General features: G+C 32.5%; 5 protein-coding genes across 5 annotated transcripts; 3 read left to right on the top strand and 2 right to left on the bottom strand.

Moving 5' to 3' along the window:
* Positions 1-10,488: 10,488 nt before the first annotated feature.
* Positions 10,489-12,666, top strand: LOC131943070 (ankyrin repeat domain-containing protein 50-like). The gene has a single exon (XM_059303080.1). It carries the CDS (start codon positions 10,489-10,491, stop codon positions 12,664-12,666), a length of 2,178 nt encoding a protein of 725 aa, XP_059159063.1.
* A 2,434-nt stretch (positions 12,667-15,100) lies between these two features.
* On the bottom strand, positions 15,101-21,778 carry LOC131943069 (ankyrin repeat domain-containing protein 50-like). Its single transcript, XM_059303079.1, has 2 exons — positions 20,146-21,778; positions 15,101-15,141 (listed from the first exon to the last, which is right to left on the bottom strand). The coding sequence occupies exons 1-2, from the start codon at positions 21,776-21,778 to the stop codon at positions 15,101-15,103; spliced, it is 1,674 nt and encodes a 557-aa protein (XP_059159062.1).
* A 6,847-nt stretch (positions 21,779-28,625) lies between these two features.
* On the bottom strand, positions 28,626-40,371 carry LOC131943068 (procathepsin L-like). The gene is made up of 8 exons (XM_059303078.1): positions 40,244-40,371; positions 39,503-39,608; positions 38,077-38,229; positions 36,597-36,720; positions 36,148-36,248; positions 33,599-33,748; positions 32,354-32,472; positions 28,626-28,846 (listed from the first exon to the last, which is right to left on the bottom strand). Exons 1-8 carry the CDS (start codon positions 40,369-40,371, stop codon positions 28,747-28,749), a joined length of 981 nt encoding a protein of 326 aa, XP_059159061.1. The 3' UTR covers positions 28,626-28,746.
* Positions 40,372-55,032: 14,661 nt separating this feature from the next.
* Positions 55,033-57,786, top strand: LOC131943078 (uncharacterized). Its single transcript, XM_059303088.1, has 8 exons — positions 55,033-55,090; positions 55,296-55,378; positions 55,601-55,651; positions 55,807-55,870; positions 56,050-56,183; positions 56,826-56,901; positions 57,234-57,367; positions 57,520-57,786. Exons 2-8 carry the CDS (start codon positions 55,345-55,347, stop codon positions 57,585-57,587), a joined length of 561 nt encoding a protein of 186 aa, XP_059159071.1. The 5' UTR covers positions 55,033-55,090; positions 55,296-55,344; the 3' UTR covers positions 57,588-57,786.
* A 3,560-nt stretch (positions 57,787-61,346) lies between these two features.
* LOC131943067 (uncharacterized) lies at positions 61,347-63,195 on the top strand. Its single transcript, XM_059303077.1, has 6 exons — positions 61,347-61,377; positions 61,849-61,912; positions 62,151-62,284; positions 62,364-62,439; positions 62,736-62,869; positions 63,069-63,195. The coding sequence occupies exons 1-6, from the start codon at positions 61,347-61,349 to the stop codon at positions 63,137-63,139; spliced, it is 510 nt and encodes a 169-aa protein (XP_059159060.1). The 3' UTR covers positions 63,140-63,195.
* Positions 63,196-65,738: the final 2,543 nt, after the last annotated feature.

The raw sequence follows: 65,738 nt of genomic DNA, 5'->3' as shown, positions 1-65,738 counted from the left end.
AAAATAATAAATTTTCTTTACAGATAAAAGTGGCTTTCCTTAAAATCTGTCATGGAATCCCATACAGTTATTGTTAATCTTTTGGTTTTAATTTTCTCCGCATAGAAAATGCACTGAGTGAAATCGTAGGCTTGAAATCCATTATTATTATTTTCAAGAAAGATTTAATAACTGAGTAATTTAATTTGAGTGTGGTTCAAACGCAGACAATATTATAGAAAAAAATCGATGATTTTAAAAACAAAAAAATGTAAGCGGATGTGTAACTTCTTTGAGATGTGTATTTTTTTAAAATGCCTCTCAGATATAGGTTATGCTCACCTGTATCTGTGACCCAAAATATAAAGGGATATTGTTGTCTGTTTTAAGTTTTGCCAAAATCGGTTTATTTAAAAGACAAAAACATGTTGCCTGAGGCGTGACCTTCTTTTTAGATGTGGTGATCTGGTTTTTTTATGACGATGCGTTGTGAAAATAGGGTGAGGGAAAATACAAATCTTCAAACAAGCATGACTTCATTTCTGATTGACCCCCCTGAACCCACAGTAATCCAAAGAATAATTTCTGGTCTAGTATACTTTTAAATAAGGAATTCATGCTCCTTTCTACATACACAGTTTGCTATTCTAACAAAATGTTAGTAGAAATTAATCGGAGCAACCGAAATATTTTATTCAACAGCACAGGTGCACAACCTAAGTAATGAAATTAGTTATAGTTAATAATGTGTTTTCTCCTCATAAGTATAACAGTGAAGTAAAAATAAAAGTAGGATTGGCGCAATAAAGACTAATAATTATAAACATAATATATATTTTCTTGCTTTTGTTTTTTTAATACATTGTTTTGCTAATATTAATTTACAATGCATTAAATAATATGTATGTTAACTGTTTAAGAAACTGATGCCTTTTACACACTAGGAGGAGTTGTTATCATTGTTTTCTCTGTGTACGTGTCAAAGCTTATATTTGTGTTTCAAACATACCAGTGATTGTAGGTTCGTAAATACAAGAAACTGGACTCCAATTTACATAACTAGATAACTTTATTTACCCAGTAGAAATAATATGAATCTATCATTGAATGAGTGTACGGTCCAGTGGACAAACTTTGAATTTTCGATTCGCACCCCCCCCCCCCCGCTCAAACTTTCGATTTGCACCCCCGTCAAACTTTCTATTTGATTTGCACCCCTCCCCCTCAAACTCTCGATTTCCACCTCTTAAAAGACTATTTAACACTCGAATTAATCACTTAATCACTTAATTTAAGTGGAAATATAATTTTTCTCTATATATTTTGCTTTTTTTTTGCCTTGGTGGCACCCCCTAAATGATGTCACCCGGTGCGGTCCACCCCACCCCCCCCGCCCCCTCTAATTACGCCTCTGGTACGGTGTACACATTATATAAATAAGTAAATAAAAAATACATTTAAGCACCCCGTCTATCGTCCACATAATTCTCCCGTCTTGCATTCGTCTATATAAATATAAGGAATACAACAAAGTATTGAGTATTAAATATATGTTCATGCTTTATTTTTTAAAAATATCTATACAATATTAAATAAAAATATGTAATACGTACTTTCAAATACCGTGTTTTGTTTTAATATTATTATTTTTCACATTTATGTACGTTTGTAAATGTGTGGTGTTACATGAAATATGCATTCTCGACAAGAGGCATATAGTTATAGGGGAAGATTGACAGGTGTTAACTGATATTGCGGTTACTAATCTAGGGCTAATGCAAAAGGGGAGGATAGGCCATAGACTAATATACTTGGTCGCAATGTCATTATGGATTTGTATTTATTGATTTAATAAAAGTAGTTCAATAAAAGTAGATCCTGTACATTATGTTTTATAACTAGGCTATATTTACATCCGTATAAGATGAGAACTAACATAGCACGTGTAGGACAAAGTGGAATTATTAAATGTGTGTTTCCAAAACTGGCCTCGACTGACCGGCGCCTTATTTGAGCTACTTTACGAAAAAAACTTTTCCAGAACTACACCCCCTTTGAAATTTTGTGAGGGGGTAGAAGAACTCCTAGGGGTGTCAGAAAAAAAAAACTCGCCATATCCGGCAAAAATCTAGAAATGGGTCAAAACTAACCAGTCATATTTCCCTATATACTATATAATCTTTGTATTTTATGTGAAAAACAGAGGGTAATTTTAACACAGATTTTAAAGAAAAAGAATTGTTTTTGTTTTCTGATGCCATTTTTTATAAGCCATCTTTACTTTTAAGGAAGTAAATTGTAAAAAGGAAAGCAGTTTGCAGAAAAGGAGGTCATTTCTAAAAATTTTCAGATAAACTTAGAATTTTGTGAAGGATAAAAATTAAGTTTGTTCTTTGCAATTTAAATTAATTATTTAAAACGTCTAATTGAAAAAATGCACACTTATTAAATAAATGATAAATATTAAATTTTCTAGACATCACTTTGGAATGTAATACAAAAATTAAAGCCTTATGAATATAGCACTATTGTGATAAATAGGAATTTTTTTTACTATTTAAAGTGTTCTTCAAGTCCGTCACATATAGATATACCCACCAACACCTTACATATTTCATCTTTATAGTATAGATATTATCAAAAGATATTCTGTGTGCATATGATTTTTCATCATGTAAAACATTTGACTATTCATGTTAGTTTCATTAATATAAAAGAAAGACTTATAAAAGAAAATACTGGCCACTAATTAAAATAATACATTTACTCAGGAGCGTCTCAAAGGTGAGGGGCGAGGTGAGTGCGGACCGCACAGCGAGACACACTGTAGGGGGGGGAGAAGTGACACACTGTAGGGGGGGCGGGTGAGAAGTGACACACTTTAGGGGGGGGGGGGAAGTGACACACTTTAGGGGGGGGGAGTGACACACTCACAAAAAAATGCAAAATTTACTATTGATTTTTGCAGTTTAATAAATGATTGATTAAAGTTTACTAGTTTAAAAACAAAAATACAAATAGACGACCCAGACCAATAGGGTTGAGGACAGAGTTTCTTCCAGGCATCTCTTCGGGGGTGGGGGGGCTTAGACCCCCCCCCCCCCCCCCGAAATTTTTTTACCGCCACCCCCCCCCCCCCCCCCGAACAAAATGAAATTTATATAATTTATATGTAAAATATATACTTTTAACAGTGTCCGCCCCCCCCCCCCCAAGAAAGTCTACCGCCCCCCCCCCCCCCCCGAAAACTTCAAGTGCCCCCCCCCCGGAGAAAAAAGTCTGGAAGAAACACTGGTTGAGGAAGGGGGGGGTGGGGGTGGGTTGACAAAATGTCATAAATTTGCTAACTATATAGAAAACAATGCTGAATCCAGCTGTATCAAAACAGACTATAGTTAAACAAATGTTGTTATTAACTGTGCACAGTTTAAAGCAATCAGCCGGAGGCGGAGGTGACACCAGCTAAAACTTGTGCATTCTTTGAAGAGGCAAAATAATATGTGTTTAGTATTTTCAATAGCTGATTCGTCGATTAACGCCATTTGAGAATTGGTCTGACAAATTTTACAAAACGAACGAACCAACAAACAAACGAATGCACGAATAAAGAATTAATTAGTACACAACAGTTAGATTTCACCTGTGTTTAATTTAGAAAATAAAACTTTAGTCTTTTTTTTTTGTAAAAATTTTTGAAAACTTGAGTTGGATCAGTCTGGTTGTAATTTACATCTCTATTAATCAACGATTGTCCCTGAAACTGTGTATTTGTCTTTCATAAACATGGCACCGAATCAAAATACCGTATTTAAAAAATAACGAATCTAAAGTTTACGAGTTATTTTTTAAAATGAATTGTGACGTACGATTCGGTCCACCAAACTCACAGGTAACACCGTTTCGATATCTACAGCTCGCTTAAGGACAGGCGTGCTACACAAAAACATCACCCGTTTATCCGCAGTGAAGTTTTATCGTGCGCAATGTTGGCACACCCGAGTAAATCTCCTTCACAATATTGACTTAAAAACTAATCCTACACATGAACAAGTACGTCGCCAAACTTTTATTAGAATTCTCATTTATATGTTGATGGACGGAGTTGATGAAAGGAAAATAAAATAAATAGATTATTCGGTTAGATTTCTGTCAGGATGTGTTTCTTTTGATTGTTAGTTATTCCTTGTTATTGTGTATATCGGAATCACGTCTCTTATATACTCAGTGGTTGGGGTGTAGCTGACGTGTAGCTGATGTGTAGCTTTGAGGTAGTTAACTACAGGAAGACCCAGAGACAAGACCATATTATGGTCTAAGCTGTCTATAATAGTAAAGTACCAATGTTAACTCAGAATACTGTGTCGGTTTTAATAATGTTTTATTTGCATTTGGTGAGTAAATGGCTTTTTGTTCAACAAAAAATAGTGTTTTCTATAAATCCCTTTTATATTACACATTGAAATAACATTTTAAACTTTATCTGAACATTATGTACTGTTGGTTGAGATTTTGGCTACAGATTTTTGAAACTGTTATTTTAAGATAAACATTTACTCGCAATCCCTACCAATACATTTTTTACGTGAAATTATATAAAATAAATAAAGGCACGTTGAGGGAGAAATACAATGAGCTCTAGAATCGGCCTTATGGATATACTATCAGCCAGCCCCTGCTAGCAAGGCAAGGGCTAAAAACGTGATCACGAGTGACATTTTCCTTACTTTAGCTATATAACGACCCCCCCCCCCCTGATATTTCGTAAGGTCGTAGCGACTAGTCCAATAACCACCAGTGTAACACACCTTATTCGCTTACAGCTGGTTGAAACAAAATACATCTGAGACACATAAATACCACCGGTTATTAATAGCTAGCATACTCTCTATTCATTTAGCCCTCTAGGTTTATAGAGCAAAGGTTGGTAACAGCTGGGTAAGTTGATTTAGTTTTATAGACATTAAACGTAAACTTACCTATGATAAATAATCGATGTATATAAATCATAATAATTTAAAAACCTCAATGTCATCAAAAAAAGCATAGTTTTATTCTAACCCAATGAAAATGATAGTGACCATAGTCTTTAAAGCGTACATATTTCGTAAAATCAACTTTTTGTCCACACTCTCTACACCCATACATTATTATATTTCCTCTGTTGAAAAGATACGAACTTGTATTCCATTCTGAAGAGGTTAGGTTTTATTACATTTCCTCCACCCGTACTCACACAAGTCTATTGAGGTTAGCAACGTCCATCAAAGTCAGTTTTGCCAATAATGTCAAAATCTTTAATAAAAAATATAACATTTAGAGTAAGATATCAAAAGTACGTCGGTTAAGTCAGAATTGGTTTTAACACAATGTGCTTACCAATAAAGAAACAAATCTACTTCCTTGTGTATTGCCATAAAAATAGATACCAATTGTACACTATTAGAGTTAAAGTAAGCAACAAGTGCTGAGTCAGTTCCAATACGATTTAAATTTTAACCGGACAATGTGAAAAGTGTAGCAATATGATAGTGACTGTCTCTTTCTCAACATGTATGTATATGTATAAACGATCAACATATCAACATATCAACACATGTCGACAATGCAATGTAAATTGTATGATTGTATGAAAGGCTTAGGTATAAGTTAATGAAGTATGTATCTCTATCTTTCTCGCCCTCTCTCTTTCTTTGTATATACCGATGTAAATATGTTTTAACAAAATAATTACTGTTCACTTTAGTCCCACTAAATCTTTATCTCTTTTTGCATTTTTAAAAAAAAATATTTGTTATATTGCATATTTCATAAACATAAATTAATCGTCTAATATTAGTTTATAAATGGTATTGTATTTAGCTAACATTTAAATTATGTATATATATGTTAAAACTTCAAGCCAAAACAATGGTAGTAATATTGTTTTCGATATGTAAACGCGCTATGATGTGTATATAAAAAATAGTATAAACATAGTGAGACAAAAACACACTGTATGCTACTTATGAAAGGTGGATAAATGATCTATATGTACACATACGAACGTATTAAATATTTAATTAAAAATTGCTTTATGTATACTTACAGTATAATGCTTTATCGATTAACACATTCTTTATTATTTCAGTCACATGCTTGTTTTAAAGATACAAAAAATATACGATATTAAATAACAATTTGATCATTAAAAGCCTTTAAAACTTAACAATTAAACAGTTACATTTGTATAGAACTAATCCACTTAACAAGCAATATTTGCACATCTATTTTAAAATAAATTGTCTAATTAGTAAAATATACCCATCTGCCTCGTCCGTATAACTAGTCATTCACGATTTATCCTTTATACAGCTGTTATGACTAAGGCAGTACGTCTTAGCATATAATGCCTTCAAGTAGTTGTAGGGTAGTCGAATACTTAATTGTTGCGGGAAAATCCGCAATTATATAAGTGGTTTTGGTTTCATAACGGGTTAGTAAAATCACAAACCAGTAAATAAAACTAAGTGTATTATAAAATAACACAAAAATGAAAAATAACTAAAAATATGTATGTAACAGAGCATCATTTAATTAGAAACCTACATGAATACTTACAGAGATTATTTAAACTTAGCTTCTCTGTACTTATATGGATTATACATGATGAGATAATCTATCCACAGCCACCCACTTCTACACAAAACCATACAGAGCCACATAGCCAAACTATTAGGCAAGTACGCCGATAACATTTTTAAAAAAATTACATTGAATGCTTAGGTTCCGTACCCATACCAGCTGGGTGATTATTTAACGGGCTATCATCTTTGCTAGGAACTCTAGTATAAATTGTTAACAAATCTTGTGTATTATTTAGAGTACTGTACGTAAACATAAAGTAAAATGTTGTTTTGATTAAATTAAATCTTCATTTTACTTACTCTAATGTTAAGTTTAATTAAATTGTATCATATTTTAACTGATTCCAATATTAAGAAACACAGGAAAATATGAAATATTTAAGAAACTGAAATAATTACTTAAAAACTTAATTGTTTATTTTGAAACTAGAATATTAATCAAACACACAAACGGACGTTTTGAACAAAGTAAAAGCTAGTAAAAATTTATCGAGTTCACTCGCTCTTTATTTTGAATTGATATCACACCTGATGAAGTCAAATTCGCAGTACGTTGCTATTGTGGTTAGCCAACATGCTAACTAATTGTAACATGTTATTTGTAATAGGGCGCAGAGTTTCTTCCAGGCACCTCTTTGAGGAGGGGGGGCTCGCCCCCCCCCGAAGAAAGTCTACCACCCCTCTTAGCCCTAAAACCTAACACCGACCCCTGACCCCTAAACTCTAACCCTAACTCTTAACCCTGAACCTAACCTTAATCATAACCCTAATCCAGGGGTCTCCAAACTACGGCCCGCGGGCCGAATGCGGCCCGCGATGTCCTCTCATCCGGCCCGCGGAGATCTTTTTGTTCACGGAAAAAACGTTTGTTGGTGATGGCTAAGGAACTTTGCTCAGAAAAATCAAATACATGCCTGGAAGAACCTGGCCCCCGAACTGAAATTTGATAGTTAATGCGGCCCTCGGACTGAAAAGTTTGGAGACCCCTGCCCTAACCCATGAGTCTAACCATAAGTTATATATAGTGCGCTAAAGATACATAGTAATGTCATTTGCACTAAAAAAACTACAATTATAACAGGTCTGAAAATCAGAGCAGTTGCGTGACAGAAGCTATTCTGTCGATTATGCCACTCAGCGCTTGAACCAAGGTGAACAAGTAAAAATATATTGAATAAAACAAGATTGTTTTCAAATATTATAAAATATATGAGTATCAAGCAGGTTGCGCATTTCCTCTATCCTTGGCGGATATAGGCGCTTCCATTATAGGCTAGCGAGTTATTTTTAGAACTTAAAGTCACGCATTATCGGCTCCAATAACTATCCAGGTAACACCCTTCATTCGTTTACAGCTGGTTGAAAAGGAAATATCTTAGTCACATAAATACCACAGGCAAATACGAGCTAACATACTTTCTATTCATATCGCACTCTTGGTTCTTAGATCATAAGTCGGACACAGCTGGGTAAGTCGATTTACTTTTACACACTTTAAAACTCGACCTACACACACCCATTCGATACTAAGCGTTGTATTTAATATAGTCGTTGAAATACTTTTCTACGGAGATGCCGTAAAGGAAAATTGAATAATTTGATCATTCGGTCTCGAATCTTTAGTATGTCTCATAGTATCGGAGAGAAAACTTGAGTAATGTCCACACAAATGACGTATATAACCAAATGCAAAGTAATATGGACGTTACTTCATTACTTGAGGCAAAGTTTTATCACAATGTGACTGACAATTCACCACACAGCTGAATCACTTAGTTTCTTGAGTTACCTGATAATTAAGGTTTAAACTTTGTTTTTGAAAATGGTGACATTTTGTCTGCCATACCAAACAAATATGTTTTAACTATATATCTTTTTGTGTAAGATAAGGGTGACACTATACTTTCCCCACCTGCACCCACACAATTGTATTTATGTAAGCCTTGGCAGGGGGTGGGGATGTCTAAAACCCTTAATATCTATCAATCGAACCCAGGCTATTCAACTATTTAGGGCGTCAGTGCATGTCTGGTTAAACCCCAACTGGTTAGACCCTAATCTTAATCTAGATTTAAAAAATCATAGATATTTAACTTAAACTTTATTTACATAAAAATAAAGTGGAACCATTCAATTATATAACCAAAAAAAAAATGACTAAACACACTACAATTAAATCTGGACTTGCATTAGTCAATAATTAAACAACCAAACAAAACACCAAATAAACATACAGAGCAACCAAACGAAACAAACAAACTTAACAAACAACCAGTCAATTTACTTCATACACAAGTGGCGCGCGAAGCCCCACGTCGAAGCCGATCCTCAAGGTACACATTCTTGACTTGTAGTAGGATAAAAACAACGACCCTAGCGTTCACACGGGCTTATATGGTCGCGTTTAACGAAAGCAACGTAGCTGATGTCCACTACAACGTTCACACACAGATTCTTACTCAAAATAAATAAATAAATAAATAAATAAATGAATATATATATATATATATATATATATATATATATATATATATATATATATATATATATATATATATATATATATATATATATATATATATATATATATATATATATATATATATATATATATATATATATATATATATATATATATATATAATTCACCCGGTCAGATTTAGGTTATCGGCGTATATTTAAGTCGGTGTTGCGAACAAATTGTGTCATCAGAATATTACATTCAGCATAGTTATCAAATGTATGTTGTAATTTTAAATTCAATTTAAAATTCTAGAGTTAGGCAGTAAGGCTGAAGGTAAATCGCCTAAAAGTTTCTGTGTAGTCGAATACCCTAAATGACGTTGGTTCGGGAAAGCCCGCTGTTTTATAAGCGGTGCCAATACACTCTATGATTAAGTATCTTTTCGAAGATAAAAATAAAAGAGTTAGGAAAACTAAAATTTATTTGAAAGACACAAAAATAAGTCCAAATAGAAATATATATGTACATGATTAGCATGAAACCAAATACCTCCATGAAAAATTAAATGTTTTATTTCTACGTTAAATTTTGTTAGCATACACACGATTTGCTTCGTGGTTTATAAATAGGATAAATTAATTATATTTATGCCTGGTATTTCCATGCATAAAATTTTACTGCGTAGTATGTATTGATAATTCATGTTCACATCATGTTTTATTATATTAAGGTAATACAATAAAATAATTTATAGCTAAGGTAAATTTGATAAATTACATAAACGCAATTTGAGGTATGTTTTCATGATTTGATAGATATAACTAGTGGCCTACGTCCGAACACGAAATGCAGACGAATTTTTTTTAACTTCTCTTATAATTAATTATATATTAAAACAGAAAATAAAATTCATACATATCACGTTGTAAATAAAGTTTTTAAAAAGTAAACAATAATTTTAAATATTTAAATTACTATATTTTACTTAGTAAACTGTTTGATTGAAAATGAAATACCATTTAATATTTTGTTTGACTTTCTGATGATTTTTCTTTAGAAACTTGTTAATGCACAATGTAAAACGACGCATCTCATTTTTCTTTTCAGATATAATCTGATATGTGAGGCAGGCTGTGGCTCTTTGTATAGAATAATGACTATGTTTTAAATATATGATTTAAAATTATATATATATATATATATATATATATATATATATATGTATATATAGTTAAATTAAAAAACCCAACATGAAAACGATTTATCTATTTTTAAATTATATAAGGTAATAAAAACATAATTTGAAAGCAGTGAATATAACTAGAAAGTAAAATGCATCAAAATAGCAAAAAATTCAAGAACTAAAAACTCAAAAAACTAAGTTTTTCAAATACTTATAAAAATTGAATAAATTTAATTAAAATGGCCACCAGTTTAAAAACATGGGGAAAATTAATATGGGCTTGTAAAACTGGAACACTTGAAACAGTCAAACAAATTATTGAAAAAAACCCGACAATTGTGTACAAAACAGACGTAAACAAACGCACTATCTTAATGGTAGCTTCCAAAAATGGACATTCAGAAATTGTTGATTTATTATTAAAAGAAAGAAGTGATTGGTATAGTGTTGACTACAAAGGTAGGGATGCATTGGTGATAGCTTCAGAATTTGGCAATTTAGAAATTGTCAAGATGTTGATTAAAATTGGACATTCGACCATTAAGTATTCTGAAGAATGGGACCCATTGATGTTAGCAGCAAAAGATGGACACACTGACGTTGTCAATTTTTTAATAGATTCAGACTATTCTGTTAATCGAGTTCTAAAGGATGGAACAAATGCGTTTATGCTAGCATCAGCTAGGGGGCATGATCAAGTAGTTAAAATATTAATAATTGCAGATATTAATCTGCTGGATCAATATGGTTCGCATGCGTTGATAGTAGTGTCTCAAAATGGACACGTCAAAGTTGTAAATCTGTTACTGGATACAAATATTTCTAAAAACATTTTTATTCCGGACGGCACTAATGCTTTAATGTACGCTGCTCTTGAGGGACATGCCGATGTTGTAGCATTATTACTGTTGCATGAAGCAAATGCTGACGACGTCACCTGTAATGAAATGAATGCACTGATGTTTGCCTCAAAGAATGGACACCAAAAAACAGTTGAACTTCTTGTTGAGAAAACAAGTGATCTTAATGCTGTAAACAACAAAGGACGCAATGCATTAATGTTAGCTGCTGAGAACGGGCATACAGGCATCATTGAAATATTAATAGAGAAATGCCATGATATTTGTTACAATAATGGAATGACTGCATTATTGCTAGCGACAGAAAACGGCCACCTAAATGCATTTGAATTCCTTGTAAATAAAAAAACAGATCTAAATGCAGTGAACAATCAAGGACGCAATGCTCTAATGATTGCTGCCGAGAAAGGCAATACACATATTATGCAAATATTATTAGAAAAATGCAATGATAAAGATAATTGTGACACTAATGGAATGAACGCTTTAATGATAGCGGCAGAAAACAAAAACATAAATGCCATTGAATGTTTAGTAGCGAACATGTGTGACCTTAATTGTGTTAACAACGAGGGACGCAGTGCATTAATGATTGCCTCTTTTTATGGCTTCACAGATATTGTAAATAGTTTAATCAAGAATGGATGTAATGTAAATGTTAAGGACTATTGTGGGTTTAGTGCTCTAATGTTGGCTTGTCAGAGGGGACACTTGGCAACAGTAGAACGTCTTCTACGTCAATTTGAGATTATCGTTAACACGGCTAACAGACAGGGAATCAATAGTCTGATGTTAGCAGCACATGAAGGACATACAGATATTGTAAAACTACTGATAACAAATATTAACATTAATGCCGTTGAAAGTAATGGATGGAATGCTTTAATGATAGCTATTTATATGGGAAATCTACCTACTTCAAAGCTATTGTTAAAATTAGAAGCTATTGTTAAAGTTGATAAAATTAGATGGAATGCATTAATGTTAGCTGCCGAAAAAGATCTCATCGAAATCGTGCACCAAATAATTGAGAAAATAGATAATGCCAATGATGTCAACACAGATGGGTTTAACGCTTTGATGCTGGCCTCAAAAAATGGACGTCTCAGTTGTGTAAAGCTTTTACTCAAAAAATCAGATGTTAATGCAGTTGGAAGAGGTGGAGTGACTGCCTTAATGTTAGCCGCTCAGAATGGCCATAAGAAGGTAGTTAGGCTACTTATGAAGAATCATAGTGATGGAGAAGCGATGGACCATCATGGATACAACTCATTAATGATAGCCTGCCAGAATGGTCATAAAGCAGTGGTAGAATTATTAGTAAAATATCTGTGTAAAGTTAATGCAGTGAATAAAAAAAATGGTTGCACTGCTCTTATGTTAGCAACGAAATATGGTCACCTTGATATAATTGAAATACTTGTAGAAAATGAGTGTGATGTGAATACTACAACAAAATATGGTCTTAGTGCACTTGATTTTGCGCAAAAAGAAAACATTAAGGATTACCTGAAAGAGAAACAATGCAATCTCTCAAATGTGAGTAAAGTAACTTAGATATTTTTAAATAACTCATTCATAAGAAACTTAGATAAAAAAAACAACAGAAAATTGACAGCACGTTTGAAAAATATACATGTACACACACAAATATATATGCATATATATATATATATATATATATATATATATATATATATATATATATATATATATATATATATATATATATATATATGTATAAATAATTATTTATATGTATATATATGTGTGTGTAAAATCTATGTATTTATATGTATATTTTTTTTTACCTCGATATACATTTAATTTATTGAAAAACGAACTTGAAATCAACATTTCTGTATACAAAGTACACAAATATAATAGTTTGAATCTGATAGAAAGAAACAAGATTTTTGCTCAGTATGCTCAGTATGGAAACCTGGGTGAAGTAAAAGAAAATATCTGTAATTCTGAAAATGAAAATGTGGTTTACCTAATACACTGTCAAGTATGCGGTAAAAAGTATGTTGGGAGTACTAAACAAAACGTATTATTCAGAATCAACCAACATTTGAAAAGGATACAAAATGCATCTGTTAGTAACACAAGAGAACTTGTGTACCAACACTTTTCTAAAATTCACACGAAGAGAGACTTCAGGTTTTGTATACTTGAACACTGCGCGGTGCATGATGATATTTTGACCAGGGAGCAGAAATATATTGACGATTTAAATACAATGAAACCGAATGGTCTTAACATGAGAAAGGCTCGCAAGTAGGTACATTTCTTATTCTTTGGTAAAAATGGTGCTAGATACATTTTAAACATTAAACAGCTTATTTAACAAAGTTAATTATTGTTGATATTATCATGATACGCTTTCTTTACACAATAAGGGGTAGGTTTTCTTTAGCGCGGTGGTAAAAAACACTACTTAATTTGTTATCAATATTTTATCTCTACCACTTCTTTGGCGTGGTGTCACATCTACAACAACAGCTATACAAACAGTTATTAATGGGCAACACGCCTGAAGTTCAAACATAATTTATTTTGAAAACATACGTCAAATCAATACAGGGTATAATTACATGCATAATTCCAAGTGTTTCTTTATCTTCTTTTTCTTCTTTAAAAAAATTAAAAATAATATCTTACAATGTATCACTCTCTGTGTTTCCTTATTTTTCACATATTCATAATATTTTGCATCATATTTTTTTATATAATTTTAGCGTGGACTGGTTGGAGCAAACAACGGATGTATTAGATTCAAACACATTAAAGCAGGGTTGTGAAGTTAAATTTGAAGCGGATCTTGGAGAATTTAGCAGATCAGTTTTACTTCACTAGAGTGATGCTGGAGAAGGTAAAATTTTTAACTGGGTCGAACTTATGTTATATGAAACATTACTACATTATAAGAATATTTTTTTTAATGTAATTACTGAATTTAACGTAAATGCAATAACCCTCTATAGTTAAGTGAGTCAACCTCCGATGCGTGTCCCGGGTTGAAGTAACAATTTCAATGATTAAAAATATCTAAATATTTGAATTTTTTACAGTGATGTTGCACACGATGAATGTACTTATTTTACACAATATCTAACAAATTAATAATCAAGGAAAATGCAATTATCATAAAATAACTAAAAGCATTCGTTTGCTTTGTGAACTTACATAACTTGGTACGCCATAAACTCTTCAAAAATAGAACAGTGGAGCTAAAAAACAATACACAATGAGGTATGTTATTAAATGTTACGTAAATGTAAATAATGTTATAAGCTATGCATTGAAAAAATATAAAACGTGTTCATTATTTTCAGAGTTTGACGAAAAAAAATATAATTATATCTGCATATTTCAGTACTTAAATATTGTACCACATTTAGTCTTTTGGCTATAAAAGTTAAGGAAGGTATTGATTATAGCCATGTTCAAAATCAAACATGTGCAAAATAATTGCGATGCAACATTTCTATTTAGAAACATAATATGAAAATTAAAGAAAAATCCAAAACATTATAAATATAATAACGTATGGATCATGCTTGTGTAAAAATATTTTAACATTATTGTATGCATTGTTTTAATGTAAATGCATCAATATTTAACGTTTAATGTTTCCTTATTATTGTCTAAATGTCTAAACGTGCATATTATTATCTATTTTACATTTATTTATATTACATTGTTCTTATTGATTTAAATACATTCTTTGAAAAATGTACTATCGTATTGTATTGAGAAGACTAAATGTTAAAACACTGTAAAAATATGTTTCTTCTTCTTCGTTCTTATTTTTAAAATTGCAAGGGATTCCTCCAACACCATTTAGTATACGAGTCCACTGTTTATGTGCCATGTAGGCCGTTGACTCCGATTTTTAGCCTGCTTTTCTTTTTGGATTTGCTTCCATAGACTTTGTCTAACAAAAATTGAAATGCAAGGCCTGATATGTTTCTTTGAGTTGTCTCTTTTAGATAAGTGGCTTACCCCAGATATCAAGCCTCATGTGCCCTGTAAAATATAGTTGAAAATACATATTCAAACACATTTAAGAGTGTACTTATATGTTTATGGTTTTCTTATAGATTCAAGTCCATTAGAATCACGTTCCTTAACTATTTCAAACATCACAGAAGCAATCCAAAATGGATATTATGACAAGTGTACTACAGCAGGGCAAATAATCACTCTCTTAAGATAGACATGTACAGTTCTACATATTTAATTGTAATTTTCAAATGCAACAAGATCGGGTAATTTATTAAATAATATCCAACGGTACCCGATACACGTGAATTATCGGTCTATATATTTTTAATGTGATACTTGTTTAAGAAAAGTATTTTAGAAAATAGTTTTTGGTCAAAACGCAATGTTCTTTACTACACGTTGAACGATATTAGTGAGAAAGCAAGGAAATGACTAAACAGCTAAAAATCCAACACATTTAAAAAAACATAGGCTACCAATACCTATTAGAAAAAATAAAATCAAATTGTATACAATATTAGTCAACACAACACTACATTAAATACACACACTGATTAAGAAACATAAATTATTGCGTTATAAACCGGGCTGTTCTATGGTATTTATGTTATTTTTTAAAGTAATTATTATTAGTTTTGACCGAGGAAATTGTATAAATTTCATAGCTTACGTCTTGATAAGTCGATCTATAAATCTAAATCAAATTTGAATGAAATGGTTCGTTTCTTCATATTCTAAAATTGGAAGATGTGGGAAGCGAGTTTTATTGAAGATAATGCAATTATTATTTGTATTGTGTATCATTTACGACATTTGATGAATAATTCCATTTTCGTCCTACAATCAATGACGCCATTGCTATATTTCTTTTCAATCTTTAATATACTTTAATTGATTCATGTAAATACGTACCATTTTTTAAGCATTGGTATCTAAATATTCTTTTTAAGTTGTCATATGTAGGCCTATCTCTTTTAAGTATATCTTACTCTTCCCTTTATCACCTATTGTACTATTTTCAAAGGCTTATAACATTATGTATAGGTCTACTTATAATCTCATTGATGTTTAAATTATCATATTGTACATACGATGCATTTATTTATGTATCAATTATTGTTTTCATAATAGGTGACGGTTTAGAAATAAACTTAAATTTGTATTTTCAGTTATGTTATTGCTCATGGCTACAATCGCGGTAGAACTCTGAAATGGAGTCCATGATTAATAAATAATCTCGTTCTATGGCAAACCAGGATGCTAATTTCTGCAGTAATACATGTACTTTAAATGAGATGTGCATGCTACTTGCTACATATGAAATTTACTATTTTATTGATTCTTTAAAATGTTCACCCTTCTTAACAGACGGAGAAATGGAAACAATGTATTATACACAAACGGAAAACAGTTTTAATAATGAAATTGATTATTTTTATAGTGAGTTATCTCCCCTTAGGCACATAAAGAAACTTACATTAATAAAAAAAAAACAATGATTTTATAGCTTTTGTTTTTTCAAAGGAAAATGGTTGTATTGATTCAACAATTAATTTACATAGCATCAAATAATTTATATGTAAATGTTATAAAGAAAACGCTACCTTTACAAAAAGGTATGAAAATAATTACTATCAAGTATGCTTTATTTTCAAATAACATTCTCTTTACAAAAGATATGAAAATAATTACTATCAAGTATGCTTTATTTTCAAATAACATTCTCAACAAATTAAATAAAAAATGCATTAAATTAGGGAATTGAAGACTATAAGTGGATGCAACCGTTTTTTTTAAAAGCTTTGAAAACAGAGTAAAATCAATTTTGATTGTTAAATTAAAATTGAAATAGATGATGTTCATACAATTGAATGTCTAAAGTTCTACAAGTGGATTTAGCTAATTTCCACCAGGAGCATAGGGATTAGCTTACAAAACATATTTCTTTAACGTAAAAATAAGCTATTTACAGACTTGATGTTTTAAATAATTATATATTTTCTGCCATTTTATTTTGCCTTAAGTTGATATTGGAAAATATTATTTTTTGGATCATTCAAGCGAGTGGCTAACAGCACAAACGTAGATTACATGATACATATTAATTCATATTTTGCTTTTATTTGATATTATTTAAAAAAATATTTTAGAATGTTAGTTGTTATACGGTTTTTATGAGGATCTTTATTCATAAATATTGTTTTATGACAACTGTCACATTCATTGTGTAAGTCATAAGACATTACCATTCAATGTTTCTCAAACAAATAACTTAATCTGCATTGTACCACATTGCTTCATAAAAAAGTAGGGACTTAGTTCTTTAATTGATAATGTACAAAAGTATTTGTGTAAATGCAAAATTATATCGTATGAACTTTATGCATATACATTTTATAAATAGCAAAAAGAAACTTTACGTGTATTACCTATCATATATTTTATACATTCACATCAGAAACATTCAATTAAAATTATATCACGTTTTATTTTTTAAGTTTCAAGCTGGATTAAATAAAATAACCTTTTAATTTAAACAGCAGGTCCATGGGTCTCAGTTTTTACTTTTCCTTTTTTTTGCTTTTCTTGATTGGACTTTTCTTGATTTTTGCTTTTCTTGATTTTAATTTTCTTGATTTTTGCTTTTCTTGATTTTAATTTTCTTGATTTTTGCTTTTCTTGATTTAGCTTTACTTGATTTAGTTTTTCTTTTGCTTTGGAAAGAATTTGAACAGAAAGGTGTCAGCATGTAATACCAAAAAAAATATATACTCATTTTATAAACTCTTACAATGTATTATTTCGTGCGAAAGCTTTAATTTGGCAGTACGCTTTTTCTAATAGATTTACAAGGGAGCCGGACGTTTTCCCGAAAGACGCTTGCCTGCCTGCGACAAACCCGAAATGACACGGCCGAATGCGACAAATGCCTGAAATAACATTTGCACGAAGGGCTTTTCCCAAAATATATCAATATTATATATTATTAAGAAGACAATCAAAATAAATTTGAATACGAGTAATGCTTTATGAAGTGCAAGTAGAGAGAATGTGGGTTTGTTGAAATATGATTTTCTTTTGGCTTCACTGTTTGAAAATTATAGAATGTAATGGTCATGTTGGTTGCGTTGTCTATTTATTATTCTGATTCATATTTTAAGCACATTCGTGACGCTGTGTATGAGGTGTGTAAGTAATACAATAATTTAATCATTTACAAGGATTACTATAAAATAACTAAACAAGAGAACACGTTTATATAATCAAGCTAGTTACGAGATTTAAAAAAAGGAAATGATGTTTCATTTATATACATTGATTTTATATAGGCAGTATATTTTTTTCTATGTCATTTCGAGGGTGGTGGGGTGGGGAATACGAAAGTTTCCGATAGGAGATCGGTGCCCTTACAAGCCTCAAAAATATTCCCGAAAAAAAAAACACTTCTTGAGTGCAAGGGAAAAACTCTAACAATGAATTCATGGAAGGTGTAGATCGTATCTAACTTGCTGACTGTTGTGTGTGGTTTAGCGAGTGTCGAGATACATTTTCACGTAACATTTTTAGTTATATCCGTTGATAATGAAAAGAAAAAAAAACAGTAATGGTTAGGAAAACATTGTAGATAAAATATTGTGTGACACTAGCTGCAACATTACGAAAATGTAGTTTGCCTAAACATTGAATGCGGACAGTTTCAAGACATTTCACTCTACGTTTAAACAGACACAATCACTTACATGTTCTAGTTCGTGTGGTCCACAAGTAGCGTAAAGACACACACGCAGCTACTATTGACGTGACAAGGGTCGAATTGTACAGGCTTATAAAAGTGCAAGAAAATCTTAGCTGAGACTTAGTGAAATAAAGTTTAGTCCGATAGATAGTATGTGCACATCAACCGTTGTTTTTTCAATTTACGTAGGATAAAATGCAAAATTCTTTGTTTTGAAATGTTAAGTACATTCAACTAGGGTTTTTTAATTCCTCCCTAAACCTAAAACAAATAATATATGAAACTTCTGATTTGTGTAATCGATAATTACGCTTATTTATTTGTGTATTTGTCGGAATATATATATATATATATATATATATATATTATAAATTACGTATTTAAATATTGTGTAACCTAGATATATTTTATCTTATCCAACATTTTCTTTAATTTGAAGCTTTTTCTTTCACTACCATAAAAAGCCTAACTATATATCAGTACCCTTCTTTGAAAGAAAAAAAAACGTGTAGCTTACTTGACAGCGTTTATCATATTTAAACCATGTGGCTTTAGTGTTTGTAATTTGTCGATATAGGATTGCTCCATAGATCGTATCTTCTTGCCAACTCCACACTTTGTTAAAACGGAGAATAAGAACTTGTTTATCCCGCACTTACAAAAATGTTGGTACAGCAGTTTGGTATTTTTTTCTTTAGTTTGAGGTTTATTTATGCAATGCATGTGCTCGTTTATTCTGTGTAAGATATGTTTCTGTGTGTTCCCAACGTATTTTTTGTCGCAGATTTTGCATCGTATCAAATATATGCATCCTGATCGTAACGTGTAAATTTCTTTTTCGTTCAGGCAAGTCTCATCATATTGTTCATGGTACTTCATTAGGTTTCTCATGCGGTCGACAGTTAGTTTATGCCAGGGTAGTATGGAACGTGTCTGAAATGATGAAATATGAATGAAAACTAAAAAAAAAATTAAGAAACAACAAAATCTTTATAAAAAATACATGTTTTATACAAACTTTCAATCTTTCATTTGTAAAAGTGCAATTATATTTAAATGGTTATATTCATTCCGGCTCTGTCAAGTTTGATTGATATCCATTACTAATAACCAAAGCTATTAATTTTTATATATTTATAATTTAATCAATATTTTATTGCATTTGAGAATTTCTTTATTAAAATTATAAATATTTATCAAAAGAAAAATAATTGTAACAATACATACATGATTGCTCTTTGTTTTTGTTTCCTCAAGTAGTTTAATAATATTGTCGTGTTTTTTCTTACTAGCAATATCTATTGCATTTAATCCCTGTTTATTTTTAATGTTAATAGAACATCCATATTCTACAAGAAGTTTTGTAATTTCATAATGTCCTTTTTCTGAGGCAATCATTAAAGCAGTACACCCATCGTTATTAGCAGCATCAATATCACAACGACTGCCTAATAACACTTGCAGTAATTTGTTGAATCCATATTCAGACGCTTTAGTAGCATTAGAGTTTTCCTTTTTTTTTACTGTACTTGGATGCCAATTTTTCCTTTGAAGTTTGAGCATGAATAAACTGACGACGTCTATGTGCCCATTTTCACATGCCATCATCAATGATGTCCAACCATCATTGTCATCGGCATTAATATTTGTTCCTTTATATTCTAAAATAACTTGAACAACTTTTTCGTGTCCTATATATGACGCTAACATCAATGGATTTCTCCCGCGGTGTTTATCAGCTTTTATTTTATCTTTAAATGTTTGAAAAAGATCAACTATGACAGTATGCTTGTTATAGTTGGCCAAAGCAAATGCATCCCACCTTTGACTTCGTAGCGTATTCACATCAGCTCCACAATGGAGAAGCAGTTCCACAACTTCTGCGTGCCCTTTCATACTAGCTATCATAATTGCATCCCATCCTTTGCTTATTTCTTGATTTAAATCATTTACTCTCTCCGCAAGTAATTCTACAATTTGTGTATGACCTAGCAAAGAAGCTAATAATAATGGATTTATTCCCAAACACTTAATAATGTTAACGTTTGCTTTATGTTTTAACAGTTCCTTCACCGACATATACAATCCGTTTTCAGATGCTAGAATTAAAGCGTTCACCAATTCGCCACTCGCCGCGTTTACATCAGCCCCATATTTAATTAAATGTTTGACGACATTTTCATGCCTGGCTTCAGCTGCCAGCATTAATGGACTCCAATTCCTACGGTGTGATATGTTTACTTCTGCTCCTCTCTCTAGTAGCAGTTTTACAACTTTTTCGTGTTTGTATTTCAATGCCAAAATTAAAGCATTTGATTCTTCACACTGTCTGTCTATTTTTGCTCCAGTTTGGATTAGAAGTTTGACGATACTTTCGTGTCCGTATAGTGAGGCCAACATTAAAGCGTTCCATTCTCTTTTGACTTTTTGATTTACATTAGCCCCTTTATCAATTAGAAGTTGTACAATTTTTTCGTGTCCCTTTTGTGAAGCCGACATTAATGCATTCCATCCCTTAATGGCTTTCGCATTTACATCAGCTCCATTGTCAAGTAGGAGTTGTACAACATTTTCGTGTCCATTTTTCGAAGCTAACATTAAAGCATTCCAGCTTGTATATTTATCGTTATTTACATCGGCTCCATTGTTTATTAGTTTGGCAGTTTCATTTTCGTCCCCATTTTTAGCGGCCACCAGCAATTGATTATCTGAATTTAACTGCATGGCATTCACATCAGCATTATTTTTAATTAGTAGTTGAACAACGTTATCGTAACCACCAGCAGAGGCATACATCAATGCACTCCAAACTCCATTCTCCTTATAATTTACATCAGCTCCTTCGTTTATCACATATTCTACATTGTTCATCTCTCCTTTGCGTGAGCACTGTACTAAAACGTTGTTCAAGCCTGTTGTCATCTTGTTGAGTCTACCAGCACTTAAAAATTAAAATAAAAAATTAAGATAACAACAAAACTTTGAACATAATATAAACACAATCTAATAGCTACAGTCAATTCATAAAATGCAAAAATATTATTTTATAATATACAACAACAAAACCGAACGAACGAACGAACGAACGAACGAACGAACGAACGAACGAACGAACGAACGAACGAACGAACGAACGAACGAACGAACGAACGAACGTACGAACGAACGAACGAACGAACGAACGAACGAACGAACGAACGAAAGAACGAACGAACGAACGAACGAACGAGCAAGCTATATTTCACCAAGTGTTTAATTTAAAAAAAAAACAACATCTTTAGTCTGTTTTGTGAACATCTTTAAAAACTGGAGTTGGATAAGTGTGGTTCTAATTTACAATCTCCTTTTATCAGCGATCTTCTCAGAACCCGTTTTTTTTACTCTTATATAAAGACCGCAACAAATTCAAATACCGCATTTAAAAATTACAAATGTGAAGGTTACAGAGTTATTTTTAAAACTAATACGATCCGGTTCACCAAACACACAGGTGACACCGTTTCGTCGTTTAGACCTCGCTTAAGGACAGGCCTGCTGCACATAAACATCACCCGTTTATCCGCAGTGAAGTTTCATCGGGCGCACGTTTGACACACCTGAGTAAATATTCAACATATTGACTTTAAAACCAATCATAAACACCTACACGTTGTCAACCTTTTATTAGAATTCTCATTTAGATTTTGATGGACGGAGTAGGTGAAAGGAACAGAAATAGATTATTCGGTTAGGTTTTTTTTTTTACTTTCTCGTATTTACGAAGTATAGAAAAAGTATTGTAATCGTGCAAAAAAAAAAATCGAGATTTTTGGAAATCTCAACGTGTTACACCTCACTGATACGGAAAAACATAATTTTGTAATCTTGTCCGTATGTCTGTGTGTATGTCTGTGTGTCTGTGTGTCTGTGTGTCTGTAAACACGATAACTTGAGTACCGTTACGGCTAGGTTGATGAAATTTCATATATAATTATTTTATCAAAACGGTAGATCTGTATCAATTTTTGAGTGATTTCCGATAGCCGGAAGTGGTACTTTTTTTCTTTGAATTTTTCAAAAGCCTATAACTTGAGTACTATTTCAGATAGATAAATGAAATTTTACATGCAAGTAAAAGATCTCATTCTCTACCTTCTAACAAATTTTGAGTAATTTCCTTTTACCGGAAGTAGTAATTTACGCTATTTCCAATTTCTCAAAAAATGCATGTAAATTTATAAAGTACTAATAATATTGCGCACTATTATGCACATTTTATTTGGCGTTCATTGGTGTGCAATTCTTTTTTCTACGAGATTTTATTTTATTTTTAAAAAGTTAAAGTATTTTAAATGGATTAAAATTCATGTCTATATCCAGAGTTCCCATCCCCTGTTTTGTTATATAAGATTATTCGAGAAAGTTTAGGGGAGATCACTCGCGGTTTATTTAAGGATGTTTCTATATTGTATTAGTTATTCCTTGTTATTGTGTATATCGTAGTTACGCCCCTTATATACTCAGTGGTTGGGGTGTAGCTGACGTGTAGCTGATGTGTAGCTGTGAGGCAGGTAACTACAGGAAGACCCAGAGACAAGACCATATTATTAGTCAAAGCTGTCTATAATAGTAAAGTACTAATGTTAACTCAGAGAACTGTGTTTGTTTTAATAATGTATTATTTGCATTTGCTGAGCCCCGCGAAGAACGGTATCGCCCCGTCTAATGATAAAATAATTTATATAGAAAATATACCCAGAGAATTTAGTCCACACCCCAACCCTTTTCCCAAAAAATTTAAGTGCCTCTTCTCCTCCGGGATGAAAAAAAAATCTGAAATAAACACTGGTCACATTTCTAGATCATACACATTAAAGGTAGACCCTACTTCTATAATCTAGACCTTTTAATATTTTTGGCCGCTAAACCTCAATCATGCAGACTGTGTTTTTTCAGACATTTTATCTCCGGTGGGGGGGACGGGACGGGGGGAAGGGGGAGCACTAAAAATTATTTTGGGTGGGGGCGGATTAAATTTTCCGGGAGTGGAGCTAACACTAGTAAAAGTATATATTTTCTATATAAGCTGTGTTTTTTCGGTGGTAGGAGGTGAGGGGGGTTAGACGTTCTTCGGCGGTGGGAAGGGGGTCTCTCTACCCAAAGAGATGCCTAAAAGAAATTCTCAAAACAGATTACTTTTAAGATCAGACCAATTAATTAGGTTGTAGTGTTAGTGTCTTTATTATCGATTATCGATGACGTCATTGTTAGCGTGGCATTTCGTTTTAGTTTTGAAAATTTCATATATGTTCATGTGACGTCACTCTTATGGGAAGTTTCTTATTTAGTTTGACTGTGAAAGTTTTTACTTTCGTTGTTTTCACTACAGCGTTCAAGACACAGTGACAGACACAGTGACAGACTGAATAGCGTACCTATTATTATAGATAAAATAACACCAAACTCTGCGGAGTTAAAGTTAGTACCAAGCTTCCACCACCTGTATTCTCACAACTCGTTTTAAGTTAACGGCGTCATTCAAAGTCCGGTTCTTCAACGATTTCAAAATGTGATATTAAAACATTAAATTCAGCAAAGTTATCAAAAGTAGCCTACGTGGTTTTAGTGACATACGCTTTTATAACGATACATAATAAAAAGGTAGAACTACTACCTTGTATTACTTATTTTTAAACAATGTCAATAATGCAAAATAAGTAGATTCGTGCTCTACTCAGAGTCTGAGTCTCAGACTGATCCAGGATTGAGAAAGGGATAGAAGTTATTAAATAAAGCATGAAGTTTTGAGTAATATCTTTTACGCTACAAATGTGTGCGGGACAATACTCAATGTTGTGTTCCATTAGCGAGCTAGTGATTTTTTTTTAGGCACCGGAGTGTATCAATATTAAAAAATAAAGCATATATAAATAATACTTACAAGTATTATACTTTATAAATGTGCTCTGTATACGTTAAAATAAAACATGTCCGAGTTTGCATCAACAGTTTCTCTTGAAAACCAAGATTTGTGCATCAAGTCTGCCTTAGATATTTAGTTGCTAACTATGGCTATATACCGAGCAGGCTATTGGGTCGTTCAAATATTAGTCGAATACCCGTAGTGACGATGGTGCGGGAAAGCCCACTATTTTATAAGCCGCTAAACTAAAATTACCGTTCCACAAATCTTCAACAAATTAGAAACGTAAAATGTATTTTATAATTAAAAAAAATAAATTTAAATAGAAAATATTAATATAAAGGTATTCGTTTTTTAATTAAATACAAGCATACAAGTTTGTGTTTTGACAGCAGGTTTTAAAAGCAGACAAAAGATTTAAATTGTGGTCTATAAATAGAAGGACGTATCTTGTTAAGGTCTGGCAATAAGGATTCTTACTGTGTAATGTTTTGCGAAAATTTATTTTCGTTTAAAAAAACATTAATACTTTAAATTCATTTAGAGTTATTTGATATTTGGTATAATTTGATACGTTACGTAACGGACATGCTTCTAACTTCAGAATACTAAATGTAGAAATAGAAAAGTCTGATGGCTTTAAGCGTTAAAGAACAAAATTGGTTTTGACTAGGTTTTTTGGGTATTCCCAATTTATATACAATTTTATTAAACTCGGACTTAACTTTTCAGAACTTCATTGAAATAGCCACAAAAAATCTTGCAATTGCTAAAAATGAGCAGTGTCTCTTCCAGACTTTTTTCTCCGGAGGAGGACACTTGAAATGTTTCGTGGCGTTTACCCCCCCCCCCCCCCCTCCCCGCCCCACGGCAGAGATGCATGGAAGAAACTTTGACAATGAGGTATTGGGCACGTTCAGTTAACGACGGAGACGATGTTTTAATGGTGGCAATACAAGGAGTCGAATTGATTGGTGTGAAGAAAGTAAACATAAATGGAAAGAATGCGTTATTTTATAGACTCTAAAATGTTTAATTTGCGATAGTGGAAATTGTTATAAATCACAAGAAAATTTTGCGATAGTGGAAATTGTTATAAATCACAAGAAAAGGTAACAGTTGCTAGCACCTTTGGGAACAATGCATAAATGCTATGAACAGAAAGTGTGAATATTGAGACATTGGAATTTGCTATAAAGCGCAAGCGAAATAAATCAGCGATTATATCTTCTGGAAACCATATCTTAATGTTAACAGCACTAAACAGGCAGTAGAGAACTGGTAAAATAAATACTGCTTAGAAATATTTGGGTTGCAACGAAAATAAATATAATGTATTTGTTTTAGCATCCAATATTTATGCATTAAGACACAGGACTACAGAGAAATGCTTGTTCCTTTCATTAGGAATAATGTAACATTTTTAAAATTTTATTTCTATATTGGGTCGCTGTATTGATAAATAATTTATAATTATTTTCTAAACATCATCATTATACTAAAGATGATCATTGAAGACTCGGCCAACTCAAAGAAATCTTAATTAATTTTTGAAAGAACATCTAACACACATTCAAAGTGATGTAACTAAAAAATTACTTTTTATCAAATGAGTTTATAACTTACTTCCCCTTTTACAAAACATATTTTTTTATTATTTGAAACGTAAAAGAAAGTGTGGAAAAGTCGTTTAAAAAATAATATGATTTATTTTATTCGCACGGAATCGTATTGTCGTTGTTTTAAATAACATTAATTTTTTTTTGAAAGAATGCACCACAGGTAAATTTATCATTGAAATAAAGAGGCCAACATATTTCGTATATACGTGAACTCTTATGTCTATGCATTCTTTAAAAAATTACAAATTGTAGATTTTATATGGCATTTAGCAATGGATAATTGCAAACTCATATACGTATATAATATCTAGTTATATAGATAATAGAAAATGATAGTAGATTGTGTAATTCCAGATTATGGTAGATACTTAAAGTGTATGGTCTTGAATCTAATTCAAAGTGGAAAACGCTGTAGGCGGGGTCAAAGTCAATAAAATCGTTTTACATGTTATATGACCAATTTGTCTCAGGACAAACGAACTCCGAGGAAATAGTCCAGACAAAAAAGCTTAGAGGAGGAATTATTATTATTATTATTACGGATACATTATTTCAAAACTATTTCAGACGAAATATCTTAAAGACAAAATATCTCAGTATAAAATATATCCGACAAATGATCTCATCGACAAAATGTTACAAGACATATCATTGACAAAATATGAGTCTGATTTTGTCCAATCTATATTAATATTATCATGTAGTTTTAAAAACCTATGCTAGTTTTTTTTCCTCTTCCATTGACAACAATATATATTTTTTGTCTTTAATTAGAATAATTTTGTAACAATGCGGTTTTTATAGTCATCGTATTAATTTGCTGTGCATTACTTTTAAATAATAGTTGTGATTTAATAATTTCTTAAATAATAATAATTTAAAATTTTAATGTTTATATAAGTAAATATAATTTAACTTAGATTTAGGTAAGCCTACAACATATGTTCTAATAACTCAAACAAAATTGATTTTTTTTTTTGCTTTTCTTGCCGTTTCTATTGTGTATGTCTGTTTTATGACGTAGTATGTGTTATACTTTTCGCTTCTACACCCAGAAAGGTAAGATGTTAAATGTTTCACCTTTTGTTACTCTTGTTTTCGGTGAAATAAATAATTTAACTAAATATTTAAAGACATCATAAATGAGAATGATTGCATTTTTACCGCATATATTTATAAAATATAGAACGAATGGTAGAGCATCTAATTCTGGAGTTTTAATACTGGTTCGGACAGTCAAGTTCAAAAGGTAACTATACTTTTTCTAAAACTTATCAACACACGTTGTGCAATGCTTTACATTTTCACACTTATAAGTTTAACTTGCAGGCTGAGGTATCGATATATTTTTGTATAATCATATACTTGAGCTCATTATTTTGTTTGGCCTGTGCTTTTATTTTTATCAAACAGCAGTCCTTGTGTTTAACAGAAATACAATTTTAATATATATTTCTTTTTTTTCGTAAAACAAAAGCAACTCTCCTGTTTGAAATTACCATTATTAATGGTTTATTTAATAACCGATATATAATATTAGTGATTTTAAACTTTAAAAAGAGGCTAAATAAAATGTAAAACATGTATTTCTTTTATAACACTTGTATTATGTTTGCTAAGTTCCTGTTCGTTTAAAATATTCTTCTTTCCCGAATCTAGACAATTTTATCAGTGCTGGAACAATCAGTTTTATAACTAACTTTTAATCTTCAAGCAGGTAATTAAATGTATTTAGTAGCTAACAAAATTAACTAAACGTGCGTGCTATCTTTTGTTACAGGCCTATTGATTATTAGACGTTATTACTTTCTTTGATACGAAGTATAGAGGGCGTAATTGTACGAAAAAATCAAAATCGAGATTCTCCCAAATTTCAACGTTTTACACCTTTAAGAATCGGAAAAAACTTAGTTTTTGCAATTATATCCGTATGCCCCCCCCCCCTCTCTCTCTCTCTCTCTCTCTCTCTCTCTCTCTGTCTGTGTGTGTGTGTGTTTCTGTCTGTCACAATAACTTGAATACCATTTATGTTATGTTGACAAAATGTCGTGTATAGTATTGTATCAAATTTGAACGTTTTCCGGTAACCGGAAGTGGTTCTTACCTATTTTCCGGTTGCATATTAATGACATGATTTTGTGTGGATTATTATTTAAATATCAATATGTGTATTCAAATTTTTAAATATTTTGACTTCATTCAATATCCAACCACAAATATAAACAATTGAAAAGTATTTTGTTGAAACTTTATTTTAATAAACTGTTGCTATTTTAATTTTTAAGTAAGGAGATTTCAAATTTTGCAGTATCGTTAATAGATATACTAAAGACAACTCAACTTTCAGTCCAGCTTCAGTTCGACATCTAAACTGTCGGGTAACTTGCAACCGTGGCGATTCCGCAGTTATTGTTCTTGTTTCTGGCCATCATGACGTAGCCCTTCATCCCCCATGATTCACCCCAGCTGAAAGAGATTTAAGTGATATTTAATACTAGGTTAGTGCTCGTATAAACAGTGTGGGATTTGATACAAGGTCTTCAAATTTACGAGCTTGAATCTGTGGGACACTTTTCAGCTTACCGTGTTTAAGTCGAAGATAATAAAGGCGAATGGGTAAAGTGCTGATTTCATTGGCTATTTATGTAATTGATCGTAACATTCGTATTTCATTTTAACTCAACAAAAGCGATAGAAAAGAAACGCCATCGTTTCATTTATTTTTAATACTGTCAGAAGTATGTATACCAATTGATGTTATGGAGTTCTAACAACGTTATAAGGAAGGCGTTGTCGAATGGCACAGCTTACTTTTGAAAACCTGAAAGCCTTGGGTGCGGATCCCGGGTGAGGAGGGGGGGGGGGGGAAACATGGATGAATGGAGAGATGATATTGACTTTAAAAGAGAGAGCGTTAATGAGAGGGAAGTTTAAACGTATGTAAAGATTCGGTACAGATTTTGGAGGTGGGACGTGGCGTTGAGACAAAATACAGACGATATGATTATGTTTATTTTTAATAAAGGCAATTAGTCATTTGGGTTGCAGCTTTTTGTTTTTCCCACGTTTTCTTTAACTGGCTTTCTCTGTTTGTTTGTTTGTTTGTTTTTCCAATCAAATCTTGCGATCGAAATTTTTGGCACTTCCCAGTTAGCTAACGCGCTGAAATTTTCAGGGAAGCTTTCTTTTGGATGACCATAGAATATTCAATTGTTATTATTACTAAATTGATCAATGGAAACATTTTATTGAGCATTTTAGACCGCTATATAATCTATATATATAATTCTCCTCTGCGAGCCATTAGAAAAAAAAACGAGCGACGCGTAGCTCGCCTCTCTCTTGCCGCGCGCAGTGAAGCGAACGATCCCACGTCGCGACAGGCTTAGGGGCAGATAATTTAGTTTGAACCGACTTTAAACTTACAGGAGGTAACTATTACCACTGGTGGCCAGTTTGGGGGAGACGATATGGTCGAGTGGTTGGGCACACGATTGCTATCCCACTCGACACGGGTTCAAATCTATGTGTTCTAGTCAGTAACCAGCCCTCGTCCTAACCGCTATCAACTAACCTCTGACAATCATTCACTTGCGATTGAGACCGAAGAAGAAAGGGTCTCTCGTTTTTTACGAGTTGTATTTTTACGAGTTGTCTTCGTTTACCCAAAAAAAAAAGGGTAAAGATAAAATCGATAGCAAGATTTCAATGCAAACAAACAGACAAAGACTAAAAAGTAGAAAATAATAATCATTAAAAAAGTTTTAAAAAACCCACGTTTTCTGATTGAACTAAAAAGTAGAAAATAAATACTATACATCACAATAATGCAAGCGATCACTCTACTATAAGCGATGAAAAACGTGGGGCGCCGTGATTTTCTTACAGTTTCTAATACTGTTGACTCTCTACAAGCTCCCTAATAAAAGTCAATAGTATTATCTAATCAATAGTAATATAACTTTTACTTCGGCGCCCCACGTTTTTCATCGCTTATAGTAGAGTGATCGCTTGCATTATTGTGATGTATAGTATTTATTTTCTACTTTTTAGTTCAATCAGAAAACGTGGGTTTTTAAAAACTTTTTTAATGATTATTATTATTTCTTGCCGTTTGTTACAATGTGTGACAATATTCGTGAACTTGGATATCATTGGTTAATGTTACTTGGCATTGGCGACTCTAAGGTTGAATTAATGCCCGGTCTTAACTGTCTACTGTATTACCCATAAGAGTTAAACGAATAAATTGACTGCTACGTGTGATGTAGGGTTTAAAAAAATATAAATATTCTGTACATGTTTTATTTTATACGTCCTGATTTTTTTTATTCATACAATATTATTATGGCCAAGTAACTGACCCTATGGGCATAACAACAATTGTTTTCATAAATTAATCATCATAATGAGCAAATAATGAGATTAAAAAATTCCATTTTAGTCATTAAGATTTCCTTCCCGATCATTGTGGAATGTTTAAGTATGTTGTACGTAACTAGCGTACCCATCCGCGTTGCTGCTATCTAGTTCCATATACCAGGGTAATGAAACAATTTGTAAGAGTTTCATCAACGCGTTACCAATTGTGTAGTTTAGTCGTGAGATAATTGAAATGTAAACAACGCCGCTGGCTATCTCAGGGCGCCCAACCTTTACTACTGCTGATGAGCTGGAATACACTCCTTATTCGATGTAGTAAAAGATTTTAGTAGCCCTCTGTATCCCTAGATGGTGGCGCTAATTAAAACGAATGTAGGCGGCGTAGTGCATACAGGGGAGCGCGAGGCGCACCCGTTTACCCGACCGCCGGGGTGCCGACTGATGCGCCTGGGAAATTTGACCGCTGGATCAAGTTGTAACGCTGACCTGCTGCGACAGACACCTAACCAACGGACATGTGTAAAGATAACTATTGGGAAAATCTAGGTGGAAAACAGCAGTGCCTTACTGCCAGGAAGTCACCATCCAAAATAGAATTAAACATATTTAATGCCAGAAACCTTACAAATGTCAGAGATCTTTGAGGCACCTTTCAGAAAAGTGTTTGGAAAAAAATCACTGCCTGGAGTATTCTCAACGGCTTTCAAAAGTTTCTCGGCAATTGTATGAAAACCAAAAACTTATATAGTGCTTGTAGCGCCATATCGATTAAAGATTAATTAGATCAACAAATGAAATGTCATTAAGGTACAAATTATTAGAAAAAACATTGATAAATGTTGGACTTAGCTTATTGTGAAAACACTGTCCATTGTTGTTATTTTTGTTTTCAATGGCCCAGTTGTTATCATGTGTGTTAAGTAAGATGGAATTTCGGGGAGAGCAGACAGTTAGGAAGAAGGTGTAGGTAATTTTCCAGTAAGTTGAGGTTTGCAGTTCATGTTTATTAAGGCCTATAGGCTAATTCTCTCAATGGCTTGCACAACAATACAACAACGCCTGTAGTGTTGTTACAGATTTTCTTTTTAAAATTATTTACATAAAACAAATATTAAAATTCCAATGTAAACATTTATATTTTTTTTTTTAGGGAAAAGGGCCCTTATTTGCTTTGGACCCAGTGGCGTAGCGAGGTCGGGTTTCGCCCGGTGCGGCACTTAATGGTGTCACCCCCCAGAGGCGTAGCGACCCGTCCCGGGGACAAACTTTCAAGTTTTCGATTTGCACCCCCTCCCCCCCTCAAACTTTCGATTTGCACCCCCCCCCCCCTCAAACTTTCGATTTGCACCCCCCCCCTCAAATTTTTCTGTATATATTTTGCTATTTTTTGCCTTGGTGTCACCCCCTAAATCTAAATGGTGTCACCCGGTGCGATCCGCACCCCCCGCCCCCCCCCCCCCCCCTCGCTACGCCCCTGTTTGGGCCCCTATGCCTTGCTTACGCTAGCGTTACGGTAACTACGCCACTGGTACAAAACCTGTCTGTTCAAAGTTAGCAGTCTTTAAAACGAGCCAACTTAACAGCTAGTACCTGTTCTTTACCAGCCAGAACTCCTCCCCCTGGTAACTGCCGTATCCAACAGCCAGAACGGCGTGGTCAACAAGGTCGGGGCTACACAATCGATCGTAAAACACACCTCCGCTGTACATCTGATATTAAATATCAATGCGTTAAACAAAATTATAATAACATAGATTAATAACTGTATAATGTCTATCCAAATTATGTTAAATAATTAAAGTACTGCTGTAGCAGTTAAAGTTGTAGTATTAACCATTTCAAGGAGAAAAAATAATGAAGATATTGCTTCATAACAATAAAACAAATCAACATTTGAAATTGAGCTTTTTAAAAGTTAATTTCTGTATTATCTTATTGATTAACAAAATCTTCAAAACGTGTTTACTTGATATAACCGCCCCACGTTTTTGATCGCTTATAGTAGAGTGGTCGCTTGCATTATTGTGATGTATAGCATTTATTTTCTACTTTTTAGTTCAATCAGAAAACGTGGGTTTTTAAAAACTTTTTTAATGATTATTATTTTCTACTTTTTAGTCTTTGTCTGTTTGTTTGCATTAAAATCTTGCTATCGATTTTATCTTTTCACTTTTTTTGGGTAAACGAAGACAACTCGTAAAAAGACAACTCGTAAAAAACACGTTGTGTGAATACGTTACTGACTAGAGCACATAGATTTGAACCCGTGTCGAGTGGGATAGCAATCGTGTGCCCAACCACTCGACCATATCGTCTCCCCCATACTGGCCACCAGTTGTTACGGTTGTTTGTACACAAACACCGGGTGAACACTACTCAGTAAGCAAAAAGAGGGAGAGTACCGAACCTTGTTTTCATCAAATTACAGTTACTGGGTGATGTCCCTTTTTCTCCACGTTTTTACTACAATTATATAGCGGTCTAAAATGCTCAATAAAATGTTTCCATGGATCAATTTAGTAATAATAACAATTGAATATTCTATTGTCATCCAAAACAAAGCTTCCCAGAAAATTTCAGCGCGCTAGCTAACTGGGAAGTGCCAGAAATTTCGATCGCAAGATTTGATTGGAAAAACAGAGACGAAAGCAAGTTAAAGAAAACGTGGGAAAAAAAGCCTTCCATAATTAGATTGTGTAGTATACTTTGTAAGGGAGCATTATATACATGTCGAATCTCCTAATAAGGCACTGTTAATCGCACGATTTATATCATAATATATTTTAACCTACAAACGTTTTTACTTATATAACTATAACGCAAACAAGAACTCACTCGAAATTTAGCACTGGCATGAACAGCGACGGAAACTGGTCCTACGTTAGCCAAAGCATCCTGTAGTGCCAGCTCATCTTTGCTCTTGACCTCAACATACCCAGTCACGTTAGCGCCGACATTTGCAGACTTGAAGCGGCAGACACCTTCCTAAAAGAAGGAAGCGAGAAGAAGGTGGACGTGTGGTCCCTTTATAAAATTGTGTGTGTTACGATACGACCCTGGTAGATGAGTTTCGTTATCTGGGGACAGCATTTCTTCTAGCAGAGTGAACTCCATAATCAAATAAAAAACTGCAGTGAGGAAGGAAATTAAATGGACTATCGCTGCAGATTATTCTTTGTTGCTCTTGGGTGGACTATGTCTTTGGAAGAACGCCCAGAAATACATCATGCTGAATTCGGAGTTGATGGGCCACATCAGCTAACAAGAAGAATTTACGTTGGGAAGTAAATGTAACTTTATTTTGTTTTGTTTTCGCAATAATTATAGTTTCTTTTATTTTGAATAATAAAAGAGCTGGTGATTGCGTAAGTATAATGATTGTTTGATTACGCAAACAATAGAAAAAAGCATACCTTATGTCCAACTCATTATTTTTAGAAACTATTCCAGAATATTTTGCCATATTTTACGTTTAATAAACCGGGAGTGATCTCCCCTAAACTTTCTCGAATATTCTTATCTAACACAACGGGGGATGGCTACTCGGGATATAGACAACATTTTAATCTATTTTTAATTACTTAATCTTTTTAAAATAGAATAGAATATCGAAGAAAAAAAATGCGCACTAATTGACCGCCAAACAATCTCTGTATAAGAGTGCGGAATATTATTAGTAGGCCTACTAAATTCAAATGCGTTTTTTTTTAGAAATCGGAAAAATGAAAATAGAAAAAGGTCCACTTTCGGTTAACGGAAATCGCTGAAAAGTTGATACGGATCTTCGAATTTGATATAATACTTATATATGAAATTTCATCAACCTAGCTGTAAAGGTATTCCAGTTAACGTGTTTACAGACACAGACACACACACCCACACACATACATACATACATACATACACTCTCAAACACATACACATAAATAGGCATACGGACACGATTACAAAACTATGTTTTCCTGACTCAGGGAGCTGTAAAACGTCGAGATTTACAAAAATCTCGATTTTTTTTGCACGATTGCAATACTTTCTCTATTCTTCGTATACGAGAAAGTAAAAAATAGTAATTTAAACTAATGACTATTTTATACTTTTGCAAATTGCTAAATCAAAAAATGTTTTAAATGAGTAAATTGAGAAAAAATCAATAAACTAAAAAAAAAATATTTGATACTAAAATTATGTATTTAATCTAATATATAAAGTTCTATTCTGTATTTGGCGAACGGGTGGCTGGACTGACGGTATGACCCATGATAACAAAGGATTTTTGTAAATAAACAAGTTAATAAAAAGTCTAGTGACAATTTAAGCGCAATTTCCTTATGTTATGCATAACAATTTTAAATCGAGATAAATCATATATTCAGCAAATAAATAATGCAACACAAGTAGTTTTAATAATTCAAAACAAAATAGAAAAAAATATTTATTAACGAGATTTAAAATAAACGGAAATAGTTTTATTTTAACGAGTAGGCCTACACGATGCTCAGTTTAAAAAAAGTAGTAAATATCATCCTGGCCTACACGATGCTCAGTTTAAATGTTCTTAATCAATTTTTTGTGACCGAAAGAAAGGATATTTTTGAAAACATTCTTCGGCAATATTGTTCTAACTTATGGCAGGAATCGATTGCTAAATGTTTCAAGTCGCTAGGTTGTCTGGTTGCCGAGATATGGAGCAAAAACTGCATTTGTTCGAGGTTTTTTGGCTTTTCCGGGAAATCCAGGAAGGAATTCCGGGAATTTTTTTGCCCCACAATCATCCTTGGAACTTGCTTAACATATTTGCTTTGGAACTAGTCCTCGATATTGCTTCGTTGAGGAGGAGATACGACTTAAAGGCTGCGGACACACATCCATACATCCAGAAAAGACGAGTTAATAATCGCAATTGTCCGTATGGAAATTGCGCTAAAAAATAGACTTTATCGCTATAATGTAATGTTTCTAAAGTGCTAAATGTCTAAATTAATGATTTTAAAAATTAATATTGAAGGTGTTATAAAACTATTTTCTTATTCCAAACTTTTAGTGATAATTTAAAATTTTAAAAAGTGTTATTTATATTCAAAAGATCCATAACATATGTTAATACCAGTGATTAAAATGCTATTTTTAATTATATTTGAGTTTATAGCATTTTTACCGCCGCGTAGCCAAGGGGTAAACAGGTTGACTGCTAATCCGAGTATCGAGTTCGAATCCGGGTTAATATTAGTAAAAATGCTCCTGAGTCCACCCAGTCCTGATGGGTACCTAACACACGTTAGGGTAAAAAAAGAATTTCGGACATAGTGGTGGCCACACTATCCCTTCTAAAACAGATGAATACCACTTCATCTGGAACAAACAGGGAAAAAAGAAGATGCACTTACGGCGCCCTCGTACGGGTACGAGGCTTCAGAATCAATGCCATGATTCTCTTTGATGTACTCGTAGGCATTCGTCATGTATCCACCACTACAGCCCATGTTACCTAGAGACAAAAAGAGAATCTCGTAAGTGTTTATATCGATAACAGCTTGAATTGTAACCAATATACAGAAAGAACACCACAATGCTTTGTTGTTAAATGTAAACACGAAGTGTGCTATTTGTGGTGCATTATTTATAATGTTCAAGAATGTTCTATTAAAATTATTCTTGTAGTAATTAGTATCTAGATGTTTTTTGATTACTGATTCTCTAATCTATGTAACCATAATTTTACAAGTCAAATTAATAAAAATCTACAATTAACATACATGATAGTAGACACATTTTTTTTTATTTGAAAATTAGGCTAATCGAAAGGATCAACATCTAAACAAAAACAAAAGCTTGCCTTGCTTTTGGGAGCAATCAATAAGGTTTTGTTCTGACAGTGATGTAAGTTTTCCAGTTTTCTTAAAGTTCTGACCTTCTAAGGCGCCCGTGCTAGCAAAGGACCAGCAGGATCCGCACACTCCCTAGCAAACGAACAAAAATTAAAAATAGAAATTCATGATGACACTCAGGTGTTTAAAATTATTTATGCTTTAAATAATCTGATATATATATATATATATATATATATATATATATATATATATATATATATATATATATATATATATATATATATATATATATATATAATTTATTTAAAGAAATGTATGTATGTGTGTGTTTGTATGTCTGTCTTTTATGCATTATTACACCTTTCATCAGACCACCATGAAACTCTAGGAAGCTGTTCAGAATGCTCCTGGTGAGGATTTTGCGAAAAGAAAAAGTTTCAAATTCGCAGGGGCGGTGCCCCGGCAGGGCGCGATTTTTTTTTTCAATATATAAAATGAAAATTCGATTGCGGTTTGACACAGTTTATCCGGTTGCCATGAACTTTGGGGAGTTAAACAGAACGTTACAGGGAAGTGTTCTGAAAAAAAAAATCTTTTTTAATTTTGCAAGGTCGGCGCCCCGAAAGGGTGCGATTTTTTTTATGCTTTGTATAAAAAATTATAGTAGATGCGGTTCGATAGCGTTCTTGCGAGTGCCATGAAACTTTGGAAAGAAATTGAGATTATTCCTGGTGAAGTTTCTGTGGAAAGTTGGGCACCGAGTTTGGTGGACTCAAGGACGGTTTACTGACTTGAACCCGGATTCGAACTCGAGACTTACGGGCTGTAGTCCAGTTATCTACCGATAGACCACTATTATCCTATGTGACATATTACGGTGAGTGATTAACGTACACTTAAGGCTTTCATACACCGCGCCCTTAGGGCGTGCTAGAATGTAGTGTAGGTAAAACCCGTGCCCCGACAACTATTATCCAAAAAATAAACCCCAGGTATTTATGTTTAAATTCTAGTTTTAGAAAACAAGATAATTCGTCTAAGAATATAGGATTGGCAACGCATTGATGAAACCCTCTTAAAATATTTCGTTAGACTTTATTCTATTCCCGCGGCAAAGCGCGTTGACGGGCAAGCTAGTTAATATATATAAAGCACGCGAGTTACATGGGGATGGATCGGACACATATTAAGAAAAGAAAAAGAAAACATCGCAAAACAAGCTTTGGACTGGAATCCCCAGGAAAAAGGAGGGTGGGCCGGCCAAGGAAGACATGGAGAAGAACGGTTGAAGAAGAGGCGAAAACAGCTGGGCTCACATGGGCACAGATTAAGGGAGCAGCCCAAAACCGAGTCCGATGGAGATGTGTGGTTGCAGCCCTTTGCTCCCCAGGGGCCACAAAGGAATGATGATGATGATGACGCGAGTTACATGTACAAAATGGACATCGTAAATTAAATCCCGTTAATTAATGGTCACGTGCTAACCTGATCCTTGACGTCGGTTACATAGCCTTTGGTCCTCCAGTCCACCTCGTCAGGTAAGTCTTTCAGGTTTCCGGCCACATGGACGAGACTGCTGTGGGTGTTACTGTCAGAGTGGCGGTACCCATTCATGGTCTTGGAAAACTCCTCATCGCTCTAGAAACATATTTTTTTTTCAATTTTAGTTAACTACTTCTAGTCATACGATCCAATCCTTATAAATGTCTTATTTAATGTACCATTTATTAAACGATGAATAGTTTTATTAGATCAGGGGTTCCCAACCTTTTTTTACTCTAGAGCACATTCTAAAATATCGGTAGGGTGGCGTGCACCACCTATTTTAAATCGACAAACTCCTTCCAGAGGCGTAGCGACCCTTCGCGGCGCCCGGGGACAAAACTTTCGATTTGCACCCCCCCCCCCCCTGAAACTTTCGATTTGCACCCCCCGTCAAACTTTCGATTTGCACCCCCCCCCCTTTAAAAAACTTTCGATTTGCACCCCACCCCTCAAACTTTCGATTTGAACCCCCCCCCCCTCTCAAACTTTCGATTTCCATCCCCTTCAACCTTTCAATAATGTTTATGAAAAAAATTCCGTCTCTGTCGAATAGTGAGAGGCGGGCACATACGAATCGTTCGGCGGGCACCATGGCGCCCGCGGGCATAGGGTTGGGAACCCCTGTATTAGATGATCTAAATGTTATTCTAAATTACCATCTTTGCCGGAGAAGTTAAAAATTACAAATGTCCATCAAGCTTTATATTGTGAAATAAAGCTATTTACTTTTAAGATTATTTTCTAATAGCTCACATTTAAATAGAAATACAAAAAAAATCTAATGAGAGTAAACTCAGTTTATTTTTGTCTTGAGAAAATGTTTTACTATAATGGTATTTGATGTGCTGAAGCTTTCTAAATATATAAAGCAAACCAACGCACAATTTTTGTTTATTAACGAAATGTTCTTCATTTCTATCACGATTGGCACATTTTGTGTGTGTTTAAAACCCTCTTACCGATTTAGAACAGAATATGTGAACACATTTTTCGAACTGGTTGTAAAAGAATGCAGTCGCCAGTTATATGCTTTCTATTATTTATTTATTTTTTTTACTTTTTTTAACGGGAGTCCGGTTCTCATCATGGTCTAATAAACCTAGAGACGTTCTATCGACAAGAGTCGGAAAAATATTCAACTAGCGTGTCCAACTAGCGAAGGTTATCAAAACAACTAATTATCTTATATTATTTGCTTTCTATTTATATTTTATTAAATGTTTTCTTGCGTTTGTATTGATTGTTGACAGATTGCCTGCTTGTTTGTTCGTGAATTCTAAGTATTTATTAAAATTTTGTTAAAAGTGTAGCCAATTTTTATCTCTACAATATCTCTCACACTCTCTGTCTCAGATAGTTGACCTACCATATCAGCATATTCATTGACACCAATATAATAGCTGTATTCGCCTTTCTCGTACGCGTCATTGTGCTGTTGGATGCGATCAAGATTGGTCTCCCAAATCTGACGTCTAGAGCGGGCACAGAAAAAGATCAATCAACCGTCTATTAGATAGTTTACAACATTCCGTCTCTCATACTCATAGACGAACAAAGTTAGTCCTTTTCTAAACATAAAGCGAGAATTATCTCCCCTATACTTTCTAGAACCATCTTATACTAAATAAATGGCCATTGAGGGAGAAATATATCGGGCGCTAGGTTGATGGTGTAGTCTTTTAATCTGTTTTTTTTTCCGACTCAGGGAGGTATAGAACATCGAGATTTCGACTTTGTGGACGATAACAATATTTCCTCTGTACATCGTATATAAGAAACTAATAATATGTCTAATGGAGAAGTTATATACGGCTCTGGTATCTGTCACATCGAAAATCTTACCCGCCGGGTCAGAGTTCGCTGTGTAGAGCCCTGAAGGTGACCGGGGTGGACGAGCCAGTTGGAGTAAGGGGATTGCATTAAAATGGTGGCAAATGGATTTAACGTCACATGCTATACTTCAAGAAATATAACTGCATGCAAGGCATCTCTTTACCAGCTAAAAAGTAGTAGTATGAAGTAAGTCTTACCATTGGGGTCGCTTATTAGAGCTTTCTTTAAAACTATGGACATTACATATTTTTTATGCACCACGTGAGCAACTCACCTCATGAATTCCTCTTGCGGGTCTTTGTAGTTTTTCTTGTAGGTGGCCTTGAACTTGGCCCATTGCACGTCCAGCTGGCAGCTGGTCACTGCGGCAATGAGCGCCAGAATAACGGCAAGTTTCAGCATCTGGTGTAGAGAAAAAACAAACATTGTTCAACAGCCGATGTGCCTACTTACGTTAAACGAAATCATTTATTAAGAACATGTACCCTACAATTGATGGTTGGACGTTACGGCGTGTAAATACAAATGTAGGCAAGACTTATCATAGGAATCATTATAAATTATAATAATTTATAACTGAAAACAAGACCTCAGTATATCGGATTTAGCTATTTTTGTATTGAGTCGGAATTACTTAGAAGCTGTCGGAAAAACCTATTTTTAAAAAAATAGGCCTAGATAATTATGTTGTATGTTCAGTTAAATATATATATATATATATATATATATATATATATATATATATATATATATATATATATATATATATATATATATATATATATATATATATATATATATATATATATATATATATGCATATATACATATATATATATATATATACATATATATATATAAATATATATATATATATATATATATTTATATATATATATATATATATATATATATATATATATATATATATATATATATTGCTCTCTCTCGTTACTGCTGAAAAAATACCTTTGCGGTTGGCAGGTATCTTAAAAAAGCTAATCGGCGTTCTACATTTATAGCCAGATCTATTGCAGGACTGCACACGGTGCAATACTTTTTTTTGCACGCGGCTCTAACACATGCTGTATCTTGCATCACAATGTTAAGCATGAAAGGTTATAATAATATAATGCCTTTATAAAAACTTTCGTCATTTATTCCCATATTTGGGCATGTTTTCGTCTAATTATAATAAAAAGAATCACAAAACGTCAGACTCCCATCCACTACATACACATCACATCCGCGCCCGCTCATTTTTTTTATTTTGCCTAACATCAATGTATTTCTAAAAATTATAATGGAGTTAGTTCCCTTCCATTGGGATTTAATAAAAATCTCGCTATTAAAACATAACGAATTAAAGATTTTAGCTATTCAAAAAGCTAATTAATCTAATAAAGGTACATCGATTTATTTTCATTGAATTAATGACAGTATTTTCGACGTACTTTTTAACCCCCCCCCCCCCCCCTTCCAATTCATTGCATATTGTTTCAGAAGTGCAACTTCCCTCTACTTTCAAATTGTTTTTGGTATTATACACTAAGAGCTCATTTTCTATTTTAAAGTGTGAAATAACAATGCTTTTATTGATAAAAAAACAATAAGCGTTTAATTCAATTAATCAGCTTTTATTCGCGTTCTTACTGCAAAACGATTGTAGATTCTTTATTTTAAAATTGAAGCTTTCTTCTCATTGTCAGTGATCTTCTTGGTGTTTCTTAAAATTGGCGAATACGATAATAAAGTTGGCATCGGCCTTTTAATAGATGAAAGGAACACAATTTTGTCATAGTTTATTAGCATTATTTTATTTAGCTGTAGTCTATACAGTTGATCACAAAGTATTGTTTGCATTTTAACAGTAACTTTTCTAGATTTTGCAAGAATTTGTTAAGTTTCTCAAAACAGCTAATAATAAGTAAAAAAATAGTTATTGTATTTATAATCTTTATAAAAATGTGTACACAAGTCTACTTTAGGGCTTTTGATGGTGTCAAATAGATTTTTTTTTTTACAAAAAAAATATTTTACTTTAAAAAAATTCGTCTTTTTCCCTTTTTTGTAAAATAATGCAGTGGATCTAAAGCACTTGTTTTTTGCAAACATATTCTCATTTAGTTAGCTGCTGTGAAATCAAAATACATTTCCACAAATTAGCTTTTATTTTATCGCGTAAGGTTCCTAGTCTTATTTCACTAAACTTAAGCATGATAACAAAACTAATGCATTTTTGGGTTCATTACACATATTCTATGAATTATATTGCAGTTATCATCATTAGTGCAGAGAAATAGTGATATTTGATATTAAAGTTATAGTTTTCACGTGATGAAATTGAACGTGGGAAAATTGGTTTTAACAGGTAGTAACGTTGACCAAATTAGGATTATTCACTGATGCGACTTTGGTGTCCATCCTGCTACCGGTATATTCTGGGAACCGCTAAATTATCCGGGTTTATCCAGGCATGCATTCCGTATGTATCATATTCATCTCAGTGGAAAGTAAAAAATTAATGTTACGCAATACTGAAGACGCACGAACTGTTATTTTCTCACGGCCTTCATGATTTATCTAGGTCAAGGACATATGTAAGAAAATATTAAAAAATAGTCAAGTAAAAAGGGAAGAAAAATAGAATATATTTTTTAGTTACCTAAGCAATAGAAAAAAAAATTAGCGAGATCATTCCACAGCCCCAAGTGTTCAATCATGATTCGTGTACTAAGAGAAGCCAAAAATAAATAAAAAATAACCATGATGTATTATGGTTTAACTTAAATAAATCAAAATAAAATAAATATTTGTATATTGTTAACTTATATTTATCACAAATATAATTAACATACTTTAAACATTTACTATAACTATTATAGTTTTGTAAACCTATTATAGTGCTAATCACAACGTGTATAAATTTTGTTCAATGTAATTACTTAATCACGGAATAAAAACCACTTTTAACTCTTTAGAAAACCGAAAGCTAGTAATTAGTTTAAATACTATCTTCAAAACAGTTTTTAGCCATAAGGAAATTAGAAAATGGTTACATAATTTATATTTACTTAATAGGGTAATCCATTTTTGACGTCTAAACGGAAGAGGGGGGGGGGGTCCGAAAAAATTGAATTTTACGGAAGCATATGGACTTTTTGTAATCGTGCACACAAATCAAATGAAATTGATAAACGTAAATTTATTTCCTGTAAAGTATTGATTTTATTAACCTATTTTGATGCTAATGACACCGTTATCATTTTGTTTTCAATGCTGCTGATTTAACACAAAAAAACAGCGTTTAAAATACTATTTACTTGAAAAATCAATCTTTTAATTGGTGCAGAAGCAATTCTGATCTGCTGGCTGTTTGTATAAATTATATATATATAATTATTATTTTAGATCACAAGAGCAGAGCTTATGTGCTAATTATTTTTTAATATAGGTTCATGGTTTTACGTGATGAAATCGAACGTGGGAAAGTTGGTATTAACAGATCGTACAATGACCAAATTAGGTTTATTCACTGATGCGACTTTGGTGTTCATCCTGTTACAGGTATATTCTGGGAACCGCTAATGTATTCTAATGTATTCTGGTTTATGCAGGCATGCGTTAAGTATTTATTATGTTTGTCTACCTGGGAAGTAAAAAAAAATGTTACGCAATATTTTGCTCCTGATGACGCACAACATTTTATTTTCTCACGCCCTTTCATGATTTATCTGTGGCAAGGACATCTGTTATACGTGTTGAAAAGTAATGAAATATATGCTTATTCAGGTAAAAAGGGTAGATAAATTACTATCTATTTGAATTGTGTGACCTTTGCATCAGAAAAAAGGTAGGGTAGTTCCCAGCCCTGAGGTTTTAATTTCCCTAGCAACCCAGCTATTCAAAAGTAATTAGTGTATTAAGAAATGTCCGAAAATAAACAATCAACATGTTTTATTCTTTAACTGCAAACAAGCACCAAGTTATTTTTTATGGGTAGCCGGACGTTTTCCCGAAAGACAATTGCCCGAAGGCCATTTTTCCGAATGGACAGTTGCCCGAATGCGACACATGCCCGATGGGACACTCGGGAAATCGGCCTTCGGGCAAATGGTATTCGGGCAAGTGTCTTTCGGGAAATGTGTCGTAGACCCATTGTTATGTTATGTTTTACTATTATAATTAACAAACTTAATTCAGTTTCTATGACTATTAAAGTTTTGTGAACCTTTTTTTAATGCTAACAGCAATTATTTTAAACGTTTGCAATGCCATAAAGCAATCAGGGAATAAACAAGCTTATGAGCGCAGCGTATAAAATCAATTGTAATTCTCTAGAAAGCCTAAAGCTAGTAATAAACTAAAACTTATCTTAAAAAGAGTCGCCAGTCCTTAGCAAATTAGCAAGCGTTAGAAAATGTATTTATTGCTGAAAAACATCAATCATCCGTTTGGTGTTTGTAACACGACAGCTTCGCTTAGTTAATGGAATGATAATAGCGGTCTTTAATTTAATTTTCTTAGTCTGAGTACTATAAAAATAGAACGTAGTCCCAAGCTAATTATGCAAACGCAAAGTATAGTACTTGTGTTGTAGTAGGGTGACTTAAAGCCTGACTTAGACTATCAGATGCGGTTTCATTAAGGGGTGAGGTGAGTTCCATACCAAGTCATAATTTTGTATTAGCTGTTGTTTGGTGATGTCATAAGTTAGCTAGTGCGGCTACCAAGAAAGCAACTTTATCTGTCAGAGGTTTGTGCCAGTCATTAATTCTCAAAACTTTCTTGTTTTGTTATAACCTTTAGTGCAGAAAAGCAGATCCGGTGTGTTTAAAACTTGTGTATCTAAGTTATTGTTCTCACTTGATGAAATTGAACGTGGGAAAATTGGTTGTTGCAGATCGTGACGTTGACCAAATTAGGTTTATTCACTAATGCGACGTAGGTGTTCATCCTGTTACAGGTATATTCTGGGAACCGCTAATATATTCTGCTTTATCCAGGCATGCGTTCAGAATTTATTATGCTTGTCTTCATGCGAAAATAAAAAAAAATATTATTACGCATTTTTCGGTCCTGATGACGCACGGAATTTTATTTTCCCACGCCCTTCAAGATTTTTTCTCAGGCATGTTAAAGTTTTTAAATAATCAAATAAAAAGTGAAGATAAAAAAGATCTATTTGTTAGAGTTACGTATGTATAAGAAAAAATTAAGTGAGGTCTTTTAACAATCGAAAGTGTTCAACAATGATTAATGCACTAACAGAAGCTTAAAAACAATTACCATGAAGTATTAAGGTTTAACTTAAATCTAAATTAAATAAATTTTTGTAAATCATTAACATATTTGAACCATTCCTATGACTATTATAGTTTTTAAAAATATAAAAATTTATAAAAATAAATAAAAACATGTCTTCATCCAAATTTCATGAAATTGCCGACCCCATATTGTTATATAAGAACTAGCCATCGGTACCCGTTAAATGTGAATTATAGGCCTATATTTTTATAATGGTATAGGCCTACTTCTTTGAGGATAATAATTAATAAAAAAGTCATTTTTAAAAATTCATTATGCTTTACTACATGCTGAACGATATTAGTGACAATGCAAAAAATAACTATATAGCTACAATCCGACACATTTAAAATGACATTAAAACCAAATTATATATATATATATATATATATATATATATATATATATATATATATATATATATATATATATATATATAATTATCTTCATTGAGACCATAGAAAACACCACGAAGCTTAGCCACCACCCTCATCCCCACCTGTCAGGTGAGCTGTGGTTCACCCCTATTGTTCACAATCGTAGAGCAGGTTAGTGAGGGCTATCACGGGCAGATAATTTAGTATTAAACGATTTGAAACAATTTCTACTTGATCTTTAAACGGCTGCTTTCAATTGGCGGGAAGAGGGGGGGGGTGGGGGGATGGAGGGGGTAGTGTTGAATTCACAATTATTATGAATTGCTGATAAGCAGAAAATAAACAACTAGATGGCGGCGTATACTACGTCGCGGGTCAGCTCGTATACATTTTTAGTCAACACAACACTATACTAAATGCACTCACTGATTAAGAGACTTAAATGATTCCGTTGAAATCCCGGCTGTTCAATGGTATTTAAATTGTTTTTTAAACTAATTTATTTGTATTATTTTTGGCCGAGAAAAATGTATAAATTTACGTCTTCATAAGTAGATCAATAGATCTAAAATCAAATTTAAATGAAATAGTTCATTTCTTTAAATTCTTTCATTTAAAGGTGTGGGAAACGAATCTTATTGAAGATAACGTCATTAGTAGTGTGTATCATTCACGAATTCGATGTTTGATTAAACCCACACTGATCGCATAAATCATTATCCACTCATCTGGTCTACCGTTTGAGTTTGGTTTCGAGTAGTTAGTAAATATCAAAAGGTAATCGCCCCATTTAAATTATTTGGTGTATCAAACTAAACATATTACGACCAATACAACATCGGCGCTTAAAATTCGTTAGAAATCCACATGTGCCAAAACTGGTGACATGTTTTTCAAGCTGCACGACTTCAACTTCGGCAACAATACAATGAAAGGTTGAAGTGTCTGAAGATACCCAAGTACAATAAATACAAGTGACAACAACACAACTAGAGGTCGAAGTGTACAAAATAAACAAGCGACCACATCAACACAAAAGCCGAGTCAAGTATTCGAGACTTAGGACAATAAGGTATTGTCTATAGACATTTTAGATGATCCCCAATAAAAAGACGATATTGACAGAACAGTGCAAGTCAAACGTGATACTCTAATTGATACAAATTGAAACAGATGATACAAATCTGGAATATCCTACACGTCTTTTCTTGTTTTATGATACATCCGTAAATACGGTAAACTCACAATACTTGTTTGTTCATTGTCAAAAAGGCCTCGATAAAGATTTTCCCAAACATTTAATTGGTCTCCACTTTATTGCCAATTGATACAAAAAAAAACAACAACATACGGACAAAATTGCTAAGCTCTGTTTTTCCGACTCAGTGAGGTGTAAAACGTCGAGACTTGCAGGATTACAATACTTTCTCTATACTTCGTATACGAGAAAGTAAAAAAAGCGACGTTTTCAAAGTAAATTATTAGATTTGGTGTCACCCCCCACTCGATAGTTGATTGACTTATTAGTTTTATTGAAAGTACTCGATTAAATGTTTTCTCTGTAAATTTTGCTGTTGGTGTGTCGTCGCCTCCCCCCCCCCCCCCCCCCACATCCACATCCTCAATTTGTACTTAAAAAGGCTTGTTATATAATTAGTTGAATCGTAAAAAGCATTTTTCTTCTAAATACTTTACCATTTTTGTCTTGGTGTCACACCTTAAATGATGTCACCCAAAGCGGTCGGCATCCCCCTCCCCCCCTCCACATCCCCGACCCCGCCTAGCGACGCCTCTGCTTGGGATGTAGTTGAGTAAGCTAAAGGCTATATAAAACTACCAGGTGCAATTTCCATTGGTTGGGTCCGTAACAAGTCATGATGTCGTATTTGCCTTATTTGGTGATATCCTATTTTGGGTGGTGCGGTTACCAACAAGGAAACTCTTAGCCTATAGAGGATTGTGCCAGTCATTAATTCTAAGAATTGTTGGTGTTGTTATAATCGTTAGTGCAGAAAAGCAGTGTTACATATTTTTAGAATTATTTTCAATTGAATAGTTCCACGTGATGAAACTGAACGTGGGAAAGTTGGTAGGATTGCCCAAATTAGTTTTTTTTTACTGATGCAAGGCTATTTGAAGAAGCGTACAAAAGAGTCTAAAAAATAGACCAGGTAAATAGAATCTACTTGCATTGTGCAACATTCACATCAGGAAAAAAATGTAGTCGGAAAACTTTTTATTTATGAAATTATATCAACCTTACTGTAACGGTTCTAAATTTATCGTGTTCACAGACAGACAGACAGACAGACACACCCACACACACACACTTACACACACACCAACACATACAAACGCAGATATACGAGACAAAAAATTGCAAAACTAAGTTTTTTCCGTGTCGGAGGAGTTAAACTTCGAGATTTGTAGAAAATCTCGATCTCATTTTTTCGCACGATTACAATACTTCCTCTATACAGAACAAACAAAATTAAGTCATCTAACGCTTCAAGTAATCAACAATGATTAGTGTACTAAAGAGTGTCCAAAAAAAACAAGCGCCACTAAGTATTTTATTTTGATTTAAAAAAAAATACAAAAATTATATGTAAACTGTTTCCTTTTTTTTCACAAATGAAAAATGACGTTTATTCACTGATGCAACGTTGCTGTCCATCGTGTTACAAATAAAATTGATAAACTTAATATATTTCTTGTAAAGTATTGCTTTTATGAACTTATTTTAATGCTAATAACACCGTTATCATTTTTTTTCAGTACTGTTGATTTAACACAAAATAAAACAGCGTTACATACGATCAAATTAAGTAATTACTTTTAAATCTTATTTTAAATGTAGCGAAAAATAGAGGTTTTTTTTATGTTCGTTAGTCTGAATTTTATCTTTTAAAAATAACAAACGAATAAATCCCGCAGTGTGTACTCTCTAGCTAATTTATCTGCCGCCAAGTATATTACTAGAGTTGTAGTTGACTAACATGCAGGCTATGTAAAACCATCAAATACGGTTTCCGTGAGAGCCGTTGTTTGATGACGTGGTGCGGCTACGAAGGAAGCAACTCTGATCTGTTGGCTGTTAGTCTAAATTATTCATACAATTATTATTGTTAGATCACAAAAGCAGAGCTTATATGGTAAGTATTTAGTAATATAGGTTAATGGTTTTACATGATAAAATCGAACGTGGGAAAGTTGGTTTTAACAGGTCGTACAGTGAATAAATTCGATTTATTCACGGATGCGAGATTGGTGTCCATCCTGTTACAGATATATTCTGGGAACCGCTAAATTACTCGGGTTTATCCAGGCATGCATTCAGTAAGTATCGTGTTTGTCTTCGTGCAAAGTAAAAATATAATGTTACGCATGTGCTTATCCTGGGAACGCACAGAATTTTATTTTCTCACGACCTTCATGATTTATCTAGGTCAAGGACATATGTAATGCTTGTTTAAATGTATGTTTCTTTTAATTTGACAATTTAATTGGGCAGATCACTTAGAATCTATTTGAATTGTGTGACCTTCGCATAAGAGAAATAAAAGAGAGGCTAGGTCCCAGATCAGCGGCTTGAATTCCTCTAGCAACTCAAATACTCAAAAGTATTGAGTGTACTGACTGAAGCTAGAAAACAAAATACTTTAAAATCAATCCCAAATTTAAAATGACTTAAAGACTTTAATTTTTTTTTTCAAACAAAATAGAATTAACAATCTTTATACAGCTCCATGATCATTATAGTTTTGTGAACTTTTTTTAATGCTAACCACAACTATTAAAAATGTTCAATATGAAATTTTCTTAAACAAGCTTATAAAAGCAGGTAATGAAATTAATTTTGATTATTTAGAAATCCCTGAAGATAGTAATTAGTTCTATACAAAAAAAAAACATTATAGCAACAAGCTTTTAAATGCACTGAAAATAAGAACATAAATCTAATTTTGCATTCTTTCAAAAAAGCTCTTGCTGATAAAATAAGTAAAATATCTCAGGTGCTTTTACAAGAGAAAGCACATTAGCAAATTAGTTTTATTTTCTTATTTTCAGTGCCTTTAAAAGCGCGTTGCTTTGGGGGTTTATATATTTGTTATATTTTCTATTTTGTAGTGAGTTCTAGTCTTGACAAAGACTAAAAATATTTTGCTTTAAAACAATATCAGTAGCTCCGAAAGATGATTATCTGCCGCATCAAAGCAGTCGTTCGTGACCACAATTTTACAGACAACAGCAAGGTCTTAACTTTGTAACCTCCTCTTCGTTTCAAATGTTTAAAATATCTGCCCTAATAGCCTTTCCTAGATCGACCGTCTCTACGATGGTAAACAATCTCGTGAATCACAGCTCACAGGACTGTTAGGGTTTTCAGTTTTTTAATATTGTAATTTACCAAATAGTTTCATTTTGTTATCGTCCCTTAGTTTCGAAACCGCTTAATTAATTCTTCATGACTCATTAAACATCTAATTAAATTTAAAAAAATAGATAGCCTTGTTTTGTCTTCGAAGTGGAACGTATCTGAAAAGCTAGAATGAAATCGCTGCATTAGAAGTGGGTCAAGATTAAGTTATAAGATTTTCCACAAAACCACAGACAAACAAAAAAAACAACCAAACAAACAACCAACAAATTAGACGTTGCAAACCAAGTAAAATCTTTTAATAAAATAATGAGGCAAGTCCTAAGCAAATAACATGTACACACAAAATGTACATATTGCGTAAAACCTTATCATTTATTCTGAGTTACTTGCACAATTCAGTCTGTTCGAGGAACGAATTCATAAGGACTTCATTATACATCATTTAAGGCGTGGTCGAGTCGGTAAAGCTCATGGTTGCTAAACTGAAAAGTCTTGAGTTCGAACCCTCGGGCAGCGACAGCCACTCTTCTAGGAGAGACAACTCCAAAATCAAACAACTGGTTGGACAAAGGCTATGGAAGCAAATCCATCAAGAAAAGCTGCCTGAAATCGGAGTCGATGACTTCAATGGCGCATAACCAGTTGACACGCATACTAAATTGTGTTGGAGAATATCCCTTCCAACACTAAAATTAAGAACGAAGAAGAAGAAGGTATATCATTAGTCGGTATTATTGTAGCTTAGTAACTTAAAGGCTGATGACGTCCAACTTATACTTTTGCGGCTACTAACAGGCAACGCTTATCTGTTGTATGTGTTTGCCAACATTTTACTCATTGCGTGGTCGGGCGCTAGAGCCTACGATTTTTAACCTCAAACTACCGAGTTCGGATAAGAGAATATCTACGGATTCGGTCCTAGGATAGGACGACTAAAAATTGTTCGTTCTACCGTTCATCCACACGATCCAATATAAAATTTACTTAGAATCAATTTTAGGGTTATCTATCACGAAAGTATAAATTGCAAGCCAAAATCACATAAACGTTTTGTGTGTTTTAGTATTACACATCTGAAGATCTCAATGCGGATTGTAAAACAACATATCTCATAAAAAATAAGTTTCACATTCCCAAGCCGTGCATAGAACATATTCAGAAAGCTAATACTTATAAACATGTATTCTGAAAATTTATGGGTGACTGTACCGCTTTTGTCTTGAGTTTCTTTATTCATCAACTATTGACATATTCTTTATCTAGAAAATAATTATATGCGTTATGAGCTATTTTACTTATTTATAGAAATAGAAATGTAGTAATCTAATGAATCTTAATTTTTTCTTGTTTTTTATAGGTGCTTTAATATTGTGCTTTAAGATTATTTTTGGGTTTAACATTCAGTAAGATTAAATGTAATATTTTATTGTGAAAGTTTTGAAATATTTACCGCAGCGTAGATTGTGTAAGCGCTTGATATTATTGATGTTTGCCTAAAGTTATATAGCTTTACCTTTTTCGGGTTTTTACATAGTTCTCTTCTAAGAGAACAATTACTGGGGCGATTAGACACCTTGCCAAACCAGCTTAACTTCTAGGCTAACCTTCCCAGATAAATATTTTTGCACTCATGTTTTTTTTAAAAGTCGGTTAGCATTTTATTTCAACATACAAATTCTTTTGAAATTCTTTTCTATATGCTTCAGCCATTTATATGGAATAATAAAAACGAAGGCTATTTAAAAGTTATTTTTGAAGTTGTATTTGAAATGGCTCCTTCGCTATCCCACGATACATTTCTCATTCTAACCTAATCAACATTATACTGTAGATATTTTATAAATACTTTCCCGTGCTAAGCCGCGTGATATATTTTTTTTTACATTCGCGCATAATATGCAACAACTTTTTTTGTAAAATAAAAGGGTCACCTTGAAATATAATTAATTGCCTTAATGTCTAAAATTATAAATAACTATGTGTAACAAAAACATAATAGCGAACATGGCTGTCTTTAAAATAGTTTTGCAACAAAGTTTGTCCGCTATGATACAAATATTTGCTTACGTATTACTTCAAAATAAATTTATTCAAGGCAAGAAACCAGTGGAATGAGAGGTTTTAGCTGCTTTGAACACAAGTGTTTTCACAATAGGTAGTTTTTGGTCAAAGCACCTGCGGTTAAAACACATATAGTCAAATTCCTTATGACCAAAGCCCCTATGTTCAAAGCTATGTTGTGGTAAAACCTTCTATGGTCAAATCCCATCTGGTTGAATCCATTCAGGTCGAAGGTCAAATCCTCTATTTTCAAAGCACCTATAGTCAAAGCACTTTAGGTCAAAAACCATAGTGTCATATATGCTAGTACACTATTTTCATTAACTATGATTTGAATTTGCCATTTTAAAAAAAGCTTGAGCAAAATCTTTTTATAACCGCTTGCTTATTTGTTTGTGATGTATTTCACGTGTTTGTATCTCTGTTGGAATGTGGTCAAGCCTTGTTATTCATATCGGCTAATTTCTATTTATTCTATTTAGTTTAAAGATAAGTGTTGGTAAAAAATGACGCCATCTCTTTTCTTATCAAATATAACATCGAAAATGGTGGGTACCCATCAGACGTTCCATCGGTTCAGGATTCAAAATCAAGTTTTTCGGGTTAGCAGTATTAAACTCTACCATTCTACCAAACAGTACGTTAAATTACAACATAGATGTTATACATCATATAGTTATAACATATGGGAGTGGGTCATTTCGTCAACTTTCATGACGTATTAAAATGTAAAAGCACTCAGATTCGATGTAAGTCGATGTTATATTTACATGAAATTGCACTTTTTTTTTGTCAGACGAAACGTACTTAATAGCTGCACTCATGTTTTCTTTAATTTATCCACTACTCTAAAGAATTTTTTGAATAAGAAAATGGCATGAATGCCATAAATTCCCAAGTAAAAACGTTGTTGCGAAATGTCAAAAATGACACTTAGACCTCTATTATTAGACATATACTTAAATCTACAGGACGTCAATAGAAATACTAAATGAAAAAAAAATTATAGCCTATAAAAATACCGCATCTTAAAAAGATTTACTTGAATGCTTGAGAAAAAACAATTTATTTTTAGCTTCCTTTCAAATGGAGACTTTCATAAACTTAATACAACGTTTTCTTTTGCCGTCTTAGAAAATTGGTCGAACGGAAAGATGAAAATAATCGTCTACAATGTTTCAGAAAATATTACGCAATATATCGGATTGATTTTATGTTACTGTCTTTCTTCTAGTATTGTCAATTGAGAAACGATTTTAAGATTAACGAAAAAACAACATGAAATAAAACCGTATAACCCGTTCGGTTTAAGTGTGTACAATGCATTAATACATACTGTTTGAACCTAGAGTCGACTTTGTGAATTACGCGGAGCTTTGACCCCACGGGCTTTGACCAAAGCGGTTTTGACCATTGTAATTCGTCTACAGCGAGGCAGTGTTTGTTTTTTAAATAGTTTGTTCACCACGGGTTTTTCGACTAATGACTTAAGTTTATTATCTCGGGCAGATGAGGCTCGTTATCTGGGGACAGCCACTCTTCTAGGAGAGACAACTCCAAATTCAAACAACTGCTGCCTTGTAGTTTGTTCTTGGTTGGACAAAGACTATGAGGATAGATCCAAAAATAAAAGCAAGCTGAAATGAGAGTCAATGGCCTCAATGATGCATAACCAGTGGACACGTATACTTAAATGTGTTGGAAGCGTGGTCGAATCGGCAAAGCCCATTGATGTTAAAAGTTGAAAAAGTCTCGAGTTCATTATGCTCGATCCATTCCAACACTAAAAATTAAGAACGAAGAAGACGAATAAGTTTATTATTCTTTACGATTTATTTAAATCAAACTATTTTGCTGTTTCTTAACATACAGCATTTATTGTAAATCACTAATACTGTTCTATATTTTAAAATGCTTGCATATAATAATTGTAAGATAGAAGACCTTGAAGTTAAGCTATACGATCTTTCAAAAAGTTTTTTTTTTTTCGAGGAATTTTTAAAAGTTTAATTTGATTTGTGTTGAGCAGTAAATCTAAGAAGTTATTTGAACTAGTAAATTGCTTTAATTACATTTTGAGCTATTGTCGCGTCATTAAAGATATCAGAAGTTTAAACCCAAAATATAATGAAAATAATGTTAGTACAGAAACATTTTAAGCTTTAATTTTCTGTTTAAAGTAAACATATTTCTTTATGCATCACTTTCTCTCCCCTATTTCGCTCACAAAGCATGTCAAAACCTTACATAACATATATATATATATATATATATATATATATATATATATATATATATATATATATATATATATATATATGTGTGTGTGTGTGTGGTGAGATAACAAATTATCTCAGACAAAATATTCCACGGAAAAAATATCTCAAGACAATGATCGCAAGGACAAATGATCTCACGGACAAAAGATATCATGACAAAATATATCAATAAACAGTATATCACCGACACCTGATCCCAAACAAAATATCTCAGACAGTGAACCACACACACACAAATACACAGACATATATATATATATATATATATATATATATATATATATATATATATATATATATATATATATATATATATATATATATATAATAGTCATGCATAATGCAATTTTATGAAATCATCGAAAACATTCATTTACTCGGATGATTGCATAAACTGTTGAATCCAGTTAAAGTTAATTTTAGATTAGTTTTAAAATAAATGTGTTTAGTGCAGAGCTACGGTATTGCAAATAATGATGAGACGGGATTTTACTTAATTTCCATGTTATAAAAAAATATATATTTAATATGTAAGCCTATACATCACGTGCCTTGCTTTGTTGCGCAAGTGTTTATTTTAACACTTATGGCACTGTGCCTAAGATCCTGGTACGAAACATATATAAAGACGTCTGGCTCGATGTCCATCAACAGTTCTGTCGACAAATCAAGTTGCGACTTCTTAGTCAGTTGTCAAGCTATAGGGCTTGTAAGTAGGTCACAACTTCACGTTCTCTTACTTGCCAGCAAGTAGATTTCGAGACCGTAGACTTACAAGCCCTATTGTGTTAACAATTATTCTTTCTTTTTTAAAAATTGTATATTATCCGATCTACAGCTAATTTCGTAAATTATTTAATAATTGTATTATATTGTTTTAAACAAACAGTTAACAACTATTTTTATTTTTTTGTTTAGTATATTTCTGCAATTTTCTGAAGCTCAACACTGTTGTACGAAAACTAAAATGAAGACTTCTTTCACTTGTACCGTTTTCTTTGGTGAGTTATTGATTTTCATTATTTACATAATTAACATCCTGTGTAATATTAGAGTTTAATAGTAGAAGTTGTACATACTATACGCCGAATCATGTACCTAAAATATTATATTTTTATCTTATTTTGAGTTATTTAGCAAGCATACAACATATTACATTGGTGTAAATTAAAATTTTCAATCAAATATTTACTACTAACAAATGCATCAATCTATCTTCCCAGCCATAGTGGCCTTAGCTTGTAGTGTACAAGCTCAACAACTTTCTGCAGAAGGTATGTCTCTCTGAAGCCATCTTTTTACCAGTAATCATAAAAATATTTAATATTCCTCAACAAATACAAGTAATAAATTAACAAAAAAAATACTTTTTTTTTACTGAGAACACGAAACATTTGTATCGCTAACATTTAGCCTCAATATTTTCTAGGTGAATGCAGTCTTACTGCCTGCATCAATCCTTTTCAAGGAACGGTAAGCGGCGTTGTCTGCAGGTAAGTGTTAGTTTCTCATATGAATTTAGCTTGAAGCTGAGAGGCCAGGTATGAAACTATAGTTACAAAATTTAGGTTTCTATAATATATATACACACACACATATATATATATATATATATATATATATATATATATATATATATATATATATATATATATGCATTTTTGTTTTTAAGCGTGTCTAAGAAGTATATCAATTGCCTGAAGGAAAAGGTTTTAAACAACGATGCCTGTGGCTGGGCTAAGAAACTTGCAGGAAAGGGTATGATAAAGGCAGCCGAAATTGCTATGAAAGCAGCAAACTGCAAAAGTAAGATACAATTTATCGTACTTATATATTTTTAATGTAAGTTATGAGGGTAAATTGCATAAAAAACGTTTTAATAACACGCTTTTATGTAATAATGCACTTTATTAACCTTTGAATGCATTAGTAATTTTTAGGAAGCGGCCCTCGATTTTCTTTATAGTTATTTTAATAGTAGAGTATCATTATATATTTAAAAGAAAATCATTTTTTTTTTATTTTTTAGTTTATTAATAAACCAAACCTTATTACGAAAACCATTTTTATGCATTTTTGTCAGTACTTTAAATAATTATTTTTTTTTTACAAAAGAGTTGCACGAATAAAAACAATTTCGCACCGAATTAACATGACAGTGCTAAAAGTAGTATTGAGACAGTATACAAATTTAAGAAAATTTCAATTAATTCATAACAAATTCATTAATTATCTATTTGATAGCAGATTGCATCGTCTTTAAATATTGAAACGCATGCCAACTTTAGAACTAATCTGTCAGAATTTCCCGAAATTTCACTCGCCTGTTTCGATGTGTTACGACTGCCGATATACAGAGAAAGCAAGTTAAATAAAAGCTAATATTAAGTTTTGTACCGTGATAACTGCATTTAGAATATATGTCAACTATTTTTTACTTGTTTGTAGCCGACTTAACTGCAGTTGCCAGTTGTGATATCAATGTATGTACGTATCCACAAAGTAATTCGTCGTCTTTCTGCCAGTAAGTTATTCTATATTAAATTTTATTTAAAAAAAATATTTGAAGGAAGTAAATAGAATTTAAAGAATGTTCTTTTCACTATTTGTTGGATCTGAACATATCTATCAATGTAAAACAAACAATTTCTTTAATTTAGAAAATCTATAACAATCCATAAAAGAAATGTAACTGGTAAAATGCACAGTTGGCTAGTTTAAAAAAATGTAATGGGTTTAAATGTCTATTTTGTAAATCGGTGTTTTATTTTGTATCGTGTATTGCCTTTTTAAACATTTATATAATCACTTTCGTTGATTGGGAAAATCTAATTTTGACATATTATTGTACCGCAGGCAGGCTAGGGAGTATGGAAGTTGTATCCAAGAAAACGTTTTTGATGTCGAACACTGCCACCATGAGCAAAAAGAAGCTGGACACTACTTGACAGTTGCCTTATCAACAGATATAGCTGAACACAAATGCGCAGGTATATACAACTCAATGTGGCCTCAGTTTTTTTTAATGTGATTAATTTATTTCTAATTCAATTATGGCATTTTGAAATAAATTACGCAAATTGTGCTTGATTTTTTATCTTATACCTAGTTAAATTGATTTAATTTGTTTCAAATTCTGCAGATATTTTGCAGTCCACTCCAATGCTTGGTGACAGTTACTTGATGTGTATGGCGAGATGTGTTTTTTAAAGCAACTGCAAAAAATGTGCTTAAATGGGTCTTAGATTAAAATTATCTACATACACTTGTTAAGTAACATTTTTAAAATTGATCACATTTTTTATTCATTAGCGAAATTCATTATTACTCGCATAATGGTAACTGTTTAGTAAAAAGAAGTGAAGAATTTAGTAAACAAAAAGAAGTGAAGAGTTTATTTAAAAAAAAGAAAAGAAGAATTTAGTAAAAAAAAAAAGAAGTGATTTTTTAGGAGAAAAACGAAATTGCATTTAGCTGCAAACATTACAAATTAATTTATATCAAAAGAAAAATGTGTACAATTACTTATTTTTTGCAGATAAAAATAACCTTAATCTTATAATTATTTTCATTAATATGTAACCGGAGTATATTAAAGTATGTATACATGTATCTCAATTTGTTTGTATCGTACATGCAAAACACTGACTAATTTTTCTATTTATTAGTAAGTGTTGATTTTATAAAAGTGTTACTATTTTCATCTTAGTAACGGTGTCTGAAAAATTTAGAATATTAACATACAATTTCATTATTGTTAAGCCTCATCTTGTGCATACTGCATCTGCTGCTAAAATTTAAAAAAAAAACCCTCATGTTCGTTTGTTTAAAAAGCAATGTAATCTATTGTACCAGTTAGTTTCTACAATTAAAAAAATATATCTACGCAATTTGTTTTTTAAGTGTATATATTTTATGGTAATGTACAACACTAAACTAAACATAGAGAACACACTAAACAACATGACACATCACAACACTACAACACAGCGCAGTGCAGCACAGCACAGCACACTAAACTCACTACACTACACTACACTACACTACACTACACTACACTACACTACACTACACTACACTACACTACACTACACTACACTACACTACACTACACTACACTACACTACACTACACTACACTACACTACACTACACTACACTACACTACACTACACTACACTACACTACACTACACTACACTACACTACACTACACTACACTACACTACACTACACTACACTACACTACACTACACTACACTACACTACACTACACTACACTACACTACACTACACTACACTACACTACACTACACTACACTACACTACACTACACTACACTACACTACACTACACTACACTACACTACACTACACTACACTACACTACACTACACTACACTACACTACACTACACTACACTACACTACACTACACTACACTACACTACACTACACTACACTACACTACACTACACTACACTACACTACACTACACTACACTACACTACACTACACTACACTACACTACACTACACTACACTACACTACACTACACTACACTACACTACACTACACTACACTACACTACACTACACTACACTACACTACACTACACTACACTACACTACACTACACTACACTACACTACACTACACTACACTACACTACACTACACTACACTACACTACACTACACTACACTACACTACACTACACTACACTACACTACACTACACTACACTACACTACACTACACTACACTACACTACACTACACTACACTACACTACACTACACTACACTACACTACACTACACTACACTACACTACACTACACTACACTACACTACACTACACTACACTACACTACAATTACATTACGTTGCAGCCTGTAATCATACCGTTATACCACGCAACAACATGCTACAAACCGCTAAATCTTCAAACACTTAGCTGCACCACACTACATAACGCTAACCAACCCCGTTAAAACACAAAGCTGTAAAACACTACACCCCCATCGACCAACGCTACTCCCTGCTACACCATGCTAAACCATGCTAAACAGAGCTGAATAAGGTTTATGCCATTGTCTCCACGCCATACCTCGCTACAAGCTGCTATATAAAATAACACAACACTATACCATACTAAACCCCGATAAATTACGCCTTACATCACCCTTATCACCCAACACCACGCTACAACAAGTCTATCTATTTAACAATAACTCATCTTACGGAAACTACGACTCTGTATTGTGATATAATACTATGCCATGCCATGCAAAGCCATGCAATGCAATGCAATGCAATGCAATGCAATGCAATGCAATACAATACAATACAATACAATACAATACAATACAGTACAATACAATACAATACAATACAATACAATACAATACAATACAATACAATACAATACAATACAATACAATACAATACAATACAATACAATACAATACAATACAATACAATACAATACAATACAATACAATACAATACAATACAATACAATACAATACAATACAATACAATACAATACAATACAATACAATACAATACAATACAATACAATACAATACAATACAATACAATACAATACAATACAATACAATACAATACAATACAATACAATACAATACAATACAATACAATACAATACAATACAATACAATACAATACAATACAATACAATACAATACAATACAATACAATACAATACAATACAATACAATACAATACAATACAATACAATACAATACAATACAATACAATACAATACAATACAATACAATACAATACAATACAATACAATACAATACAATACAATACAATACAATACAATACAATACAATACAATACAATACAATACAATACAATACAATACAATACAATACAATACAATACAATACAATACAATACAATACAATACAATACAATACAATACAATACAATACAATACAATACAATACAATACAATACAATACAATACAATACAATACAATACAATACAATACAATACAATACAATACAATACAATACAATACAATACAATACAATACAATACAATACAATACAATACAATACAATACAATACAATACAATACAATACAATACAATACAATACAATACAATACAATACAATACAATACAATACAATACAATACAATACAATACAATACAATACAATACAATACAATACAATACAATACAATACAATACAATACAATACAATACAATACAATACAATACAATACAATACAATACAATACAATACAATACAATACAATACAATACAATACAATACAATACAATACAATACAATACAATACAATACTACCAATGTTACTGTTAAGATTTTCCTTACGGCTAGGCGTAGGCTTTGTTTTTGGATTTGGATGAAGGGTAGTGTTATGGTTAGATATAGTGAATGGGAAACTGGGTAACTGTTAGATATAGGTAATGGGTAAGGGTTTGTTATATGTTTATTTTTAGGATAAGGATTGATTGGGTTTGGGGTATTGGATCGTGTTTGGGATATTAATTTTTAATCTTCGTTATCTGGAAATAGAGTTATTCCATAAGTGTAGGATTATTTTAAAAATATGTACACAATAACACCATTGAATAAAAAAATCAAATATCACGTGCCTTGGAATGTTGCGCAACTGTCATTTTAAGAAAACATTTGCAATGTTGCTTAAGATCCTGGTACGAAACATATAAAAGGAAGTCTGGATCGAACGTCGCGCAACTGCTAATTCTGCAAGTGAAGCTGCGTTTTTAGCAAAGTAAGCTAGTAATTTTAAAATCTTGTTTTGATACTTTATATTTCTTTATATTTAACCTTATCGACAGACACACACATTCTATGTTAATAAGTTGTATACAATTATTGCATTGTTATTTTCAAATAACATATTTTAGTTCTACTGCTGAGGCGTCTCAATACTCTTCTGAACCAAAAATGACATCATTTAACTGCATTGTTATTCTTGGTGAGTTTTTCCTACACTAAATAAATACATTAATAAATTTCACGTTTTAAAATTAAAATCTGTTAAATGTTCTAAGTCAACTTTATCTAGTGTGAGATACCTATCTGTTAAAAAAATATCTAACCATTGTGTGAAATCAACATTTTACCCGCCAACATTTAAAAACCTAACAAATATCGTCTTCTATAACCATAGCTATTGTAGCGTTCATCGGACTTCAACGTTCGCAAGCTGAAGGTAACTGCTTAATATAATTGTACCTTAAAATTAATTTAAAATATCCAGAATTATGAGAAAAGAACATTTTAAAAAGAAAATCGACCGTTTATTACATTTATATTATATATATATTGTTGGTTTTGTAATGGAGAATTTTTTTAGAAACGTGGTAGATATCCTTTGTCGTTTTAATTTGTTTTCCGACATAAAAATCAAATTTCCCCATTTTTATAAATTGTTTGTCTTCTCCAGGAGAATGCAGCCTTACTGCTTGTTTAAGTCCTTTTCAAGGCACAATTAGCGGCGTCGTTTGCAGGTATGAATATTCATCCAAAATCTTAAAATCAATTTAGTACCATAACACCGAGCGTTATTGTATTAAGGTCATTTTATATATGCTATTATATATATATATATATATACATATATATATATATATATATATATATATATATATATATATATATATATATATATATATATATATATATATATATATATATATATATATAGGCATAAATTTATAATGATTATTTTTAATAAATGTTAAATAGCTTGGCGAAAAAATACGTCAGCTGCTTGAATGAAAAAGTTTTAAATAACGACGCTTGTGGCTGGGCTAAGAAACTTGCAGGAAAGGGTATGATTAAAGCTGCAGAACTAGGAATGCGGACAGCTGGCTGCAAACGTAAGCTATAACACGTGTTACATTTTATTTACATGTGCTTAATTAATCATGTGTTGTAATTTGTTTTACTGTTTTGCAGCCGATTTAACGGCAGTAGCCCGTTGTGATGTTAACGTGTGCGCTTATCCACAAGCTAACTCGTCCTCTTTCTGCCAGTAAGTACATACAAATCCATATATAATCGTTTCTGACACAGAAAATAAAATGCGTTTACAATACAGTGTCAATATTTGCAATTAACAGATATATGGATTTCTATTTTGTATTATTTTTTATCAATTATTATAACACTTTATAACACATTTTGAAGATTTAAAGAACATGAATTAAGCAACTTGTCATTTTATTTAACGTTAAACCAGCAAGTCGATTTCGATGTTTCATGCGTATATTGTTACGGTACATTTGTTACTTTTAACGAAACAAATCCATACTTTGTATTATATTGTAGACAAGCCAAGGAGTATGGAAGTTGTATACAAGAAAACGTCTTTGATGTAGAGCATTGCCATCAAGAACAGAAGGAAGCTGGGCACTATATGACCGTTGCTTTGTCAACAGATATTGCCCACCATAAATGCAGAGGTACGTTATAATAGATACTATAATAGTTATCCAGGGTACATTTTACTCAGTTTAAATAGCGTGAGTATAGAATACGTTTAAATATGTTTCTGAATCTCTATAGTTTTGACAGATTGCTCATATATGTTTATTATTTTTACAATAATTTACCTTGAAAAAAAAACATATTGTTTCTTCAATTAATATTTTTGTTCACCAGATGTTCTTCAAGCTAATCCCATGCTAGGAGACAGCTACCTAATGTGCATGGCCAATTGTATTATTCCATAGAACTTACCCAATTTATAATTGATTGACAGAGTAGTTTAGTTTTTTTCTCATATGCATATTATATATATATATATATATATATATATATATATATATATATATATATATATATATATATATATATATATATATATAAGTTTTTAATTTACTCGAATTAACACACTATTAATCTAGAGTTTAAACATACGTATACAATAATCCCCTTTTTTTTGCAAATTTAATATTGATTTTAATTTTAAAATAAAGTTTTAAAATGATGGTAAAAAAGTGGGTCTTTCAAAAATGACGTCGCATGACGTCGCACTTAAAGATGTATGTGTATGCGCCCGGGGTGGAGGATAGGAGTGTTGTGACAATGTATGACAATAAGGAGGGGGAGACACGGAGTGTTTGACGACACACCTTTACACATTAAAAAGTAATATTATAATAATGAATCATTATTTTGGGTTTATATGAGAGAAAAAAAAATATTCAATGCTCACACAGATAAGAATTTTTTTAAAGAAAGTAATCGCTGAATAAATAAAGGAGTGAAAGTTTAAAGGGCCAGTTAGATGTGGTGTGACGTCAGTTTAGACGATGTGTTTATGATGTCGAAGCTGAGACAAGTAAAAATAGTTATAAAACGAGTGTCGTCGTTACTGAGGATCCCAAAAAAATTGCGCCATAACGCTGCACTAAAAGAATATGTTTAGTAACAGTAAAGATAGATGCTTTAGATGCATTTTTAAAAATCAACACAAGGCAGCCATTTTATTATATATTTTTTCTATTAGCTGGAATGTTATATTATGTTATTCAGTCTGTGCCTTTACATTTAAAAGAAAGTGTTTTCCTAAAACTGTTTCAAACTGTTTTTCAAATGTGTTATTTTAAAGAAATAAAACTTTTTTTTTTGCTAGTAGAAAAATGTTCTATATTTGTAACTCACAAATCTGTTTTAGTTTTAATTATTGCTTGTTATTGTAATATGTTAAAATGTATCAATAATTTTATACTTTAACTTTTCATAAAAATGTAATTAATTATTGTAGACATTTGTAATCTCAGAATAAAACATTTAATAAAATGTATTTTATGTTGACTATGCAAATCTAAGATTTAATAACCGAATGCAAGGTAAATGTAAAAGTAAAATATAATTTTAAAGGATTTAAAAGCAAGTATTACCGTTACATAGAGGATGCAAAACAAATGTACCTATACGATTTTGAGACATAAAAAAGTCATATATATGACATTCATGAGCAGAACATTCAACACAACAGAGAACGAAACAATTAGAACATAAACATTTATAGAAACAAAAACATCAGTAAATTCAAAAAGGTTTTAAGAAAACACTATAAATAAACCGGGAGTGATCTCCCCTAAACTTACTCGAACTAAACTTACTCGAATATTCTTATATGAAACTATAAGGAATGGCAACTCGGGATACAGACATGACTTTTAATCCATTTTAAATACTTAAACTTTTAAAAATAGAATAAAATCTCGTAGAAAAAAAATTGCATACCAAGTGAACGTCATATAAAATGTGCAAAATAGTGCGGATTATTATTAGTACTTTATAAATTCACATGCGTTTTTTGAGAAATCGGAAATAGCGAAAATTATTACTTCCGGTCAACGGAAAATACTTAAAATTTGATAAAAGGCAGATAATTAGATCTTTTACTTACATGTGAAATTTCATTTATCCATCTGAAATAGTACTCAAGTAATAGGCTTTTGAAAATTCAAAGTAGAAAAAGTTCCACTTCCGGTTATCGAAAATCGCCCAAAAGTTGATACGGATCTACGATTTTGATATAATTTGAAATTTCATCAACCTAGCTGTAACGGTACTCAAGTTATCGTGTTTACACACGCACACACACACACATAGACATACGGACAGAATTGGGTAATCCAGTTTTTCCGACTCCATTACGCATAAAACGCCAAAATTTTGATATATCTGGATTTATAATTTTTCCCCGATTAAAATAAGTCCTCTACATCCCGGATGTGATGAAGGACTGAGGAATAAAACGGTGAAAACTGTCCAAATTTAATGTGATTTTTGTGCACGATTACAAGACTTTCTCTATACTTCGTATATACGAGAAAGTAAAAAGTTTTAAAGTAAAAATAAAAAAAGAAAACATACATGTGCAGAACAGAAGAGATTAGCTGTCAGCCTTCAGAGAAGCATGTTCAATGTAGTTCAACTCCGTGCAGCTCGATTCTGTTCCGCTCTGCGCTCCCCACTCTTGTTCTATTCTGTCCTGTCCTGTCCTGTCCTGTCCTGTCTAGTCATGTCCTGTCCAGTCCTGTCCTGTCCTGTCTAGTCCTGTCCTGTCCTGTCCTGTCCTGTCCTGTCCTGTCCTGTCCAGTCCAGTCCAGTCCAGTCCTGTCCTGTCCAGTCCAGTCCAGTCCAGTCCAGTCCAGTCCAGTCCAGTCCTGTTCTGTTCTGTTCTGTTCTGTTCTGTTCTGTTCTGTTCTGTTCTGTTCTGTTCTGTTCTGTTCTGTTCTGTTCTGTTCTGTTCTGTTCTGTTCTGTTCTGTTCTGTTCTGTTCTGTTCTGTTCTGTTCTGTTCTGTTCTGTTCTG

Source organism: Physella acuta, unplaced genomic scaffold (genome assembly GCF_028476545.2).
Source record: "Physella acuta isolate Inbredline_101_S28 unplaced genomic scaffold, ASM2847654v3 ptg000440l, whole genome shotgun sequence".
NCBI classification, from domain to species: Eukaryota; Metazoa; Mollusca; class Gastropoda; family Physidae; genus Physella; species Physella acuta.
The sequence above is the reverse complement of the archived record's forward strand: the minus strand, read 5'-3'. Positions and strand labels throughout refer to the sequence as shown.

Coding starts and splice junctions, on each gene's coding strand:
- LOC131943070 (XM_059303080.1), top strand. CDS start 10,489: ATGGCCACCAGTTTAAAAACATGGGGAAAATTAATATGGGCTTGTAAA.
- LOC131943069 (XM_059303079.1), bottom strand. CDS start 21,778: ATGACAACAGGCTTGAACAACGTTTTAGTACAGTGCTCACGCAAAGGA. Junction 15,142..20,145: donor AAATGCAATAGATATTGCTA/GTAAGAAAAAAC, acceptor TATATTTTACAG/GGCACATGAGGCTTGATATC.
- LOC131943068 (XM_059303078.1), bottom strand. CDS start 40,371: ATGCTGAAACTTGCCGTTATTCTGGCGCTCATTGCCGCAGTGACCAGC. Junction 33,749..36,147: donor CGTACCCGTACGAGGGCGCC/GTAAGTGCATCT, acceptor TCCTTCTTTTAG/GAAGGTGTCTGCCGCTTCAA. Junction 32,473..33,598: donor ATGCCAGTGCTAAATTTCGA/GTGAGTTCTTGT, acceptor ATTTAATATCAG/ATGTACAGCGGAGGTGTGTT.
- LOC131943078 (XM_059303088.1), top strand. CDS start 55,345: ATGAAGACTTCTTTCACTTGTACCGTTTTCTTTG. Junction 55,871..56,049: donor GTAAGCGGCGTTGTCTGCAG/GTAAGTGTTAGT, acceptor TTTGTTTTTAAG/CGTGTCTAAGAAGTATATCA. Junction 56,902..57,233: donor AATTCGTCGTCTTTCTGCCA/GTAAGTTATTCT, acceptor ATTGTACCGCAG/GCAGGCTAGGGAGTATGGAA.
- LOC131943067 (XM_059303077.1), top strand. CDS start 61,347: ATGACATCATTTAACTGCATTGTTATTCTTG. Junction 62,440..62,735: donor AACTCGTCCTCTTTCTGCCA/GTAAGTACATAC, acceptor ATTATATTGTAG/ACAAGCCAAGGAGTATGGAA. Junction 62,870..63,068: donor TGCCCACCATAAATGCAGAG/GTACGTTATAAT, acceptor TTTGTTCACCAG/ATGTTCTTCAAGCTAATCCC.